At 40.1% G+C, this 72,089-nt stretch overlaps 3 protein-coding genes and 1 long non-coding RNA gene across 9 annotated transcripts in view; all 4 read right to left on the reverse strand.

Annotated features, from left to right (window-relative positions):
• Positions 1-11,228: 11,228 nt before the first annotated feature.
• LOC135749852 (Schwann cell myelin protein-like) lies at positions 11,229-13,610 on the reverse strand. 2 transcript variants are annotated; one of them, XM_073816009.1, is made up of 5 exons: positions 13,475-13,610; positions 13,183-13,254; positions 12,364-12,723; positions 11,829-12,167; positions 11,229-11,748 (listed from the first exon to the last, which is right to left on the reverse strand). In XM_073816009.1, the coding sequence occupies exons 2-5, from the start codon at positions 13,226-13,228 to the stop codon at positions 11,471-11,473; spliced, it is 1,023 nt and encodes a 340-aa protein (XP_073672110.1). In that variant the 5' UTR covers positions 13,229-13,254; positions 13,475-13,610; the 3' UTR covers positions 11,229-11,470. The 2 variants fall into 2 exon arrangements, with proteins under 2 accessions (XP_073672110.1, XP_065124603.1); XM_065268531.2 differs by having other exon boundaries at positions 13,183-13,270.
• Positions 13,611-18,539: 4,929 nt separating this feature from the next.
• Positions 18,540-45,695, reverse strand: LOC135750498 (Schwann cell myelin protein-like). 5 transcript variants are annotated; one of them, XM_073814029.1, is made up of 12 exons: positions 45,488-45,695; positions 43,347-43,460; positions 42,637-42,705; positions 41,923-42,276; positions 32,590-32,928; positions 30,748-31,014; positions 23,150-23,413; positions 22,640-22,897; positions 22,216-22,506; positions 21,854-21,944; positions 20,590-20,641; positions 18,540-20,475 (listed from the first exon to the last, which is right to left on the reverse strand). In XM_073814029.1, the coding sequence occupies exons 3-12, from the start codon at positions 42,680-42,682 to the stop codon at positions 20,098-20,100; spliced, it is 2,340 nt and encodes a 779-aa protein (XP_073670130.1). In that variant the 5' UTR covers positions 42,683-42,705; positions 43,347-43,460; positions 45,488-45,695; the 3' UTR covers positions 18,540-20,097. The 5 variants fall into 5 exon arrangements, with proteins under 5 accessions (XP_073670130.1, XP_073670131.1, XP_073670128.1 ...); XM_073814030.1 differs by having other exon boundaries at positions 21,854-21,941; positions 42,637-42,721; XM_073814027.1 differs by having other exon boundaries at positions 42,637-42,721.
• Positions 40,302-41,753, reverse strand: LOC135749939 (uncharacterized). Its single transcript, XR_010532521.2, has 2 exons — positions 41,488-41,753; positions 40,302-41,024 (listed from the first exon to the last, which is right to left on the reverse strand). It is a non-coding gene; the product is annotated as an uncharacterized lncRNA (long non-coding RNA).
• Positions 45,696-66,595: 20,900 nt separating the features above from the next.
• Positions 66,596-72,089, reverse strand: part of LOC135749849 (uncharacterized) — a 6,453-nt gene continuing 959 nt past the window's right edge. The window contains exons 2-7 of the mRNA XM_065268527.1: positions 72,072-72,089; positions 71,570-71,908; positions 71,157-71,453; positions 70,932-71,019; positions 67,324-67,375; positions 66,596-67,181 (exon numbers count right to left, since the gene is read on the reverse strand). The exon at positions 72,072-72,089 is cut by the window's right edge and continues 330 nt beyond it. Coding sequence (XP_065124599.1) covers positions 66,852-67,181; positions 67,324-67,375; positions 70,932-71,019; positions 71,157-71,453; positions 71,570-71,908; positions 72,072-72,089 — 1,124 coding nt within the window. The 3' untranslated portion in view covers positions 66,596-66,851. The remainder of the gene's footprint in view (positions 67,182-67,323; positions 67,376-70,931; positions 71,020-71,156; positions 71,454-71,569; positions 71,909-72,071) is intronic.

A 72,089-nucleotide genomic window follows, 5' to 3' on the forward strand; every position in this document is an offset into this window, starting at 1 on the left:
TAGATGGAAACACAGACACTGATGTGTTTTTAGGAGCATCTGAGGGAAAAAAAAAACATCAGGGCATCACTATGTACAGTAATCTACAAGTTCAAAGTGATGTACTCACTAAACACATATTGTGTTTTTGCTTGTGCTGTTGTGTACTTATGCTCTAGCTGGTAAAACACAAGTAAAATAGACAATTAATACTCACACTGAATGTCCAGCAACACTGATGTGTTTTGGGTACCATGTTGGTTTCTGGCTTGACAGTAGTAGCGCCCTGTGTGTGTACGATCAGTCACATTGAAGGTGAGATTATATCCAGTCTGCAGCTTCTCCAGCTGTCCTCCATTCTCTCTGTACCAGGTGTAGTTGAACACTGCTGGATTTCCATCACTGCTGCAGATCAAAGTCACTGAACTGCCCTCCAGTACAGAGTTAGATGGAAACACAGACACTGATGTGTTTTTAGGAGCATCTGAGGGAAAAAAAAAACATCAGGGCATCACTATGTACAGTAATCTACAAGTTCAAAGTGATGTACTCACTAAACACATATTGTGTTTTTGCTTGTGCTGTTGTGTACTTATGCTCTAGCTGGTAAAACACAAGTGAAATAGACAATTAATACTCACACTGAATGTCCAGCAACACTGATGTGTTTTGGGTACCATGTTGGTTTCTGGCTTGACAGTAGTAGCGCCCTGTGTGTGTACGATCAGTCACATTGAAGGTGAGATTATATCCAGTCTGCAGCTTCTCCAGCTGTCCTCCATTCTCTCTGTACCAGGTGTAGTTGAACACTGCTGGATTTCCATCACTGCTACAGATCAAAGTCACTGAACTGCCCTCCAGTACAGAGTTAGATGGAAACACAGACACTGATGTGTTTTCAGGAGCATCTGAGGGAAAAACAAATAGAGAAAATGTATTTAAAATGTATCTTATTCTAAAAAAGTTGAAATTGTAAAAAAAACGGACAGTTTAAAACAGCATAATTCAGTCAAATAAATGATATTTTGGCCTAATGTTACATTTGGTTGGTTATTCCTGATTAAATCCAAGCCTGTGTAATAGTCTTATAAGTTTACCTGAATAACTTAAAGATGGGGCAGACTGGGAGCCATGACCGCAAAAGTGGCAGGACTTTGAGTGCTCCCACATTGCTTATGGACCGCCTTCACTTTACCGAAATTTGCGTTTTGCTGCTTTCTGCATGTCTTCTACTGAAAATAAACTAGGCACTCGTGACTACTAGGTACCGTGTAAAAAAAACCATTATGCGATTTTATGCTAAGCTTGCAGGCTTCCATAAAAGGGCTTTGGTGCAAGTCAATGTCAAAATGTTAACCAATCAAATGGCAGCGGGAGTTTCTGTTCACCAAAGCCAAGAACGAATGTCAACCAATCAAATTAAAGAAGGCGGGAGTTTCAAGTGTATCTTCTCAAATTGCTTTCACGTTACTTCATACTGTCATCCACCTGTCGGTTCTTCTGTTGCTGCATAAATGTGAATAAGCTGTCTGTTAACAGAAGCTGTTTTATAATAAACAGTTGAATGATAAAATCCAGGTATGCAACTGCTTATCTTTGGGCGAATTTTGCTGTTTTAGATAAAAAATGTAATTTACATAATTTGCCCTGTAATGCTCTTGCTTGAGTAACTGTCAGTCAAGCAGTGTCGAAGCAACATCCACAAGTTTCCGGGGGGCGTTACTGTAAAAAAGAAAGTGGGTAAAACTTCCGGTGAGGTGGTGGAAGTAGTATATCAATGGTATTTTGTGTGGTATAATTTTTTTTTACTATTTAAAGTAGCAAACCTTGATGAGAGATGTCGTTATGTAGCTCAGGGACAAAATGTGCTAGTGTAGCGCAATAAATGTGTTCAGTATTTGCACTACATACATTGGTAATTAATAGAAGAATAAAAGTGTTTGATATAGCATATTAGAGCATAATGTTGAAGGGCTGCAGTTTGAAGTGTTTGCCAGTAGATGGCAGCAGCGCTGTGTCTGTCGTGAAACCGCACTCTCGCGAGGTCTCACGTGATTTGTGAAATGAGACCTTCTGTGAGTGATTTTCACGATCACATGTGCGACTGCCATTGATGGTTGTGTTTATCTGTGTTACAGGTAAGCTGATGGAAGTTTATTCTAATGTTTTAATCGTTCTGTTGATTATATTGTGTCATATTAAAGTAACTTTGAGAGAGATAAATGAAATGCACATAGTTGAACAATGGTGTTGCAATCCAAAGTTGGATGAGTTTAATGGGAGTTCATGTGAAAGTTAAACTATCCTATCATATTGCTATGCAGCAAGTAAATAGTATCTTGTCTGATTTTGATGTGTTTGAATATTTGATCAAATAGATTGGGTGACTTAGTTGTATGCATAAATGTATTTCATATAACGTGATTTGTGAAATGAGACCTTCTGTGAGTGATTTTCACGATCACATGTGCGACTGCCATTGATGGTTGTGTTTATCTGTGTTACAGATTTAAAAGAAAATACAATAAATATGCAACCCCCACTGTGAATTATCATTTATACATTGGAAAGTGTTACATATTTTGGCGAGCCAGCCTCCTAAAAGCGATTGTGAGTGAGCTTCAGAGACGAATTTAGTGGATAAAGCAGTGAAAATATCAAGCATGGAAGAACTACGCAATAAAGTTAGCCAAGCACTTCTGATGCTGCACACCTCAGACCTCATTCATGTTTGTAAACACCTGAAATGTGAGGAGCCAGAGGGCGGCTATGCCAGCAAAACCAAACGAGCCCTTATCAGGGTGGTGGAGGGGTCATTGGATGACACTGAAGAAACAGAGGAGAGTGAGGTATTTCTACAGTGTCTTGAGGATATGTTGTCCGTAATAGATACTCTGAAACAGCCTACAGACACAGAATCAGAAACCATACCAAATGAGACTGATGATTTAGATATTCTGAAAAAGAAATACTCCATATTACAGCTAGAACAAGCTCAAGCACGACAGTCACTCGAGGGAGAGATCGCTGCAATAGAACAAAGGCTAAAAACCAGAGTTACAGTGGAGGAGACAAGAGCTACTGCAGTGTCACAACCGGTGCTATCTGAAGTGACCCTCAGAAGGGAGTTTCGAATCTCTGGGCAAATTGGCGAAGCAGGACAGAGAGAGAAACTGTCGTACACCAGCCTTATAAACCAGATTGAGTCGGGACTGAGAAAAGGTCATTCAGAGACAGAAATCATTGAAGCTGTGACTCGGGCAGTGAGCCCAGGCCTTCACTTGAGGGACATGCTTGAAATAAAACGTGACCTCACTCTCCCTACCCTGAAGACAATTCTAAGGGGCCATTTCAAAGTTGATCCTCCCTCCGACCTGTTACAAAAGTTAATGAACATCTCACAAGACCCGAAAGAGTCAGCACAAAATTTTCTATTCAGAGGAATCGAGTTCAGAGAGAAATTACTGTGGAAACTAAGTGAAGAGGATGAGGACGAGAAGTTCAGCCCAGAATTAATTCAAAGGAAATTCCTTCGCTCCATAGAAACTGGATTGTTAAATGATGCTGTGAAGTTGCAACTGAAGCCTTACCTGAGCAACCCTAAAGTCTCGGACGTGGAGCTGATTGAGCGAGTAAATGAAGCTGCAAACTTAGAACAGGAGCGCCAGCAAAAGTTGAAAAAGACTGCACTGACAAAACCCACTAGACTCCAGGAAATACAAACTAACATATGCCCATTGGAGCCTCAGGTACATCCACACAATTCCACAGAGCCAAAAAGAGATGTTAGATCGTCTGCAGGTAAAGTTGACTCTGCCACTACCAGCAAAAAGAGCCAGGAGAGGCATGAAGGGACAGACTCAAGCACCAGGCAGCTGATTGAGCAGCTCAGAGCAGAGGTCCTAGAAATGAAAAAGATGGTAAATGAGACGATGGAAACAGCTAAACTGCGAAGCAGATCTGAACGGGCAACTCTCACGACCATGAACAGACCACGTGGATGCAGAGCATGTCAGGAAGCCCAAGTTGGTGAGCAGTGCAGACATTGTTTTCGTTGTGGACAAGAGGGACATCTCTCTAGAGGCTGCCGGCGACCCAGAGAACAGCAGGGAAATGGAAGAGGGCTGCTGTGATGGGACCCTCAGTAGCCCATGAGTTGGAGTCCCCTCTAAAACACTCGGTACAGACTGTAAAACCAGAGGACCCGGAAAAGATTTTTAAAACCATGTCTCCCTGTAAAAATGCAAAACTTTTAAACCTCATCGGCAGAAAATGTCTTGTTCAGTGTTTACTAGAAGGAGTTCCTGTGGAAGTGCTGTGGGACACCGGTGCACAGGCAAGTGTAATCAATGAAGAATGGAGAAAAGCAAACATACCCCACCGGGCCGTAAGACCTCTCCATGAACTCTTGGATTCCTGCACACTGGTCGGACTGGCTGTAAATCAAACCGAAATACCATTCTCAGGCTGGATTGAAGCTGAATTTAATTTAAGCCAAGACTCAAGCACTACACCATCACTTCTGGTACCCATCTTAGTATCGACTGACCCACAGGTGGCAGAACAGCCTATCATTGGGTTCAATGTAATTGAAGCGGTTCTCAGCCAAAACAGGGACCATCAGACAGAAAAAGACATTATCTACAAAGTGAGTAGAGCTTTCTCTGTGACATTTAAGACTGCAAAGTTGGTACTGAAGTTAATCCAGTCTCCAAATTTTAGTGTTGATGCAGGTATTGTACAGACAGGGAAAAGACAAATCCATTTGGCAGCCAAACAAGTCACTACTGTTTCAGTCAAAGTCAATGCAGGGTCTCAGTACAAGGGTCACAGCTTACTCTTAGTTCCTAATGAAGAGCCTTCACTGCCAGAAGGAGTTGTCATTGAAGAGGGATTAGTTACTGTCCCTGTTGACAGACCCTCAGTCCTGCCAGTGCCCATAGCAAATACCAATAACTATGCTGTTACTCTAGGTCGTCGAGCAGTCATAGGTCATCTCCAAACCATAAAATGTAAACTTCCTGTGAACCCAGAACAGGCAAATGAAGTTAATGATAGTGACAAACCAAAAGTAAAGGCTAAAGTGAGCAGTGATTATTCAAAGGCACAAAAGCCTAGCCTATGGGACCCCCCAGTTCCCTTGGACCATTTAAGTGAAGCACAGCAAGAAACGGTGAGACGGATGTTGAGAGAGGAGTGTCATGCCTTTGCATACAATGAAGATGATATTGGCTGTATTCCTTCCCTGAACCTGCATATCACACTTAAAGACACCACACCTGTAAACAAAACATACATGTCAGTCCCAAAACCATTACATCAAGAAGTAAAAGAGTACTTACAAGATCTGTTGAATCGTGGGTGGATCACCAAATCTCGTTCACCTTATGCATCACCTGTTGTTTGTGTGAGAAAAAGAGATGGGACATTAAGATTGTGTTGTGATTACAGAGAGCTGAACAGAAAATCAGTACCGGACCGACATCCAATTCCAAGAATTCAAGATATGCTGGACTCCCTGATAGGCAGTTCCTGGTTTTCGGTGCTGGACCAGGGTAAAGCATACCACCAGGGGTTTTTGGACGAGGAAAGCAGGCCCCTGACTGCCTTCATAACCCCTTGGGGATTATATCAGTGGGTAAGGATCCCGTTTGGCCTTAGTTCGGCACCTGCTGAGTTTCAGCGAAGTATGGAGGAGTGTCTCGTAGGCCTTCGGGATGTGATATGTCAGCCCTACCTTGATGATAATCTCGTACACAGCCCTAGTTTTGAAGACCATGTTGACCACCTCAGGACCGTTCTACAGAGATATCAGCAGCACGGTGTGAAGCTCAGTCCACGTAAATGTGAGGTCTTCAAAAGAAAAGTACGATTCCTGGGACGCCTGGTGTCAGGCGATGGATACAGTATGGATCCGGCTGAAGTGGCTTCTGTACAAGCTTTAAAAGAAAGAGTTCCCACAACTGTAGGTGATTTGAGAAAACTGCTTGGATTTCTCTCATACTACCGTGCATATATACCTGACTTTTCCAAACTGGCAAACCCCTTATACCAGCTGTTATCTGCACCACTGGCATCACCTGTGAAAAATAGAGTAACAGGAAAATTTATCAACAACAAACGCAAAGGTGGTCTTTCATCAAACATGCCGATACAGTGGACCCAAAGCCACCAAGAGATACTGAACTTTCTTGTTAATAAACTGACGACCCCACCAATCTTGGGTTATCCAGATCTGACCCAACCGTTTATCTTACATTGTGATGCATCACAAGAGGGACTAGGTGCCGTGTTATATCAACGGCAACGCAGTCAGTTGGTGGTGATTGGCTATGCTTCCAGAACCCTAACCCCACCTGAGAAGAATTATCACCTCCACTCAGGGAAGTTAGAGTTCTTAGCATTAAAATGGGCAATATGTGAACGTTTTCGTGATTATCTATATCACGCCCCCCATTTTACTGTTTATACTGATAACAACCCTTTGACTTATGTTCTCTCAACAGCTAAGCTGAACTCTACAGGTCATCGGTGGGTTGCAGAGCTGGCAGATTTCAACTTCTCCATCAAATATCGTCCTGGGAAAAGCAATGATTATGCAGACGGTCTTTCTCGAATGCCAGTCGATATCAGTCAGTTGATGGAGGAGTGCACGCGCAGTGTGAGTCAAGAGGTCATTGGTGCATCTATCCAAGGAGTGCTGGTAGGAAAAGACACACCATTCGCCTGGGTCACTGCAATGCAAATGCAAGATATACAGATTAGCGATGCTATGGTGTCCTCTTTAGGCAAACCTCTCACACTGGAACAGATTCTAGAAAGCCAAAGAAAAGATCCTGTCATAGGTCGAGTTCTGCAATACATAGTGAAGAATCAGAAGCCATCCAAACAGACATTTAAAACAGAACCTCCAGATGTAAGTATTCTGTTGAGACAATGGCCAAAATTATACATGAATGACCATGGCATACTTTACCGAAAAACAGGTGAAAGAGATCAGCTGGTGTTGCCAAAAGAGTATCGCCAAACAGTGTTCAAAGAACTGCATAAAGAGATGGGACACCTAGGGGTAGAAAGGACAGTAAACTTGATTCGTGACCGGTTCTATTGGGCTCATATGCAGAGGGACACAGAACAGTTCATTGCTAATGAATGTGAGTGCTTAATGCGTAAGAAACCACATAAGCCAACCAGAGCCCCTCTCGTTCCCATTGTAACCAATCGCCCATTTGAGCTGATATCTATAGACTTTTTACACCTTGAGACTTGCAAACAAGGGTATGAGTACATTCTGGTCATCATTGATCACTATACTCGTTTTGCACAAGCGTATGCCACTAAAAACAAGTCAGCAAAGACAGTGGTGGAAAAAATCTTTAATGATTTTGCTCTACGCTTTGGATTCCCAGAAAAGATACACCAAGACATGGGTCGAGAGTTCGAGAATCAGTTGATGTACCAGTTGCAAAAGTGCTGTCATGTTCAAGCATCTCATACTACTTGCTACCATCCACAGGGAAATGGACAGGTCGAACGCTTCAACAGAACTCTACTGTCAATGTTGCGTTCACTCACTGACACAGAAAAGATGGACTGGAAAAGGTCATTGGAGAAGATGGTTCACGCCTACAACTGTACCCGTAGCGAGGCCACAGGCTTGTCTCCCTTTTACCTGCTTTATGGTCGTTCTCCTCGCCTGCCAGTTGATCTGCTTTTTAACCTGCAACCAACAGAAGGAAATGAGAGTCATGCAGAGTATGTGGAGAAGTGGCAAGGTCGAATGCGTCAGGCCTATGAAATTGCCTCTAGAACAGCTGGCAAAGAATCCTCTAGAAGTAAGCAGGGGTATGACAGGAAAATCCATGGAGTAGGTCTTCAACCTGGTGGAAGGGTTCTCGTTCGCAATCTGTCACAAAGAGGGGGACCCGGAAAACTCAGATCCTATTGGGAAAACAGAGTTTATGTCATTGTCAAAAGGAGGAGTAATGATAGCCCTGTGTATGAGGTGATACCAGAAAAAGGGGGTAAGATGAGGGTGCTCCATCGAAATCTCCTTCTCCCTTGTGATAGCTTGCCACTGGAGAGCTCGGAAGCAAACCTGAAACAAAAGGCAGTTAAAGAAAGGACACCAAGAAAAAAATAGACAAAATACAAAGGAGGTACAAGATGACATGGCAGAGGGTGAGGACTTCCGAGATGTTGATCTGGTGTAACAGTTTCCTTCTTACCTTGATCAGTGCAAAACTCCTAGTGGTCTAAACCCTGAAGCAGATCCATTTACACCAGCAATGGAACAACAGTCGGAAAGACTTCAGCAAGGAATTGCAGATGAGACAGGGGAGGACTTACCAGAGGAACAAACTGAGGAGACAGAGGAGGACTTACCTGAGGAACAAATTGAGGAGGATATCGAAACATCTGAGGAACAGTCCGAATTTTCAGAAGGACAAGCATTAGAGGATAATGGGCTTGACCTCCCCTCCTTCAATATGCACCCAAAGAGAGAAAGGCGCCGTCCAAAAATTCTAACTTATGAATCGCTGGGTCAGCCGTCTGTAGTGGAAATTGATGTGGATAGACTGGACATGGGTAATGCTCCAATAGCACAGGGACTATGGGGACCATGGGCAATGTTAGAGGCAATCCGTTGAAATGACCCTTCATAAAAACACTGGACAAATCGTGAGTGAAAGTTCATGTTTCAATAAGATTTGTTTCTTTGGTTGAAAAAGGAAAAAAACTAAACATCATTGATTAACTCTGTAAGTTAAACAACAAAGATTGGTAATGGACTAAAGAATTGTCTGGCCGGGAATTGCGAGTCTATTACAATGGAGTATTAGTTAGATAACTGTTTACTGTTGTTGAAAGTATCTACGTGACAATATATAATAGAAGTAATGGTTATTTTGACCTTATGTAGAGGGTGAATTTTAATCACTTTGAAATTTAAGTCACTAATAACTTTTAAAAGGTCAGAGTTGTTCAGGATGAAACAATGTTTGAATCCAAAATGTGGTATACATTTGAAATTAGTAGGGGAGAGTGTAGCGCAATAAATGTGTTCAGTATTTGCACTACATACATTGGTAATTAATAGAAGAATAAAAGTGTTTGATATAGCATATTAGAGCATAATGTTGAAGGGCTGCAGTTTGAAGTGTTTGCCAGTAGATGGCAGCAGCGCTGTGTCTGTCGTGAAACCGCACTCTCGCGAGGTCTCACGTGATTTGTGAAATGAGACCTTCTGTGAGTGATTTTCACGATCACATGTGCGACTGCCATTGATGGTTGTGTTTATCTGTGTTACAGGTAAGCTGATGGAAGTTTATTCTAATGTTTTAATCGTTCTGTTGATTATATTGTGTCATATTAAAGTAACTTTGAGAGAGATAAATGAAATGCACATAGTTGAACAATGGTGTTGCAATCCAAAGTTGGATGAGTTTAATGGGAGTTCATGTGAAAGTTAAACTATCCTATCATATTGCTATGCAGCAAGTAAATAGTATCTTGTCTGATTTTGATGTGTTTGAATATTTGATCAAATAGATTGGGTGACTTAGTTGTATGCATAAATGTATTTCATATAACGTGATTTGTGAAATGAGACCTTCTGTGAGTGATTTTCACGATCACATGTGCGACTGCCATTGATGGTTGTGTTTATCTGTGTTACAGATTTAAAAGAAAATACAATAAATATGCAACCCCCACTGTGAATTATCATTTATACATTGGAAAGTGTTACACTATTCATGGTTGTACATATAACCAGAATAAACTAAGTCAGGGGCTTAAATGTGAGTGTTTTGAACATAAGTCTAAAACTAAAGTTTTAGAGTGTTCCTGCCAATGACTGTACAGTTTCCATCACCTCCCAAAAGACGACGAATCAAAAAGAACATGGCTGAAGAACTTAAACTTAAAAACACCCCCAAAACACTTCTTTGTGTGCTCGTTTCACTTTGTGGATAAGAAGACAACACAGGATAACCCGTACCCAACCATCTACTGCGAAGGGTACTGTTATTTCATCCTTTTTTATTTCTTAGACGTTGACAAGTTTGGACTCTATATCTTTAAAACTTAGTTGCTGGGTTGTGGTTGTTCTTTTTCACATTTTCTAGGTTGATAGAAGCACTAGAGATCCAGTTATAGCTCTTAAACATGGAAAAATAAAGTTTTCATGATATGACCCCTTTATAAATGTGTTTATTTTTTACACTTTTTTGTGCTAAGCTATTTAACACATTATGTGTTTTTCCATTAATAACACTAATTGTGTTGTTTTTTAACACATTCGTTTTTAGAGTGTACTTAAACACATTTTTTTAGAGTGTAGCATTTGTGTTTCTGAATTGTATAGTGTTAAAATAGTCTATGCATCATGAGCCAGTATGCTATGTTGTGAGCAGGGTGTGGTGGGCCACTCTGGGTGAGAAAGTCCAGGGCCACTTTTTAGTCCCAGTCCACCTCTGACTTAAAGTTTAAATTCCCATCTATTCTATACACAAAATGAATTAAAAATGAAAGTTTGAAAACACTGTGGTTTTTTAATCTGACCAATCACAACATTTGCATGTATAACTTACAGTTCAAACAACCCTAGTGAGTCAATTCTGTTTACATTTTCTTCTGTTCAAGGTTTACTCAAGAACTCAAGAATGACTGATGCTCAATTATAAATCAGGTTATCAATACTAAAGTGACTCAATTCACCAAGAGCACCACCATCATGCCATAATATAGGAACTATAAGTAAAATAAACAATGAATTCTCACACTGCATGTTTAGCAACACTGATGTGTTTTGGGTATCATGTTTGTTGTGTTGGTTGCTATATTAACAGTGACAGAGTCCTGTGCTCCAGCTGTCCTCCATTCTCTCTGATTCAATCTTTCACATGCAGGGCATCACTGTACAGTATTTTATAATCACATGGACAGCACTTTCAAAATAATTTGTAGAGAAATACATAATACTATTTGAAAATAATGCTCACAGCGGATGTCCAGCGTTGCGCCGTATTACCACCTGGGTGTGCATTGTTTTTGAATAATTCAATTACTGCTTACATTATTGATGTTAGATGTGTGAATATTGTAAAACATTTAAATAAACACAAGGCTCAAAACTGCAGCCATTCTGGTCACACATGCTATTGGAATTTAGTCTGTGTGCACAAAATGTAAAGATTTGGTAAAACAAATCACAAATAATGTGACTCTTGGAGTTGGATTTGGTGCTCATAGTGAATGTGTATTCGCCAACGGGAAAAAAAGGCTTATAGTTTTGACAGAAACTTGAGTGGGTCTGTTATAAAAATGTCTCAATGCACTACATTCACTGGGACAGACGTTGAAGTTAACACACTGTTTGCCACTGAATCAGGTACAGTTGACGTCACTCAACAGAGTCATGTCTCCTTAACCTGAAATATAAGCTGCTGCATAATTTATTCATGCTGGGAAAGAAGTAAAATACATTTTAATACTCACACTGAATGTCCAGCAACACTGATTTGTTTTGGGTACCATGTTGGTTTCTGGCTTGACAGTAGTAGCGTCCTGTGTGTGTACGATCAGTCACATTGAAGGTGAGATTATATCCAGTCTGCAGCTCCTCCAGCTGTCCTTCATTCTCTCTGTACCAGGTGTAGTTGAACACTGCTGGATTTCCATCACTGCTGCAGATCAAAGTCACTGAACTGCCCTCCAGTACAGAGTTAGATGGAAACACAGACACTAATGTGTTTTTAGGAGCATCTGAAGGAAAAACAAATTCAGGGCATCACTATGAAATCTACAATGATATGATCAACAAATTCATACTGTTTTACTCTTACACTGAACACGTAATGTGATGTTGTTCTGTGCTGTTGTGATCCTCTGTTGTATCTGGTAGGTTATAGTGCAGATGAAAGTGACTTCATGTTGAAGGTGAGTAGCAGTGAAGTTCAGATCAGAGATGATCTCAGTTTGTTTCTGTTGATCCAGCTGTCGTCTGCTGCTGTCATTGAGGTGGAGTCTGTCAGTGGAGCTCCATGTGAGAGTTGGTGGAGAAGAGGAGCAGAGAGTCTTAGCAGAGCAGCGCAGACACATAGAGCTCCCCTCTAACACCTCCTCCTGAACCTCAACCTTCATCTGATCCTTAAATATCTGCACTGTGGGTTTGTGGGGAGAGTCTGAAATTCACAAAAAATATATAATTTCGCAGGGTCACCAGAAGGTCACAAAGACACTTTTTTTGTTCTCTTAGATTTTCATTTATTACTCAAGCTCATCATTCTGTATTTATTATTTCACAGTCAAAAACTGATTTTATTGCACTGTACGTGTTTGCAGTTTGTAATGAACAATTACTTTCTTCATGTCACTCACCGATCACAGCTAATTCAACAGACTTTTCTTTATAGATATATTTCAGTCCACCATTGCCCTCAATCCTGAAGTTAAATCTGCCTTTGTCATTTGAAGTAACATTATAAAAGATGGTGGTGCAGTCCTTGTCTTTTAATTTTCCAGTTATTTCCCCTTTAAAAGAGAGTTTGGAGTTGCTGGAGTTAAACACAATGTTGTTGTCTTGAAGCCCCTTTTTATACCACACTCCTCCAGCACTGTCAGTGAGATCTTTGTCATATTTGTTATCAATAGTAAATCTGCAGTTTATGGTCACACAGGATCCACTCAGAGCTTCAATCTTCTCTGGCAGACTGATGGGCCAATCTTCACACCAAACACCTACAAAACAAACATGATGATTAGGTTTAATATCCAGCAGCAACAAAAAAAGTGGATTTTATTTGAACTGTTGTAATAAATGATGTAATATTGTTTATTCTGACTGATATCTCAGTTACAATAAAGTTTAAATCTATTTTTGTGTAAACACCAAACATACATGTAGCACTTTAATTCACACTTTCATTCTTGATACCCACAGATGGCACACAACACTTTACATGTCATACTTTTGTTCACTGTTAAAAAAATGCAGCATGAAGTTAAAACAAAGTTAAGTTTTTACCTGTAAATAGTTGACATGACTTATAAAAACTAGTTAAATGTTGTTAAAATTACATTTTTTTAAAGTTAAAATAACATAAAAATATATGTTTATTTGAAAAAAATGCTGCATTTTTTACAGTGTTGGTAAAACCAAACATATGTTTTGCTAACGGAAAATTAAGAAAAACAAACCTTGTAACAAACAAATGAAAAGAATGATTTGCTTTTCTGTCTTCATCTCTTCATTAAAATAAGATCAGTCCTCTGAGGAAACACACACCTGTATATGCAATAAATGACTAAATAAACTCATGAAATCATATATTCAACCCCGCAATGTAACTCATGTGTACTAATCAAACATACAATACATTTAATTACGACATCATGTAAGCATCAAAGAATGTCAAGAATGTTAAAGATCAACAGCACTTTAAAATTTTCTTCTATTTTAAGAAAAATAAGAGTTTTAAATTTATCTTACCAGAAATGAGAAAATTGTGTAACCAGTGTAAAATCTTAGCTGAAAGCAGATTTGTTAAAATGTCTCATTCATGGATCCTGTGGATTCCGTACTGAAACAACTGCTGATGATTTGAGACTTAAGTGAAACTGTGCTGTATGAAGACAATATACTGACTGATATCAGATGAACTATTCAAGTACTTTCTGTTTCAACACCATCACACATTCTGTTCAAAGGCAAAGCAAAGGTCAGACTGTAAGCAACTGTTTGTGGATGTGTACACCAAAGCGTTTAAACACGTTTGAAAATTGAGACCGGTTTCTTTTTCAAGCTGTCAAGAGCTACTCAACACAATGACCCATACAGGTGCTCGTCGTCAGAAAGTGAAACTTGTATATTATATTCATTCATTACACACAGACTGATATATTTCAAATGTTTCAAAGCAAGAAAGCAAAAGAAGTTCAGCACGGGGTGTGAATTGAGACTGTACTCCAAAAAATAACGACCTTATGATGTAAAGTGACGTATTAAGGCATCAGTGTCCTCTAGCTACAGTAGCTTATGAATACAATCTGTTGTTACGTTTTAAGGTTTTTGCCTTATACATATCAGATTAGACACATTTAATTTCATGAATTTGTAAATGTAGATACGGTTTCATAAATATTTATGGTTTTAAAGATATCTTTGAGCATCTAACCACACCCTCACCCAACCACTTCTCAACCATATAAAACACAACACGCAAGTTAAAGAACAGTCAGGTATTTATTGTATAAAACAGTTTAAAAGTATTACAAACCATTCGCATTGCAAACCTTGCGAACTGAGGCCATACGATTACTCAGTCCCGGCGCCATTGGCGGGCTTTAGGGGGCCGGGCCCGCCCTGTGAGTCACCAGTGCCCGCCCTGGACGAACCTGCGGTCTCCCTTCACCTGTTCACCAGCTCCATGTTTTTATCAATAGGCCACTGTTATTAATTAAAAGTTATTGTTTTGTACATATATAACTCCTGAATAAAAATGTGTTTGGTCTGATTTAAAAAAATATATATTTTAAACATATTTGATTGGTTTGTTAATAGTGAGCGCAGAAATGTTTGGTTGTTTGCTAAGCGCGCCACCGCTTAACGTTAAGACACGATTGAGTGCTGCCTGCAGTGAGACTGACAAGTTATGGTTCTGCTGTTATCTTTCAACTATTTTCGCTGCTGAAACAACAAAAACAGTCAACATTGCGTCTTAAATGTAAGTGGCTTAATATTAATTACTTGTCATGAAATCTGTAAATTTTCAACCGTGATGTGATGCTGCTTAACTGTATCATGTTAGTAAAAACTCCACATTTTACCGCAGTATGTTTAACCTACTTTGTTAACACACTTTGTGTTTGCTGTGCTTATTTGTTTAACTTTGCGTTATTACATTATGCACTTTCGGTCGCCATTGATTAAAGGATGCAGAATCATTATCCTGTTTTCGTGATTGCTATTGGCGTTTTTAATCAGACTAGGCTACTTGTTCGGTCGAGCAAGTAAAATTCTCTTTCACTTGGCCTTTTAAAAAATCCACTTGTCTCTGATATTAAGCGGACAAGTGTTGATGTCGAGCCCTGCGACGTGTTTTATTTGCGTTTAGATTGCTTCAGTAAGCTAGGTCCAATCTTTACGACTCCTCCGTTGTATTGCGTTAATGGAGAGGTATGTTAGTTCTTCCTCGCTTTTTTGTCCATTTAATTCATAATTAAGGATATTATGCATTGCAGTGAGGTTGCTCTCATTTGTGCCCCCCCTGAAAAATGAAATGCCCGTCCGTGAATTTGTGTCTGGCGCCGGGTCTGCGATTACTTTATATGAAGAACGCACAGATCTCACTCAAACATAAACCTGATGTAGTCGGTCACAAGTACCAATAGCGCTTCACATTCTGACAAGATGATGCAATCGGTCACGAGACACACGAAAGCCAATGCCTTTTCACAATCATAGATGACGTATCATCGCGGATCTGATATTTAGAGCGAATTGTCATCACTTTTGCAGCTTTTCTTCAAATAAATCGATCGGTTGACCTTGGTACACTTGGAATATGTTAAGTACATTTTTAAAAAGTTGTGACTGTTTTGTATGCTGTGTTTATAATAAATAAATGGGTACGTCATTTGCCCTAAATGCCTGAATAGTATAATGTGTAATAAAATACAATTAATCCTGCTGGTTTAATTGAAAATCTTATCCCAGTACATGCCATCATAGCAAAATGAAATTTAGTAAATGCATCTACTGGTCGTATTTGGTGAAATGGATAAATGACCAAAGCAATCGTATGGGTTGGAGGATATGTTGTGTGAATTGGTAATCTCTGTGCTCTTTGGATGCAAGGGATAATTCAATTCAATATATAAAGAATCTTCAAGGCACTCGAATGAAATAGAGAACGTTAAAAAGCCTTTATTTCACATGGCTTAATCTTTTTTTAAAACTGTTTTTAAAAGACTGATCCATATGAAATAAAGGCTTTTTGACTTTTTCTATTTCATTCGTGAGATTCTTTCGATATATTTCAAATGTTTATTTCTTTTAATTTTGATAATTATAACTGACAACTAAGGAAAATTCTAAATTCATCTCAGAAAATTTGAACATTACTTAAGACCAATACAAAGAAAGGATTTTTAGGAATCTTGGACAACTGAAAAGTATGAACATGAAAACTATGAGCATGTACAGAACTCAATAGTTAGTTAGGGCTCATTTTGCCTGAATTAATGCAGCAATGCGGCGTGGCATGAAGTCGATCAGTCTGTGGCACTGCTCAGGTGTTATGAGAGCCCAGGTTGCTCTGATAGTGGCCTTCAGCTCTTCTGCATTGTTGGGTCTTGCATATCACATCTTCCTCTTCACAATACCCCATAGAGTTTCTATGGGGTTAAGGTCAGGAGAGTTTGCTGGCCAATTAGAACAGGGATACCATGATCCTTTAACCAGGTACTGGTAGCTTTGGAAATGTGTGCAGGTGCCAAATCCTGTTGGAAAATGAAATCTGCATCTCCATAAAGTTGGTCAGCAGAAGGAACCATGAAGTGCTCTAAAACTTCCTGGCATACGGCTGCGTTGACCTTGGACCTCAGAAAACACAGTGGACCAACACCAGCAGATGACATGGCACCCCAAACCATCACTGACTGTGGAAGCTTTAAGCACCTGGACCTCAAGCAAAGTGGTTTGTGTGCCTCTCCTCTCTTCCTCCAGACAGAAGTAAATACAAATTTATTAGTTCAGAAAGTAATAAAATTGATTGTAAGAACAGGACAGAAGAATGATATGCATTTTATAGACACTATTAAAACACTAAATTTAATTGTAATTCACTTAATTAAGTACATCCTTACATTAACATCAAAGATCAACAGCACTATCATCTCAACTTTCATTGCACATCAGAGAATGCAGGTCATGACTGCAAGTGACGTCACTGACAGGAAGCGTGTGTGTCTGAGAGTGAAAGTCTGACAATGCAAGTGCTGCTGCTACACCCTATAGCCCGAGTACTTTCACATTCACAGGAACCACACTAAAGTTCCATTGCAACTGCTTTACACCACCTCCCTTAGGTAGTCTCATGTTTAGTACCCCAGTGTGCTCCCGGCTCTGAATGACAGCTTTCACATTACAAGATTTTCATGCAAACCGTGCCCAGTTTTGCACAAAATTAGCAGTGTGAAAACGCCCTTAGAGAGGACTTAAGTGTAAAAACATAATTAGAGTCTAAACATAAACTGTGTAATTAAGAATGCTTCAATAGACAATGAAAATACATTTGAAGCAGTTAAAATTACAATTTTAAATTAAGGCTGCAAGCAGCGATGGAAGGGCCCTCGCATGTATTTACTCCGTCACCCGATGGCCTTAGGAAAAACATTGAAAAGTGGGGATCTGAATTAAAGTGTGTAAATAATTTTGGATATTCTAATTAGACTGACCAAATATGATGTCGATATTGTTAAATCTCTTATAGCAGTGTTTCCTGCTGCCTCTAGGTTGCGCTATGACTGTATCTGTATTTTGCTATGTAGATGTTTTCAGGCCGGGACCCTTATTAGTATGTGGCAGGTTGGACATTGTATGCCTGAATTACAACAACTTTCCAGGTTCATGGTGAAACATCAAACTTTGCCAGGACGCCACAGACACACCCTTCAATAAAAAGTCAAGATCTTTGCAATTTATCATCGCAAAGTTCTTAAGATCTGTCTGACCAAATAAGATGATGATCTAATTAAATTTCTATGAGCAGTAAATCACAGTGTAAAACCTGACATTTCCTGCTGCCAGCAGGTGGCGCTATGACTGTCTCTGAATATTGCCATGTTGATGTGTTCAGGCCAGGGCACTTATCAAATATGTAAAGCGTGGGTCAGGTTAGACATTGTAAGCCTGAGTTAGAACAACTTCCTGTTTTATGGCGAAAAGAAGAAATTTGGCAGGCCGCCACGGACACATGCTCCAACGAAAAGTCAAGATCTTCGCAATTTAGCATCGCAAAGGCCTTTAGATGACACAGACCAAATATGGTTTTAATCTAATGAAATCTGTAGGAGGAGTTTGTTAAAGTACGAAGCCCAGAAATGGCATAATTTGCACTCAAGCTACAGAGAAAATTCTAAATGTCCAACTTCCTGTAGGGTTTAGAGCTTGGCTCCAAGAGACTTTTTTGTAGGTCTTAGGGTGATTCATGATCCTAACGCATTTCGTATTTGTACGTTTACCGTAGCGGGGGGCTGTTCTCTTAAGTTTTTGTAGGTGGCGCCAGAATTATATTTTTTTGCTCATAAAAATCGTCAGCTTCCTCTGGTATATGTGCATAAAATAAACTGAATAATAGTACAATAATAAAATACAAAACTAACAGTTTTACATTACATGGATGTTAGTTATGCACATTCCAAACTACATGTATTAACATTAACATGATAGTTAATCTTATGAGCCTAGTTGTAATGTTAATTTTGAAAACATTTATTATACTGTAGTATAATAAAATATGATTATATAAAGTAGGCCTACTTTTTTCCTCTGACGTTGGTGACATCAAGGAAGCAAACAACTTACTGAATGCATAAAGCTGCCCTCTACTGGTCCCAGTACAGTTATTAAAGTTAAAATAATGAGGAAATAAACTTGTTAATTTCAATTTTATATTCATGTTTATATTCAACACACACAATCATAGAGCACACAAAACAACAATTAAAAAATAATAAAATAACTCAAAATAATCAAGGTTAACAATGAATAAACATTGCAAAGTTTTCATTGAATATTGCTATTGTTGTTTTATCCAAGGGTGTTTTTAATCTATTAATATTCACATCAGCATATTCCTGTAGATATATTTTCAAACCTAACAAAAGTTTATGATTTTAATTTTAATATGCTTGAGGATCCCTACAATCATAGATTAAAGAAAATAATTAAATTCAACTACGAAAAATATTATACACACACAATAATACATGTAAAGGAAAAACAAAAAATCATGTTAATTGCACAATAATCACAATTAGTCTCTGTAGAAATATTTTTTTAAATCTTTGGAATGACTGTTTAAAATTTAAAATGTTATGATGTTTTATTAACAAGGTTCGGGAGGAGCACGATCAGATAATTAACTAATCAAGCACAGGTGCATCTAATTTGGTAATCAGCCAAACACTACAGCTGTGTCCCAATTCAGGGGCTGCGACCTTCTAAGGACGTATTTTAAGACCGATTGCGTCACAGCAGCGCGACTTCAGGCTGGTAAGGCCGTCCCAATTCGAAGGATGCTTAGAATGAAGCCTCAAAATGCGTCCTCATTTCTCCGCGCTGTTAAGGATAGAACGAATGGATCCTTAACAGCCGAGGATATCCCAAGATTCATTGCGCGCCTGCAACGGCAGCTGGATATTCTAAAATAAACAATTAAAACCTTCATTAAATAAAAGTGTGTATTTATCAAAAAAAGTTTGTCACTGTTTTAGTATTATAAGTTATGTTTTGTGTTAATATTATTATTATTTTTATGATGCATATATTTCTAAGTTTGATTAATTTAATTGAATATACTGTTAAATAGTTTAATCTACATCAACGTGTCATATTTTCTAAACTAAATTAATATTTTTCTGATTTCATATTTATTTTAATAAGTCAGAAACGTTTCCGCTATGTCCTGCTGACAGGCGCAGGTGACGCCAATTATGGGTCGTCCGAAGGTTAGACCGTCTCATTTCAGTTCTCTTCGCGGATTTCTGAGGCTGCCACCTTGAAAGACCGAGTGCTCATATTTAAGGTCGCATGCTTAGAAGGTCGCAGCCTACATATACAGACATCCTACCTACCTCAGTCTATCGTGATTGTTTTCGGATATCCCTCCACCACCCCAACTCGCCACTCTAATCTGTTCTATCCCAGTTTGGGATGGGGGAGTTCTCCGGGTTCGGGCCATACCCTGGATTCGGAGTTCGAGCTTCACTCCGGATCCTGAGCCCTCCCCCAGGACAGCACGCCAAAATATGCTTACTTTCGCAATCAGATTAGATGTAAGGGCGAACTCGTGAAATGGCACAAAATTCCAAATTTTAGAAAGTGACCGTTTAGTTCTTTAGGTGGCAGCGTTTTACTTCAGCATAAATATCTTCATCTGACTGCAAATCAGTTTTCTTTGACTGATCTTGCTCAGTGTCTGTACTGATGTTAAATTGTAGATCTCTTGCTTTACTGTATGTTATCTTAACTGTTGATATGTTGCTGTTGTCCAGAGGTTTAACGCTTCCCACAGAGCTCTTTGCTTCCTCTTGTCCTGAATAATGTCGGAGAACAGCATAATCAGCAGTAAGTGAGGAGACGCCTCTGATCTCTTCTGACTCTATTTGGGTGTTTGTGAAGTCAATGGAGGAATAATGAAGGGATTCTTGGCAATTCATTGAGGTTTCTTCGTCAGTTTTATTGCCATAAACAGGTTCTTCGTTCTCCTTAGAAACAACATAATGGATCAGTGAAGAATCAATGATATATAACAGAGACAGACACTATTCTGTTTTCCAAAACAGGTGTTTTTAAGGAAAAATAGTTTTTGTTAAACTCACCCTGTCAGTCAGAACAAGTCCAGTGGTATCTTCTCGTCTTGACTTTAAGGATCTGTTGTTTTTAATAGAAGAATATTTTACTATTAACTTTAACAAATAATAATATATTTTGTACTTCCTCATCATTACATCACAATAAGTGGATAAGCAAAGTTACTGAACAATGAACAAGAAATAATATGCAATATTTTTGTCAGTTTTTAGAACAAACTATTTTTGAAACTTCGCTTCAATAAAAGGTCTGTTTATGAATGTGTAGAAATTACATTTTTAAATAGACGCTATGTTAACTAACCAACCACAGTTTTTAAAGTTTATAAATCTGTATTCTCGTCCTAAACAACTCTTAAAACTATTTTAGGACAGAAACATTTTGAATGTTTATACAAATATTTTGAATTCTTTAAAATAGATTATGCAGGTTTTCTGTTCCATTACTGTTGACAAAACCATGCAGGATCGTAATAGTTTGTATGGGAAAGGGAATTTGGAGCTACATTTTCATAGCAAAAAAACATTGTTTTTAAAGTGATGAGACCCATGTTATGTATAGTTGTTTATTTATATTTGTTATATTTGTTTCTAGGTGGCGTTGTGGCAGTTGAAGCAGTAAATTCATCTGGGATTTCAGATAAAAAGCATTGACGGTGACAGGTGCTCTATCTTTGTTTCCCTTTGTTTTCACACCCACCACTCTCACTCTTGTCTGGAGCGATTAAGCTTTTATTTAATTATAGTTTACTTTGTATGTGCTTTTGTTGCTCTTTTTTAAATGTGATTTTCTGTGTGGATTTTTATCTTATTTCATTTAATAAAACATGTAGTGTATTAAATTATTTGTTCACTGTTTGTTTAGTTAGTAAGTATAGCGAAGGACATAGAGGACCAGAAAACTCATCTGTTGCATTTTGTTGGGAGTCAGGTAGGAACTGTTGGTGAGAGCAGCTGTAGACAGGTGTTCTTTTTTATCTGGCCCTACCTGTTTACTGATATTTCTTTTTTATTATTTTTTGTTAGATTGTATTTGTAAATATTATTTGTGAATTATTAACTACAAAGTGCAACAAGTGTCTGTGACTCTCATGTGTTCGGTCCATGCCCATCATTTGATTTATTTAATTTAACAAGCTGTTATTTTTGGGTGTGGTTCGTAACAACCCATTAAACTTTAAAAAAATTAAATCAGGCCTCTGGTCGTGTCCTCTTAACTTGTGATGTTCTATAAAGTGTCTGTGTTGTTATACCCCGTGTGTCATGTGCTCACCGATTACAGAGATGTTGAATGACCCACAAGATCATCATTACTGAAGCTCCAATAGCAGCTCCAATCAGCACAGAGAAAAGACTGAAACCTGCTGAGAAAGATATTAAAATAAAAATAGTTATTTTAAACTGAAGCCATTTCATTTAGCAAAGCTAGTTACACTTCTTCCACAATCTTAATAAAAGAGTTTAGCAGATGCATGTTTTCCCAGGGTTACAGGAGTAATATCACAACAAAGTGTGTGAAGTGAGGAACAAGAAAACGTTTCACTCTCTAGAAAAAATAGATAGACAACATTACAAAAGTATTAAAAATAAATCAAAGACGTTTAATTCAGGTAGAGGTTGAAACAGAGAACTTACTTGTCTCATGAGAACAGTGAAGCAGTTGAATCTGATGACTGGCGATGCTGTGAGTGTTTATGATGACACACTGCAGAGTGTCTGTGTGTGTAAGTGACTGATGGAGAGAAATGAAGCTCCTCAAGTCTGTGCTGCTCAATCGCTCCTCACTGATGAATGTGTTTGTAGAGTTACTGACAGGACGTCCAGATAGAAACCAGTCCACTTTAGGAGAGGGATTCCCATGAGCCTCACACAAACACACAGTTACATCAGTTCTGTTACAGATGAAGAGAGAGATTTTGGCTGCATCTGAGAGAAACAATAATAAATACATTCAGTACATGTTTCTACATAAACACATCATGTGATGTTGTTTTGTGCTGTTGTGTTTTAGTGCTCTAGTTGGTAAAACAAAAAAGTAAAATAGACAGTTAATACTCACACTGAATGTCCAGCAACACTGATGTGTTTTGGGTACCATGCTGGTTTCTGGTTTGACAGTAGTAGCGTCCTGTGTGTGTACGATCAGTCACATTGAAGGTGAGATTATATCCAGTCTGCAGCTGTTCTCCATTTTCTCTGTACCAGGTGAAGTTGAGCACTGCTGGATTTCCATCACTGCTGCAGATCAAAGTCACTGAACTGCCCTCCAGTACAGGATTAGATGGAAACACAGACACTGATGTGTTTTCAGGAGCATCTGAGGGAGAAACAAATTAAGTAAATATATTTAAAATGTATCCAATCCTAAAAAGTAAACATTTTTAAAAAATGACAAGGAGCATCTAAGGAAAAAAATAGGACATCACTACAGTATGTGCTGTAATTTACAATAATATGATCAACAAGTTTAAAGTGATATACTCATACACTATTGTGATATTGCGTTGTGCTGTTTGGTTCTTCTGCTTTCGCTGTTGAAACACAAGTAAAATATACAGTTAATACTCACACTGAATGTCCAGCAACACTGATGTGTTTTGGGTGCCATGTTGGTTTTTGGTTTGACAGTAGTAGAGTCCTGTGTGTGTACGATGAGTAACATTGAAGGTGAGATTATATCCAGTCTGATCCTCCAGCTGTCCTCCATTCTCTCTGTACCAGGTGTAGTTGAACACTGCTGGATTTCCATCACTGCTGCAGATCAAAGTTACTGAACTGCCCTCCAGTACAGAGTTAGATGGAAACACAGACACGGATGTGTTTTCAGGAGCATCTGAGGGAAAAACAAATTGAGAAAATGTATTTAAAATGTATCTAATTCTAGGAAGTTGAAATTGTAAAAAAACTGGGACAAAATAATACAGTCAGGTAATAAATAATTAAGTGACACTATCTTTAACAATTAACAATAAATTTGTAATCAGGTTAAAGAAAAAAACGGTGATGAACGAGAACGAGAGCAAGTGTCTGGACAAACAGGCAAGTGGTGGAGAAGACGTAACCTTCGAAAGAGGAAGGAGATTTATACACCGAACACGGAGGAGATAGTGCCAAGCCATTTGTTTATGTTGTGCTTTCATGACTGCATGGTGTGTTTAGAAGGAATACTGGATGTTTGGAGGACACAAAGAACTGAGCTAATCGGATATGCATTAGAAGAGGAAGAGCGAAGCGAATCTGGTGGGTGAAGGCTTTTGAACATTTGTCATGTGTTATGAGAAGCGGATTATGGATGTTTAAAGGGACAGTCCGACGCTTCGGGGAATTTCCCGTTCGTATGCTACCACTAGGATTAGCGCTGTCTTCTTGCTAAAAGCCCATATCCTCATAAGCAACGAAGGTAATGCCCTGTGTCATTGTGAGCTGAGGCGGAGGCGACTGCTGTTTGGTGGGTTGATGCCTTTGATGCCAATCTAACTAACAGTGTTTGTTCATCACCCAGACTGTTTGTATCCGTGTTTCCTTGTTGGAGGTAGCAAAGGAGGAGGAAGGAGTCCCCGGTTCGTGACCTCAATACCTCCTGTGTCTATCCCACGCCTATACCTGCACTATTAGCCAGGACTCTGAGCCTGGGCTGGATACGTACCACTGGCCTTATTACCGTGAGTGTGTGGAGTGTGGTGGGTGATTTCTTTGGAGTGTATACAAGGAAAATTGCAGTGCTTTTGCCAGTATTTGTTAGTGATCATGTTCTAGGCCGAGGGAAGAGCTCGGCATGAGAAGAGCAGAGTGCTGGTGTGTGACAGTACTTCAACACATGTTCTTGACTGGTCGACCTTCTTCATCGCCTGGTGGTGGTGCTGTGGCCGTGGAATGTGTCCAGATGTCAGTTCATGCTATGTTGCCACACTCAGCTGTTAGAGAAAAGGAGATTGGATGTTCTCGCCTCCCTCCACCAGTAAGCCGTAAAGATAAAGCCTCCACCCTGATCTGCATATCGCCGTGTCTCCTCCCGTTGCTACCAGTCACTGGTCTGTATGTTTGCTTGTATTCTGAAGAGCAGCTCTGTGTTCTTACTTGCCTCCTTGCCTGTATGTGAGGAGTTAAAGTGCTGAATCTTCCCTTGTTTGTCCATCCGAGTTAATACTAGTGCACTCACGTGTGTCCTCTGCTACCAGCCTGTATACTAAAGGGCTAAAGCCCTGCACCGTTACCTGACTGCTCTCTGGAACTTCGAAGGGCTAAAGCCCTGAATGCCTGCTTGTGCGCCCACCTGTGAGTCGAAGAGACCAAGTCCCGAGCACTGCCTGTACGCCTACCTGTGAGCCAAGGAGTTAAGAGTCTCATGTACTTACCTATACCTCCCACCCACACGTTAAGGAAGTGACGCCGGTGTCCCGAGCTGCACGCTGTACCCTCCAGCCACAAAAGCCTTTTAATTATTTATATCCCCCCTCCCTTTTCCCTTTTTAATGAAATAAAGCTTTGTTATAATTTTTAACCTTTCTTGTCCGTCTGTTCGTTGGGGTGTTTCGGGAACTCCTCATGGTGGAAATAGATGGAGGAGCGAGACTCACAGTATTGGTGGTCTGCTCCGACCTGTGACAGATATTTTAAACAAGAATACAAATCTAAAAATAAAAGTAATACATCAGTCATACAGTGCCACTGTGAAGTGTTGTGACAAGCTTGATGATGAGTTATAAAATAATAGTTGCAATAACAAACTCATAAAAGGGAGCATTTTTAAATATTACTAAGTTGTTTAAATAATTCCTTTTTAATTCCATATACAGTTAAATTCTAACCAGTTTGAAGTGGAACTCCCCTCAAAATTCAGTCCTCGGACTCCATCCCTCTAAGTCCCCCCTTCCATTTTCAGCACTGTTTTTATGTTAATGTACACAAATTGAGTTATAATTTAAGGTTTGAAAGCAATGTGTTTCTTTAGGACGGAAATTATTATACACCTCCTCCACCACTGTTATCGTTCATACCTGGCTACCTGCGCCGCTGGCCTTGCTCTCTACCAACCTGGAGACGGAGACGACGCCGGGGAAGACAGGCTGGCATCGCGGTTAAGCTGAGGCTGGGGTTGCTGAGGCGTGGAGAGTTTCCTCTCACTTCGTGTCGAGCTTTTCGGAGACGCTTTTTTGATCTGATTCGACAATGGAATATCCCTTTGGTTCAGACTGTACTGGCTCCGGTGTCATATGCTCACACTCCACTCCTATCTCCTCGTTTCCATCGTAGAGGAGTATGTTTGAAACATCTTCGCTCGCTACCTCGTGAAATGGAGAACGTGAAATCTACGAGTCCCCTGAAGATGAGGATGGCCTTAATAAATTCCAGATCGGTCACAAACAAAACTTTTATTCTAAACGATCTGTTCTCTGCACAATCGTTGGATTTTTTATTTCTCACTGAGACCTGGCTCTGTCCTGGAGATTTGAGCCCTTTTTCCAAACTTTTGCTGACTAAATGCCGGTATTTTAACTCCCCACGGATGATCGGTCGGGGCAGTGGGCTTGCTTCTATCTACAAAGAGCACTTCACCTGCACGGTAGTAAGTAACAGCTACAGCAGCTTTGAACTTCAGGTGTTCTGCCCAGAACTAAGCGACCCACTACTGATTGCTGTTATCTACCGACCACCGAAATATAACACCAACTTTTTAACAGACTTTGCAGAGTTTCTTGGTGATGTGACTCCAAAATACGACCGGCTTCTCATCCTGGGTGATTCTAATGTGCATTTATGCTGCATGAATGATCATCTTTCCTATCGACTTTTCACAAAGATATGCTATCTCCTGCTAATATCACTTGTGACATTAGCGCTGAAGAGCTTCTCTCCAGGCTTAACTCCACCTGTACTGATGTGTAAAACATGGTGGCCCCCTTAAGGATTGCTCGACCTAAATCGCATCTTGAACCCTGGATTGATGACTCTATTCGTTGTCTTAGACGATGTTGCAGAAGAGCGGAACGAAAGTGGAAAAAGGACAGGCTTCAGGTTTCTTATGAAATTTTAAATCATTCTCTTCATAAATATCAGAGGTAAGTAAAAAAGCCAAATGTCGATACCTCTCTCATATTATAAACAAGAACTACTCTAGACCTAAGACCCTTTTTAATATCATTAACGCCACAATCCATCAGTCGGTCTCTCTCCTGGGGTCGCGTCCCCATCATGTGATGAGTTTTTATTATTTTTTGAAGACAAGATAAGGACTCTCAGGCAGGGTATAATTCCCTTGTCTAATACTACTACTACTACTTTTAACCATATTTTAAATGTCACTGCCTTACTAAGTGAGTTTAACTCCATTACTGAGTTAGATTTGCTAGAAATAGCTAAACAGCTAAAGCCCTCTGGATCACCTTTGGACATTCTTCCCGCTTCTCTATTTAAACAAATCTTCACGGATATAGCTCCATATCTGCTGATCATAATTAATCGTAGTCTAGAATCAGGGATTATGCCTGACTGTCTAAAGCATGCAGTGGTTTATCTACTGCTTAAAAAATTGAACATGGACTCATCTGCTTTGATAAACTTTAGACCTATCTCAAACTTGCCATTCATCTCCAAATTTTTTGAAAAAATGTGTTTTCACAGCTACAGAGTTTTTTAGTTGAGAACTCATTGCTTGAAACATTTCAATCTGGCTTTCGAAAATGTCACTCCATAGAGACTGTATTAATTAAGGTTTTAAATGATATTTTGATTTTATGTGACTCTCTTGATTATGCAGTATTTGTGCTTCTTGATCTAACAGCTGCTTTTGACACAATTGATCACACTATTTTAATTGATCGTCTTGAAAACTATGTCGGTGTAAGAGGTACAGCCTTTAAATGGTTAATATCATATCTAACAAACAGGAGTTTCTCAGTTAAGATGGGCGAACATTATTCTAGTTAGGCCAATCTGTTTTGTGGTGTTCCTCAGGGCTCAATTTTGGCTCCACTACTTTTTTCTCTGTATATGCTTCCCCTAGGGTCCATCTTTAAGAAACATTGCATATCATTTCACTGCTATGCTGACGATAAGCAGGTTTATTTGCCTGTCAAACAAAATTCTGCAGGATTAGGGTCTTTGATAGCTTGTCTAGAGGAGGTTAAGGCATGGCTTTCTTTGAATTTTTTTATTTTTAATGAAACAAAAACTGAAATCATTGTGTTTAGTCCATCCGAGTCATCAAAATCTAAAAACTTGGATTTAGGAGAGTTAACCTCTTACCTGAGACCCTGGGTAAAAAATTTGGTTTTTATTCTAGATGATAATCTAAAGTTTGATCGCCAAATAAATTATGTTGTTAAAACCTGCTTTTACCAGCTGCGTCTGCTTGGAAAAGCAAAGCCGTTTCAACCTATAAGGATCTTGAGAAATTAATTCATACTTTCATTTCATCTAGGCTTGACTATTGCAATTCACTATACTTGGGGATTAGTCAGCAAACACTGTCCCGCCTGCAAATTGTCCAAAATGCAACAGCAAGATTTTTGTATGGTGTAAAAAAGAGGGAGCGTATTACTCCTATTTTACGCTCACTACATTGGCTTCCCGTGCTTTTCAGAGTTGAATTTAAAGTACTATAAATCCATAAATGGCTTAGCACCAACCTATCTGTCTGATCTTTTGACCGAATATAACCCTCCAAGATCTCTTTGATCGTCTACTCAGGCTCTATTACATACTCCAAAATCAAGTCCAAAGTGTAGGGGAGATCGAGCTTTTTACAGTGCGGCTCCAAGGCTTTGGAACAGATTACCTGTTAGCTTAAGACAGGCTCCATCTCTCCTTACTTTTAAATCCAGACTCAAAACTTTTTTATTCTCAAAAGCCTTTGAAGTAAATTTAAATTAATGTGATTTTATTTTATTTTTCCTGTGTCTTTTATCTATTGATGTGATTTTATCTATTTGGAAAGCACATTGGTCAACAGCTGTTGTTTTACATTGTGCTATATAAATAAATTGTCATTGTCATTTAATCTGTACAATCATGTACTGCACATTTTTTTCTATCATGTTTCCTTAACTTCAGTGAGCCAAATCTGTTTACTTTTATTTTTTATGTTTTAGATCAGTGTTTCCCAATCCTTGTCCTCGATGCCCCCCTCCCAGAAAGTTTTAGATGTCTCCTTATTTAACTCCTCAGCTTGTAAGGGAGACATGTTTACCATTTTGGAAGGAGGCTGATAAGTTGAATCAGGTGTTTTAAATAGGAGACATCTAAAACTTTCTGGGAGGGGGGCCTCGAGGACCAGGATTGGGAAACACTGTTTTAGATGAACTCAAGAATGACAGGTTTTTCATAAACAATTTCATAGGTCTGATGCTTAATTATAAGTGAGGTTAGCAATACAACAGTAACTGAATTCACCAAGAGCACCATCAAAAAAAAAAAAAAAAAAAAATCCCAATGCATGCTGGGAACTACAAGTAAAATAAACTGTAAATTCTCACACTGATTGTATAGCAAAACTGATGTGTTTTGGGTATCATGTTGGTTGTGTTGGTTGCTGACAGTGACAGACTCATGTGCAGCTGTCCTCAATTCTCTCTGATTCATTCTATTAAATTCAGTGCATATGTACAGTATTTTATAATCACGTGATCATTGATCAGGAAAGGAAAATGGGAATAATTAGAGACCAGTCAAGATATGATTTAAACACACACATCAAATAATAATTTCATTAATGTGAATTATGAGACATGCTAATATAAACAAAGCATACCTATAGTGTTACAAGAGAGTGGTACATTACAGATATACAAACAATATTATGCGAGGATATAATATATACAATTTAAACCGCTTATTGTGGTCTTTAGCTGTGATCTTAGACACAGACACATTTCTGTGTCAGCCTGCTTTATATAAAAAAATACAGACAGTTAGCAAATCCAGAGATTCCCTTTTGTTTAGACAAAATTAGCTTTGATTTTGGACAGTGTATCCAAAAACAGTGTATCCATAAATAGACCTGCACTTCCTTCTCATGTTTACCAAGTCGTCCACACCTTTAGTTACACTTTTTGGCTGTTCTGGTAGCTTTCAATAAATACATTTGTTCTCAAGATTTATGAAATTTAGTGAGAGATCTTCAACCTCAGGTCTGACAAACAGAACAGAGAGTCAAAGCCTTTGTTTTATGTCATGGTTGGTATACACATTCAAGAGACCAAAAATGTGTGCGTTATTGAATGAGGGGACGGTATGGTCCAAAATGCCAGGGCCGATTTTTTGTCCCAGTCTGCCCATGCAGCTATGACACGCAGCTTCAGGAAATGGCTTAAAGATATATTTATTTTGCTGTTCTTCAAACCTTTTCAGGTATTTTCATGAATATGTATAATGATTATGTTTGACGAGTTTTGCTTTTTTTAAATGCATATTATAAACGACTCAAACTAACAGTGATTTCAGATCGATAAGGACTTACTGATAAAAAGCTGTAGTACATGAAATAGCTGTGAATAATATCGGCTGCGCAATTCAGAATAGTTATCGTCCACGTATTATTGGTGTATATCGGCATTTATTGGTGCACCCATACCCAAAACACACCCATTACTCATTATGGGAATAGGAACAACGCTTTTAGACCGTGCGCTTGGCACACAAATCATTTTCCAGTAATTAAATTAACAAAAGTGGAATTAGACACACCTGTTTAGACCATGCGCTTTAGACCAAAACTTTTTTTATTTTAAAGTTATGTTCTGCAGTGCTTGTAGTCTTTTGTAGTTCTGTTTCTTATTGGTTCTTGTTCTTGATTGTTTCCTAGGTGTGTCTTGTTATCTTGTTTACTCACATGTATATCTTTCCCTTCAATTGTATCAAATGTCCCTTGTCGAGTATTGTTTGCTGCCATGTGTTTTTTTTGTGTCCTGTGTTCCGGTCTTTGTTACTGTTATGCTTTGTACACCTTTTGGGTTTTATTAATAATGATCATAATTGAATAATGATTAATGACCCCCTGCCTTATCTTGTCTGCTTCACCTTACAATTATCATATACAACATACAGTTTACTTCGCTCCTGCAATAACCCTTCTGTCATGTCACCCAAACCCCAAATGCAAACCAGCAAGAAATGTAGCTGCATAATTTATTCATGCTGGGAAAAAGAAAATAGACAGCTAATACTTACACTGAATGTCCAGCAACACTGATGTGTTTTGGGTGCCATGTTGGTTTCTGGCTTGACAGTAGTAGAGTCCTGTGTGTGTACGATCAGTCACATTGAAGGTGAGATTATATCCAGTCTGCAGCTCCTCCAGCTGTCCTCCATTCTCTCTGTACCAGGTGTAGTTGAACACTGCTGGATTTCCATCACTGCTGCAGATCAAAGTCACTGAACTGCCCTCCAGTACAGAGTTAGATGGAAAAACAGACACTGATGTGTTTTCAGGAGCATCTGAAAGGAAAACAAATTCAGGAAATCACTATGTAATTGAGGTAACGCTTTAGATTACAGCCCGGAAAGTACTACGTAAGTACAGCGAATTTACAGCGCATGTTTCTGTAAATATAGTTTACTTATGAAGTACGTACGTGTAATTATAAGGGAACAATTTCTAATATTTGGGGAATAAAGGGGTAACAACCAGGAAAAATACAAATAATATATGCAGTAAAGTACTGCGTAAGTACAGCGAATTTACAGCGTATGTTTCTGTAATTATAGTATACTTATGAAGTACGTACGTGTAATTATAAGGGAACAATTTATAATATTTGGGGAACAAAGGGGTAACAACCAGGAAAAATACAAATAATATATGCAGTAAGTATTTTAGATTACTAAACAACAAAACTTGAAATTCAGTTAATGTGTTTATGCTATTCATTAGTACGATACAATTTATTTAGGATTTTCAATAAAGGTTACTTACCTTAAGAAAGAAAAAGAGTACAGGAATTTGTTGGGTCATCAAGCAAAATTAAAAATAGGCAAGGCAACTATGGTGAAAACAAAGTAAGCAAAACTAGAACCACACTCTTAGAACGAATGTGTTAAAAACAACACATTAGTGTTGATTCTGGGACGACACACTAAATGCGTTGTCCCAAAATCCACCCATCTCTGTGTTATTATGGAAACAAAACATTTTGTGTTACTTTTAACACAACTTGTGTTATACTTTAACACAAAATGATACATAATGTGTTAAAATTACACATAATGTGTTAAAAACTTAACACACAAAGATGTGTAAAAAATTAACACATCCTTTCTAAGAGTGTATTTTCTGTAGTTACTGTTTTGTGTTGTTACAGTCTAAGTCAAAAAATGTTACCCCCTTGTTTCACGTAGTTACAAAGTAAGTACAGAATCTGCGGGCTATAAATTAAAGGGGCACTTGTTACCCCCTTGTTTCACGTAGTTACAGAGTAAGTACAGAATATGCGGGCTGTAAATTAAAGTGGCACTTGTTACCCCATTGTTTCACGTAGTTACAGAGTTAGTACAGAATCTGCGGGCTGTAAATTAAAGTGGCACTTGTTACCCCCTTGTTTCACGTAGTTACAGAGTAAGTACAGAATCTGCGGGCTGTAAATTAAAGTGGCACTTGTACCCCCTTGTTTCACTTAGTTAAAGAGTAAATACAACATCTGCGGGCTGTAAATTAAAGTGGCACTTGTTACCCCTTTGTTCCGAAAATATTATAAATTGTTCCCTTAAAATTACATGTATGTACTTTATAAGTACACTATAATTACAGAAATGTATGCTGTAAATTCGCTGTACTTACGCAGTACTTTACTGCATATATTATTTGTATTTTTCCTGGTTGTTACCCCTTTATTCCCCAAATATTATAAATTGTTCCCTTATAATTACACGTACGTACTTCATAAGTAAACTATAATTACAGAAACATACGCTGTAAATTCGCTGCACTTACCCAGTACTTTCCGGGCTGTAATCTAAAGCGTTACCGTAATTGACAATAATATCATCAACAATTTCAAAGTGTTTTATTCTTACACTGAACACGTAATGTGATGTTTCTCTGTGCTGTTGTGATCCTCTGCTGTAGCTGGTAGGTTATAGTGCAGATGAAAGTGACTCCATGTTGAAGGTGAGTAGCAGTGAAGTTCAGATCAGAGATGATCTCAGTTTGTTTCTTCTTATCCAGCTGTAGTCTGCTGCTCTCATTGAGGTGGAGTCTGTCAGTGGAGCTCCATGTGAGAGTTGGTGGAGAAGAGGAGCAGAGAGTCTTAGCAGAGCAGCGCAGACACATAGAGCTCCCCTCTAACACCTCCTCCTGAACCTTAACCTCCATCTGATCCTTAAACATCTTCACTTTGGGTTTGCGGGGAGAGGCTAAAATGCACACAAATAAATTTGCAATGTGTCACCAAAAGGTCAAAAAGAAACCATTTTGTTCTGTTCATAGATTTTCATTTATTACTGAAGCTAATCATTCTGTATTTTTATTTCAAAAACTTCTCAATTACGACTGTATCCTCGGTTCCATGAGATAGGGAACACGATGCTGCATCATGAAATGACACTTTGGGAGAAGAACGCCACAGCGTCCGCTCATCTGAATAATCTGTAAAACTAACCTGTTTTATAGGTGGCAAGTGATGAAGTCACGACTGCTACAGAACCGGAAGGTATAAAATGGAGGCGCCATCAGTGCATTACAGCTTCTGGGAAATGAAGCGAGTGCTACAGGCACAAGGAGTTATGGCAATGAGACTCTCAGAGATAACCGATACGTTTCTTTTCGAGACAACTCGACGCTGCGAGTTAAGCCTATGAACTTGGGTGGATGAACAGAAAACTGCATCCTGTACTCTTTCTCTATAGTGAAAAGAAGTATTTATGTATTTATTATTTATTATTTCTACTAGTGAAGAAAATGTGATAAAGAAAAATATGAGTTTGTTTCCCTGAAGCGACTGATCGGCAGGGCAAAAACAATTCGTTTCTATTACAGTATTTTTGGTTGATTTATCAGCTCTAAAGCCTTTATGAGTAGAGACTGATTAACCTGTGATTCGGAAATTACGGTCAAGATCTGAGATTTTGACTTACAATTTGCGATAATAACTGACCTAAGATCAGCTTATCCTTACATTTATTTTGCCACTTCTGTTTCGGCCCCCAAGCTCTGTGAATGGGGGCAGTTATTGTTGTTGTCGGCATGAGGAATGTTACTGGGGCTGAACTTAATCCAAAGGGAATACATTTTTTAAACAGTGTCACCTGTTTAATTCTTGGAATTTATCCATGACAGAGCAGACAGTGTTGCCAAATAAACCGTTGAATGATAAAGGTACATCGAGAAGTAAGTGTTTATCTTCTCTATAATGCCTGATGTCTCTGTGGCTATGATAGCAGACATAGAATGCCAAATGCTTTTGTTGTAGCACGGAGAAGATGCCGCCTGTCTGATCTTGTTTAATAAATCTGTCAACCAGCTCTCCCTTATTTATTTCCCCCAGTAAGACAGCCTGGTATGGCTGAAAAATACTATAGTATCCAGGCACGCACCAACCCGACCTGCCACCTTGCTCTAAACTAGATGTAACGCAACATGATTTATAGGTTAATATATGTTGTGCTTATGCAAACACGGGCAAAAAGTAGTCTTTTCTATGATTAAAACACTTCGTTTAATTCCTCGGAGATAGAACATTGCATTGAGCTCCTGGTCTGATGGAATCGCAGTGCAGGCTTCCTGATCCCGGGGCTGAGACACCTCAGCTAGATCTATTGCGGGTGATTCTCACGAAAACTTGGTTGTAAAAATGTCAAGCATGAAAATGTAAAAATTGCTTAAATTTACTTTTTTTCCCACCAGACATTAGAAACAAAGTCTGAAGTATATGGGAACATTAATTTAAAAACTTTTACTTATCATTTAACACTTTTTGTAACATAATTTCAAAAATAAGTCCTAAAAAATCTCATTACCGCAACAGTCAGAAAACATCAACACTGTTAGAAAAGCTAATATATTTTCACATTTTTAAAAATTGATTATTAATAGTCATGCACAGTAAATTGAAATTTTGAAATAATATTTATTTTAAATTTAACGGTTTTTTTATTTTGTTTTATTTAGCTCATATACCACAACACCTTCCACAATTTACAACTATTTTTTTTATATATTTCGAAGAAACCTGACACATTTTCAAAATGACATGACAAACCTGAAAGAACATAATTTGGAGATTCTGCACATGCATTTAAAATCAAAGTATTATGCTTCTATTAATGAAATTAACATTTAAAAAGCATCTGTTGCGGTAATGATACATAGGTTTCGGAAATGAGGTTAATTATTTCGGTAATGAGAATACGTATACTAGCCTGAGATTGTGTTAAAAACAAATTTTAAAGTAGAAAGTCTGATAATATTTACAGCATCATGTGTTCAAGTTCAAAACTGTTTTATTGTGTAGTCTTTGAAAAAAATATTAAAGAAAAAACATGAGAACAGGAAGGCTTATATTAATATTCCTTTGTGTCATATTTAAGTCCCCATTTATGCATTTAACATACTGAAATAAGATGGTCTTGATGACATATTCTGCCTACAAATGCGAGCTCTGAAGGCTGCAGCCATTGGATTGAGAAATGGCCAGCTAATGTCAGCTAGATATCACAAAACATTTGTGTAAATAAGATGAAAAATATTTCCTTGCTGGATATGATTTGGTCTTCTGACCTTTTACCATTCTGTATCTGTTTCGATGAGAGAGAGAGAGAGAGAGAGAGAGAGAGAGAGAGAGAGAGAGAGAGAGAGAGAGAGAGAGAGAGAGAGAGAGAGAGAGAGAGAGGCTGTATCCGAAAGTTTAGACAGCTGACTTGTTCCCTCGCTGCCTTATGAGACAATGACTTTGGCTGCATAATGGCAGCTCCGAGAAATGCTTTAGGACAGACTTCATAGGCAGCAAAATTGAATTCAGGTTGAAATGTAAGCAGCCCTCTCTGTGTTCCGGGATGTCGCAAATCTGCTTGTGGTGCGGAGGTCTGATCGACCCACCCAATTCACACGAGCTCTGTGTGCTCCACCCAAAGGCGGCAATTGTTGGCTCAGGGTGTCCCTTATTGTGAGGATCTCCCGATGAAGGTGCTCAGGACCCGGCTCAACATCGCCCTTGGAGGTTTCTTACTGCAGTGTCCCACTGCCGGCAAAGAGCCGCTGGTGGTCGTCCTCCCCTCGCTCAACCGGTTCAGTTTGTCGCCGAGAGCCTGTGTCCTGAACCGGGAGCCGCCAGGTCTGTTTCCTTTGGGTTTCCGGCGGAGGAAGATGAGATGTCTCTGACAGCGTTGGATGGAGACTGGGACCAGGCTCCACGTGGTACATCAGACACACAGCCATCCTTCTAAAAGGAACTGGTGCGCATTCTCTTTAAAGCCATGCAGGACTTGGAGATTGAGTGGAGCACCCCACAAGAACCCCAGAGAAGCAAGCTTGACTTTTGTTTTCTTCACTCAGGCCGCCCCGCTGATGCTCGGAGGAAAGTCACCAAAGTGTGGGCTACCCCTCCCCCCATTTTTTTTCTTAGTTAGGCTACCTGTGTATTTCCCCCATCAAGGACGCTGTGGCTGCTCACCTCTGCCCCTTGTCCACTTCCTTGGATGGTGTGGCGCAGCTTTGAGGGTAGTGAAGCCTCATGACAGCACACCTGTCCGAAAAAGCATACCCGCGCCGAGAGAGGCTCTGTCTGCATTGCACACTATGGCGGTCCTACAGATCTTTTAGGCGCAGGTGTTTAAGGCTCTGGATGAGGGCAGCACGGATCTAAATACCTTCAGGGATCTGAGAATGGTTACGGATTTCACGCTAAGGGCCACGAAGACCACTCATGGTGGCCATGCACAGTCACGCCTGTTTCTCCATCCGGCCTGTTTGGTGACACGGTGGGCACAATCACGGAGCATTTCTCGGAAGCGGTGAAGAGCTCTAAGGCTATGAGGCACTTCATACCTCACCACCCTGTGTCTCATGGACCAGAACCGGTGGTGCATCACAAGAGTCCCTGGCACAAATCCTCCAGTATATGATGCAAGAAACTGGGTCCTGGGGGACTGCCGTCCGGAACGAAGCCGCTCAAAAACAGAGCATTTTTCTCCTCAGTTGGTTTTGTGTTGCTCGCCCCAGGGCCCTTCCTCACATAAGCGTCTACAACACGCCCCCCCCCACTCTCGAACACGACCCACATGTTGCGAAGACAGCAGAGGCGGAAAGGGTTAACGCACAGTCCTAATGAATTGCGCAGCAACCCGCTTTCTGTCACAGCGCCGGGCGCTTTTTGGCCATCCTCTCTGGTGTCTGTGACTCACGCACTGCGCAGAAAGGAGGTAGTCTCCCTTTGTCCCTTGCCCCCAGGCAGCAATCTGACGCTGCAGACAGTGCGCGTTGTGCGGTCGCAGGTAGCTGAGATGCTGGCACGCATGGGATCCAACTTTATGGATCTTGTTATCCAACTGATGTTGCAGCGCCTAGATGCGTGGCGTGCCATCGCTAGGTTGTTTTTGATACCTGAAAGTGGAAAGAAAGCATAACATTAAATTAGCATGTCTCACAACATGGGAGAAAAAAATTAATGTACACATCATCATATAGTATAGACTTGTTGCGTTGTGTTGTTTTTTGTCATGTACATTTCCTAACACTGTAGTGTGTTTTTTGCTAATTACACCTGCTAGTAACATCTCCAAACCTAACCTCTCTCTCTCCTTCCTTCTGTACTCCTCTAGCCATTCTGGGTTGCTGTTAAGTTTCTCCCTGAACTTTGTCAACATGGCCTTTGCTAAAGCTTTTTTCTCACTTGCTGACTGTCTACAATGAAGCATCATAAAGCAAACTATCAACAGTTATTACATTTTAAATTTATATTAAATTCATAAGAGATATTTAAATGTAATAAACAATATGCTTAAATTCTCATTTCCGAAACAGAAGTTCTCTTTACCGCAACTGCTATTAAATGGTTGCGGTATATGAGAATGGTGTTGCGGAGGATGAGGTACCCCAGTATGTTTTGCTAAAAATAGAGAAGCCACGTAGGCTTTGCTCATTTTTTATTCAGTGCATATAATTAGACTTTAATAAAGAACATTTTCATAAAAAATTGTAAATCAAACAATTTTCGAAATGTAGAAAACTACCTGTTTCGGTAATGATAATCAAAATGTTGTGTAAGCATTCTGACAAGAGAATATTTCAAATTTAACTGGAAAGATATAAAGAGATGATCTTACCTGGTAGCCATCTTGAAGTAACTGGTCCATGTGCTTGGTCACTCAAAATCAAACTTTATTAAAATTCTGTATGTGTGCTTAAACTGTTCTCAAAAAGTGTTGCGGAGGATGAGAACATCAGGCATGGACACATCAATTTCCAAATTTTTCTTCATTATTATTATACATGAATATTCAGTAAATTATTTTTCTGTCATCTAAAGTAGTCTAGCAAAACATCCATTTATTTTTTTTCTAAATATTTTTGTTTTAATATGTTTAAATTACAACATAACGCATGTTCAAACACAGCCGGACGCATTGCAGTAATGAGAATTTCAGCAGAAAATGAGATAAAATTGACAAATTATAAATTCTTATGTTGAAATCACACATTGTGCAAGGTAGAACACAGTATTGTGTTAATTTTGAGGCTTTTTAATATTACTATAGAGACAGAGCGCCGCGCGTCATAACCTGAAAACCACGCCCACCGGGGGGGAAAACAATCCAACTGTCTCCATTGACTTTGTATTGCGAGAGGCTGCCTCCTTGTCATTTCTGTCTTATAACAAAAAAACAGAATAATGCCTAAAAACTTCTGTGTGACAATATGTACAGCTAACAAGCCAAAGAACCCAGAAATAAGTTTTTATAAGCTGTCGAGCCGTAAAACCCTGTCTTTAAGGAGAATAAAGTGGATCGCCGACTACGTTTCCCCCTATTGGACGCAGTTCTACTAATAGTATTACTATGAAAAGTTGCCTGTTTCCATTTTTGTGTCTTTAAACGCTCGTTTTTGGGGTCGACAGCTTATAAAAACTTATTTACAGATTAAAATTAAAAACAGAATAATACATAAAAGCTGCTGTGTGATAAGGTGTACAGCTAAAAAGCCAAAAAACCCAGAAATAAGTTTTTTTTAAGATGTCGACCTCATAAAACGAGCGTTTAAAGAAACAAAAGTGGAAACAGGCAACTTTTCATAGTACTTCTATTAGTAGAACTGCGTCCACTAGGGGGAAACGTAGTCGGCGATCCACTTTATTCTCCTTAAAAGCTGGGTTTTACGGCTCGACAGCTTATAAAAACTTATTTCTGGGTTCTTTGGCTTGTTAGCTGTACATATTGTCACACAGCAGCTTTTAGGCATTATTCTGTTTTTTGTTATAAGCCAGAAATGACAAGGAGGCAGCCTCTCGCAATACAAAGTCAATGGAGACGGTTGGATTGTTTTCCCCCCCGGTGGGCGTGGTTTTCAAATTTGCATATCGGCGCTCTGTCTCTATATTACACATTTTATATCTAAAATCATTAGTGCCGTGGTGTTTCAATGTTTTCGTGAGAATCACCCTTGCGTTCCCGACAATGCATGGCATCCCACTGCCTCAACATACGCCACGAGGAATGTAAATATTGCCCTCCATCATAAAAAGGGCGGCTCGGGAACGGAGCGACTTTAGCGAGAGGCTCTTGCAATGGCTACAGGCCTCTCTCTCAAAAGCTGCCTGAGCGTGATCCGCCCCCAAACACTGCCCATATAACTCATGGGTGTCCCCGCCTGTTATAAAACAAGGACCGGGGAAAACACACTTCCTAAACTGCTCACTAGCCATTTAAACTATTTGTTAAATTAGAGTAAAACAGTTTTGACACACAAATTTACATAGAGCACTCACTGAATGACAGAAAGCTGTAATGCGCTGTTTGTGCCTCTGTCGCACTCATGACGTCATCACTTGCCGCCTATTCACCTTATTCCGCCACGCCCCTTTTTAATTCTTCGCTCTTCCGCATTTTGTCAACCGACTTCCGCTGCTAATATGGCACAGTGCATTCGGTGGTTAGTTTGGTGGTTAGAAGATTGTTTGTAGTTCACTACAACTTTAGTGAAATGACAAATATCGCTACTGCTATAAATGTTTTAAATTAAGAGCACGGTTAAAACTTCATACGACGATTGGATAGTCTTATATTGTCCCATCAATCGTCTCGTGGTTAGACGATGTGAAGCAGCCGCGGCAAGTAACCTATTGGACATATTTTATTAACTGTTACCTCGTCCTGTCAGGAGTTGATGGAGCAGCATTGAAAATTATTAAAAGTATGTCTACCAATATTTACACAGTGATTTCGTCTTTTTTATAGCAAATGTGCACCTTAGCCAGTCCAATAACCCTTTCGTTTTTATGTGGTACCATGATAGAATTCATTTGCAAACTTGCCAACACTTATTCCTTCAAATCATGAGACTTAAATCCTTTTAAGTGGAATCTACAAAGCTCACATATGGTTTAAGAAATTCCTTACAGATAATAACTGATCACACTGTAAAGGTTTATATAACTGCATGGCAGGTTACATCTGATCACATAGTAAATGTTTAATATAACTGCATGACAGGTAACAGCTGATCACATTGTAAAGATTTAATATAAATGCACAACATCTGATCACATTGTAAAGGTTTAATATAAATGCACAACATCTGATCACATTGTAAAGGTTTAATATAAATGCACAACATCTGATCACACTGTAAATGTTTAATATCACTGCATGACATCTGATCACATATGAAGGTTTAATGTAACTTTACAACAGGTAAAGCAAGACCACCCTGCAATAAATTAAGACACAGCTTTATCGGATTCATCAGGAGCTGATCCCAAGCGTATATCTGGAAGCTGTTGGTGTATGTACTGGTAAAGTGCTTGGCGACTGTGTAATGGATGCAATATCAACCCTGTGTAAAGCTGAACCAAAGATGGTTGTTTCTCAGTAGAGTTATGTACATTTGTGCCAGCTCAACACATTGAAGCGGTTTCTCGGACAGGGTTTACAGGACTAGGCCTTAATTATATTAGGACATTTTAGTTTTTACAAACAAATCCTACAAAAAAACAAGACTGGTGCGCATCTTGTGACAAAACAATGGCACTCATATATGTTGAGGTATGTCAGTAAAAGGTGTTTTTAAATTATTGTAGCTCAAATATGCATTTTAGCCTGGGACCAGGATAAGCCCTGTCCGGGAAACCGCACCATTGTTTTCCCATATCAGATGTATGTTGCTTCAGGTTGAGTTGTGATTTTGTAGTTGTGGTCAGAGACGGATAGATGCTCCCATTGTGTTTCTGCATCACAGTTTAGGAACATGTTGATTGTATCATCCTCACAGTTGTCCACTGCATCACTACACATCAATGCATCTGTGAAAATAATATAACCATAAACAGTTTTATGTTAGTATTTAAAATAAACTTGCATCATGAGAATTAATATATAAATGGCACCCATACTTAAACAGAACAGTGTGTAAGAGAGAGATGCATTAAAAAGAGACAGAAACATTATACACACAACCTTTAACTTCAGTGTTAAATAATACGTTGTTTAAAAGGTCATTATCAATATCTGAATGAGAAATGAACTGACATTCTAGCATCTGAAATCTCAGTAACTTGTAGGAATCACATGGGCTACTGTAAGAATGCAATGTACTATAATATACTGTTGTACTATCGTAAATATAAAAATATAGGTGGACAATTAAAACCATTCAAATAGTTGCATTTTATAAACTAACGTTACTGATCTTAAGTGTATTTGTAGAACGGACATCACAAATCTAATTTTAGGCGAACGAGCACAAAGTTAGCTAAGATAGCTTACCTGAAACTGGCCACCTTTCCAACACCAGGCGTGGTTTAAAGTTACCGGAACATCGTAGTCGAACCATTACTTGGGATAAGGGTGTTCCTCAGTTGGCTTAAAATTGGTAAGAAAGAAACATAAAGGCGCTCGAGTGAGCTTTTTAAGCTTAACACGTCGCCTTCAGTCACTGCCTCAGCTGCTCATCGTCTATGCGGCCGGAAGAACGTTGACAAAATGAGCGCAATGGCGCCGCCCTTGTTGTCGTGAAAAATAAGGTGAATAAGACAGGCTAGTTTTACAAATTATTCAGATGTCTGAACGCTGTGGCGTTCTTCCCCCGAAGTATCATTTCATGACGCAGCGTTGAATTAACTCAAAAGGGAACAGTTTTTTTATTGCACTGTATGTGTTTGCAGTTTGTAATTAACAATAATTTTCAGCCATGTCACTTACCAGTCACATTTATTGAAACAGATTGTTTATAGGTATATTTCAGTTTACCATTGCCCTCAATCCTGAACTTATATCTGCCTTTGTCTTTTGAAGTAACGTTATAAAAAATGGTAGTACAGTCCTTGTCTTTTAATTTTCCAGTTATTTTCTCTTTAAATAAGAATTTAGGCTTGTTGGAGTCAAATACTTTCTTTGTATCAGTCCCATCTTTATACCACACTCCTACAGCACTGTCAGTGAGATCTTTGTCATATATTTTATCAATATCAAATCTGCAGTTTATGGTCACGCAGGATCCTCTCAGAGCTTCAATCTTCTCTGGCAGACTGATGTTCAAATCTCCACACCAAACACCTACAGTACAAACATGATGATTATGTTTATTATTCGGGATTTCTTTATAAACACACTTACATTTTTTTAAGATTAAACACAGCAGCAACAGTTCAGTCTAAATAAAATAGGCAAGTGCATTTTTATTTAAACTGTTGTAATAAATATTGTTGTAATATTGTTTATTCTGGCTGATGGCACAGTTCCAATAAAGTTTCAATACAGATTTGTGTAAACACCAAACATACATTTAGCGCTTGAATTAATGCTTTCAATCTTGACACACCCATGTTTTCACAGTTGGCACACAACACTTAACTTTCATACTTTGTTGGTAAAACCAAAAATTTTTTTGCTAAAAGAAAATTAAGAAAATCAAACCTTTTAACAAACAAATGAAAATAATGATTTGCTGTTCCATCTTCATTTCATTAAAGTAAGATCAGTCATCTTTGGAAACACACATCTGTAAATATGTAATAAATGACTAAATCAATGTCATAAAATCATATATCATACTTTTCTAAAGTAACGAGTAAAGTAACACATTACTTTATAAATGCACACATTAATATTTGAGTAACTTTTTTTAAAAAACGTAAAGCGAGTTACTTTTCAGTTTAATTATAAATTATAAACAAAAAAGAATGTACTGAATTAAACTGAAAGTAGTCATGTTGCATTATGCACTCTATGTGTGCAGCCTGAGCGGGAACAATTTGATTCAGAAACAGAGATAGCAGGCCAGAGCATGACATTTTTTTTAGATAAAAATAAGCAAATTATGAATGCAAAATTTCTCAGTTATAAAAAACACCTGCATGGCCAAAAAGGAGATCAAGCCTCAGCAAAGGAAGAAAAAATAACGCAAAAGTGACTTTAAAGTAACGTAAGTATTACTTTGCATGAAAAGTAACTAAGGAACGCAATTAGTTAACTTTTTGGGGAGTAGCTTAATATTTTAATGCATTACTTTTAAAAGTAACTTTCCCCAACACTGATTGTAACATCATGCAAGCATCAAAAAGATCAAGTTAAATATCAACAGCACTTTTAAATTTTTTACTAAGAAAAATAATGGATTGTCTTACCAGAAATGAGGTAATGGTGTAACCAGTGTAAAATCTTTGCTGAAAACAGATTTGTTCAAATATCTCATGGATGTGGATTCTGTACTGAAGCAACTGCTGATGATTTGAGACTTGCTGTATGAAGACAATATACTGACTGATTTCAGATGGACTATTAAAGTACTTCCTGTATTAACATCACACATTCTGTTCAAAGAGCAAAGTTTTGTCTGTAAGCAACTGTTTAAGAATAAACTTTGTCATTAAAAAAATCACTTCAATGGACAATGAAATTACATCTAAAACAGTTAAAAATTACAATTTCAAAACAAAAATGTAAACTATCTGTAGTTTTTACGATAAAAACTGGCAGCTGTGGTTGCCAGAAAATACAGGAAACATGTTAACAAATTTTGCAGTTTAAAAATGTAAAAAAAATATGGTGGCAAAGTTTTGTATATTTCAGAATTCTTCACTGTATTTTTCATGAGAAAGTTTTGAAAACTTCACAATTCTTAACCGTGTATTTAATTAAAATGTCTGTTATATAAATCTGCTTTGTACTGTGACACTGCCACACAAGACTCATGTTTTAACAGCTCAATATATATATTTTGTACTTTTATGTAAATTTGAATTTTAAAAGGTTTTACATGTAGTCCCATGTCCCAATCCTGGTCCCCCTCCCAGAAAGTTTTAGATGTCTCCTTATTAAACACACCTGATTTAACTCTTCAGCTTGGGACACATGTTGACCATTTTGGAAGGAGGATGATAAGTTGAATCAGGTGTTTTAACTAAGGAGAGATCTAAAACTTTCAGGCAGGGGGGCCTCGATCACCAGGATTGGGAAACACTGGTCTACAGGAAACAGGAAGTGACATATAGAGGGTATGCACGTGAAGTCACCTTCAGCGAAAGTGACTGCAGTTACGCCCACTGAGGTGGCAAAGAGTCTGAGTGACAGCATTAGCATAGCATTAAAAACGCTTCTAAAATATAAGAAAAGTAGTTGTGTGATCGACTGTGCTAACAGATTCAACAAACATGCTGTCTTTTTCCAGACTGCAAAAAACACTCAAAGGAGAAGTAAATCAGTAGCCATATGTCAATTATGTACAATTTTGGGATAAAAAAACCCTATAGAAATACACCAATGAATATTTTTATTTTATGTAATTGCAAAGTTTTGTCTGGGAGCCTTCATTAAAAAACATCCATTATTATGAGCCTTTTGTTCTACAAAGGTGAGATAGTGTTAGGCAAGTGTTAGGCAAGTGTTGCTTGTTATTGGTGACAAAATCATAAGTTTTTTTTTTATGGTCTCAACACAAAGTCTAATCACTGAATGTAAGTGTATAATTTATGTTTTACCAACTGTGGGTTTACATCACACTTTTTAACTCACCACCACCATTCTCGTCAATGTATTTTTGTTTGCTACTTGTTACATGCACGCACGTCTCTTTGAGGTTTAAAAGAGTGAAAGGGGAACAGTGAATGCAGAACTGTCACTTGTCCGGTCACTGCTGCACCATCAAAAACAACTATTTCACATGCTTTTAGGCATTGCCAATTTAAACATTAAAGCATAAAAAGAAGAAACAGTTTCACTCACATGCTGTTTGAAAATGTTGCGCCAAGCACGAGCATCAAAACATCTTAAATGCTTCAGACAGTGTGCAAATGCTAAGTTCATGTTATCTTGTGCTTAAACACATTTATGCAAAACGTTCTCTAATAATTATCATCATAAACACATTTAAACTATACGGACCATTTATATACACAATCAAACCAAAATGTATTGACACCTTCAAAATTTCACACATTTTCACAGTTTATTTGCTGAACAAATTCATCTTGAATTAAAGAAAAAAACATCAGAAGTGTCTAAATAACTTTTGTTAATTCATTTTAATAAATTTTACTGGTAAACCACTTTATGTAGAATTTAATGTGTTTAATATGTCTCAGTTTACTTTACTTTGCTTTACTATATATGTCATTGTCCCCCTAACTTCTGAGATGCCGGCTACACCCCTGTGTGTGATGCTCCAGTGAGATTGAACAATATTGTTAAAAATCCAAACAGACATAAAGGGATAATTGAGCCCCTCCTCCAAAAAAAAAAAAAAAAAAAATGCTGTTCATTTACTCACCCTCAGGCCTTGCAATATATGTTGGTAGTTTTTCAGTAGAACAATAAAGAAGATATTTTGCAAAACCAGAGTCCACTGTTATTCACATAATCCAAGTCAATGGTTTCCTTCACTTTGAAATGTATAAAGCAGATATATCCAATACAAAAGTAATCCCCACATTTTATAAACAGACAACCTCAGCTAATCTGCTTCCCTATCCCTCTACTTCAAGCAATGAACAAACTTGAAGAAATGAAACAGGAAATTAAACTGTTTAACCCTGTAAGACCAAAATATAGAAAAAAAACAACAACAAAAAATGTTTCACCTATTATATGTTGTTGTAGGACTCCTCTAATAAAAAAAAAAAATGTTTTTTTACATTTTAGTAAGTTTTTATGGAAATGTTGTAATATTACAGCATTGGGCCTTTGGGGTAGCAGAACTGCTGTGATTTCACTCAATGTCTAAATAAATGTTAATAACATCCAAGAGTTCATCTGCAGGGTGTACTGCCCAATAACACTAGCCTATAATCATTTATATAATCATTTATTAAAAAATATGCTCAGTTTGTACAAAACCATATACATTGAAAGTAAACTTGTATTTACTGTGTGTTTACAGACATGTTCAATGATAGTAGTTCCATTTTGTTGTTTATGAAAACTCCTTTTTTTGGGAACTGTACTTATTGGTGTTATCTGTCAGAGCCACGGTCATGTCTTCTGATGCAAACCTTCTGAGGTACTCCAGTGGTATATGGAAGGAGAGATGGCATCATTAGTGATGCCAATAACAGAAATATCAGTATTGAGACAGTAATACTTGTCATGGGGCAAGGTCTGTGTTCTTGAATGGCTTGCTTTTGATGACGTGATGTCCATATAATCATCACATGGGCAGACAATGTTTTTAATTTCTCTTTTATAGTTCAAAGGCATCACCACATACCTCCTCATCAGTTATATCAGAGTCCCATCCCAAAGTCACTTTTTCCAAATTTGGGTAATAAACATGACATCTTGCATTGTAGATAAGGCAGTCATGTCTGGAAGAACTCTGAAATAAATAAAAAAACCCTCCGCGAAGCGGTCTTGTATCACACTGAAGGGGCTTATTTTCCGATAACTACCGGCTGCCTCTACATTATCCCGCTTATTACACGGCTACTTGTCACATAAGAAAAAAACCGTACATGAATATGAATTTGAAACATTTTATTGGCATATTTGTTTTAAATGAACATTTTATCCTTCCGCGAAACTTTGCACAGATGCATAAAATGATCGTAATACCTTATTAAGATCCTCTGCTTCATACTTGTCTGTCTCCATTTTTTCTCTTTTAGCCAGTCTTTGAGAAGTTTTAATGCCCATTCTGTATTTTTTTGTGTGTTGGCTTCATAGCTGTCATGCTCTATTTTGTCAAGTTCAGTCTCAGTAAGCTGTCTGTGTCTTGTCGTGGTTGTCCAGTGTTTGTCACAAGATGGCGCCAAACAATAATCTTTATTGATCTTTATTGATCTTTATTGGCGCGGGGCGATTTTACTTGTACAAGTAGTACCGGCTATGGGTTATTACTTTGGAGCGGTTATTATTTGAAAAGAACGAACCTGCAAATGTCTCAACTGACCAATCAGAATCAAGCATTCCAGAGAGCCGTGTAATAAAAGGGAATAATGATGCGTGATGCATCAGTGAATAAGACTAAGTATGTTACTTGGATGTCTTGCCCATTAAAAGAAAGTGTCCTGATGTAGTTTGGTGAGGCTTCAGTTGGCTTCAAGCCTGGTTTGTTTGACTAGTGTGATCACTCTGTTCCGTGCGGGCGCAGATTGGTTAATCGCGCTGCGGCCAGGTTGCAGAGGTGGGCCGGAGCGCGGTTCACTTGGGCTCAGGCGCAGAAGGCTGTGGTGTGAGCGTAATCGCGCCTGAGCGCGATTCAAAAGGTGAAGACGTTAGTTGCGCGACCACTCACCTTCATCTGCCTCTGTAAAAACCTTTTGATGCGCGCAGCGGGGATACGTGAATGTCCGAGCTGCACACGTGACAGATCAACTAAGCAATATGATGACATGTGAGAGGGCTGTCTGTAATCGCGCACCAATAAAAAACACAGACTTATCATTACGGTGGGTTCCAGTGTAAAGACAGCGTTTTACTTCCTGCTTTTTTCAAAACAAACATCTTAATGACGAAAGCGCGCCCGGACTCGGATCGATAAGAAGTACAGTGTGAGTGCGTGCACCTGGGGGAGTAAGGAGGGGTGACAATCACGCTGGGGCATGGTTTGGTTTGGTTTGGATAATGTGAGTGCACCCTTAGAGGGAAAGTTAACTGTCTTTGTCTTCCAACATGCTTTTTTGCCTATGGAATTTAATTGGATATTGAGGTGGAAATATTAAAGAGTTTCATTAAATTATTATGAAGAAGAGTTTCCTAAACATAATGCATATTATCACTCAGGAAATCAAAAATGGAACACATAGATACCAAACAAGGTCTAGATATGATTTGGATTGAGTAAGTAATACTAAACATTCATTTAAAGCAACACTATGAAGTTTCCATGTAAAATTGACTTACGGCTCCCCCATGTGGTTGAAAAGTGCAACAGTGCCTGGTATCAGACACTCTTTTGCAGGCAGAGGCCTCCACCTCGAATTTCAGAGTGTGCTTGTAGCAGCTAGGAGGCTGCTCAGGTTGCAGCATCAGTGGAATTTGTCCAGGTAAGAGTTGTTCTATCACTGAAATAATTTTAGAGACATTATTTAAAAGTTGAAAAACTACATGTTTATTTTAACTAGTTTGGGTTAATATATTGATATAACATAAACAAGAACATAATCCATGATGAGATTAGAAATACTTGATTAATACATCTGCGTTATACATTTATAAGTGAATACGTGCATGACTAAATAGGAAGTTTCTTTGTCTATCTCAAAATCTCCCACATTCTTTTGTGGTCATAAAACTCTAATCTTGATCTGTTGCCATAGTCACAAGAGATCTGTTCTTCTCTGGGGTGTTGGGCATATCAGCCTTTTCTAATGCATTTAAATTTGTGTTAATGAGCCGCAGGTGGCAAGGAAAGCGCGGTCAAGCAAACTTGACTGTGCTAATCAGTTGTGCTGATATTAATAAATGTTTTGAGTATCATTTTTTTTTTACAAAAGGTTGGAGGTTTGTAGTGTTTTATTTGCCTTTATTTAAGTTTATATGCCATGTAAATGGATAAAGATATGAACAAATTATGTTTGTTTATAGCAAGCAAATGCACCCGTCAATCAGGACTTCTAACTCCTTCCCCATGCCTACATGTTTAGTCAAAAAGTTTGACCAAAGGAGCCTGAATATCCGTATTGACCATATCAACGTTTGAAACAGATCATTTGGGATACTACAGGAGAGGTCAGCTGATCTGGGGTCGGATATAATGACGATATAAACGGATACAACGCACATGAATGCTCAAGTCTTCAGCCTGGTACTAAAGTATGTAACGTTAAGCGCTTTCACTTGGCCATAAACTATGGAAGGTTATTTCAGACAATTTTACATTAAAGGCTCTCTAAGCGAATCTGCGAGACGTTAGTTATTGTTGACGTTTGAAACTGTTTTCAAACAGACGGAGCGTAGCTAACTCCTTCCCCTCCCCCTCCCTTCCGTGCTTTCATGAACGCGCCCAACCCCACCCCCAAATAATTTTTGTCGTTTATTGGCTGGAATACTTTGTTTTGTTTTGTGATGCTAGGTTTGGCCATTTGTTGATATTGCCGTTTGTGAAGCCTGGGCTGTCTACAGAGATCACGTTTTTTTTTACAGTTTGATCAGCGGACAGGCAGCAAGCAGATAGTGAGGAGATGTTTCCGGTATGTAACAAAAAATGTTTTATGGTCTAAAACGATTCAATTCGCTTAGAGCACCTTTAATTAATTAAATACTAAAATAAAAATGAAAAATATGTCCCAAATTTGAAACTTAAATGCTATAATAAAAATTAAAACATTAAGTTATTTCACTTTCAAGGTGATGACCCTACTGAAAAATCCAGCAAAGACCAGCATAAGCTGGTGGACCAGCTTAAAAAGTGACCAAAACACATGTAGACCAGCTTGCTACACCAGAGGGTTGTTCCATAAAACTCGCTTGGAAAATCGAGGATTACAATTAAAGACCTGACTTGAATTAACCAAATGTATCAGTCCCGCCTAAATCAGTTCCATAACGGTTAGTTGAGGTTGATGCAGTCCTACTAATTTGAGGCTATGTCCACATGAAGCGATATCCGATTCCCTATCCGATTCCCTATCCGATATTTTTTTTTCCTTGCTCTAAAAAAATAATCCGTACATACGAAACCACTGAAACCGACTGAAAGCGGTGTAGTATATATGTCGGACCAGTATGGTGCGCTGTAATTCTGCCACAGATAAACACTATACACGGAGAAGAAGACTTTGAGCATGCGCATAACCAACGTATGGTGTTGTCCATTATCGCTTGTTGGTCACCACAATTGCATAGAAGCAATAGATTTTGCTGTAATAAAGCTAGTAGGCTTTAGTAGCTTCTGTAGCACGTAGTCCGCCGTTATTGTTGTTGCTGTTACGTGTGACGCTTCCGACACGTGATGTGATGACGTTTTCGCTTCACAAAATATACGGATTGCCTGTACAGACGAAACCGCAAGGGTGTCGGTTTCAGATTTATCCACTTTAGGACCCGGTTTCAAAAAATAGCGGATTCATTCTCCCAAAACGCCGGATCCGTGTGGATGAAACGCCAATACGTTAACAAATTTATACGTATACAGTGATACGCGTCTCCGTGTGGACAGCCCCTGAATAAGGCTCAAGAAGTCAAGCTAATAGCGCGTGCACGCTATTCTTGAGCAGCCCTAGAGGTCGAGCATGGATCAAATTGATCCAAGTTAAAGAGAGAGCTGTGATTTGTAATAGAAATGTATGAAGAATTTACTACTGACTAAAAATGATAAAACTGCTGCAATAAACAAAACCATATAAAAGGCTGAGAAGCCATTACGAACTAAATACTTTCATGCAGTAACTAAATCAAATTCTATGATTAGTGATCAAATCACAGCTTGAAACAACTTTAGGCTGCATCGGAAATGATAGCCTATTGGTCAGTGCTAGTAAAGAGTTCCACAGCGCAGGGACCCGAGTTCGATCCCTGTGTAGTGATGTTTTCGTTGCTCTTTTTTGCTACTTTCCTGTATTCTCCATATACTGTATTTAAACATAACACAAATTTAAAAAAGACAATCTTTAAATTATTAGAATACCATTTATACATTGTAAACCTATACAAGGCATACCACCATTTAGTTGTTTTTATTATTTATAATAAGCTGTGTAACCTACAAGCATATAATACATATTGAGAAATGATTTTTAAAAAGTACTTTAAAGTTTTTTTTTATCTGGGGGCACATTAAAAAAGCAGCAACTTGAGTGGACAAATAAGTAATAGGTTTGAAAAAACATAAATATAAAGATATTGTTCATAATGGTAAGTAATCTAATAAGCATTTTGTTATGACACACGAGAGGAAACAAATGCGAGTTAAGAGGTTTATTAAATAGGTTTAGTAAATAGGTGGATGCAAACAGCAGAGCGGGTGACACAGGCAGTTGAGGTGGCCAGCGTGGAAACAGGAAACTCCGGTCTGTGGAAATCCAAATCCAAATATCCAAAAACACGACACGAACACGAACAAGAGAGCTGGAACAACGGAACACACAGCACGAGACCTCACTGACATCCACAACGATCTGACAAAGAACATGAGAACTGAGTGAGTATATATGGGTGAGATAATGAGCTGCAGCTGGAGCGAGTTGATGGCAATCAGGTGCGCTGGAGGTAAGTGCCACACACACCCACACCCGCACACACAAACACAACACAGCCATGTGAATCAGGAAGGAAACAATGCATTCATAAACCGTGACAGTACCCCTCCCTCTAGGAACGCCGCCTGGCGTCCAGAATGCGATTTACCGAATAAGTGGTCACCCCATCTACGAGACGAGGCGGGGGGGGAACCGGGGCAGGCGGATTAAGGCGTGAAAAAAACACAGGTTTAATTTTGGAAATATGAAAGGCGGGATGTACTCTCCTGTACGCAGGAGGAAGACTAAGGCGGACAGTCACTGGATTAATGATTTTAGTGACCTTGAACGGGCCAATACATTTGGGAGCTAACTTATTAGATACGGATCGGAGAGGAATATTCTTGGTAGAAAGCCACACTCTTTGACCAACGACGTACCTCGGAGGCCTAGACCGGTGGCGATCGGCTTTGGCCTTGGTGCGCTCCCGCACCTGGAGTAAAACCTCACGGGTTCTAGTCCAGGTGCGACGACACCTCTGAACAAATGCGTGAGCAGAGGGGACCGTGACTTCGGATTCCAGACTGGGAAAAACAGGTGGTTGGTAACCTACACTACACTGAAACGGCGACAGGCCCGTAGCTGATACCGGTAAAGAATTGTGGGCGTACTCCACCATAGAGAGCTGTTGACTCCAGGATGAAGGATTCTTGGAAACCAGACATCGCAACACTCTCTCCAGATCTTGGTTGGCTCTTTCGGTTTGACCATTGGTCTGGGGATGAAACCCGGAGGAAAGACTAACAGTCGCCCCTAGCAACTTGCAAAACTCACGCCAAAATTTGGACACGAACTGGGGACCCCTGTCGGAAACCACGTCTGACGGGAGGCCATGTAAGCGAAAGACGTGGTTTACGACAATCAACGCTGTCTCCTTGGCTGACGGTAATTTGGGCAAGGGAATAAAATGAGTCGCCTTCGAGAATCGGTCCACCACGGTCAAAACAACCGTGTTGCCCTGGGAGGGCGGGAGGGCGGTAACAAAATCTAGAGCGATGTGGGACCAGGGTCTCGAAGGGACGGGCAGCGGTTGAAGTAACCCATCAGGAGGACGATTGGAAGTCTTACCACTGGCGCAAACCGAACAAGCCAAAACAAAACTGTGAATGTCTCGAGCCATACGTGGCCACCAGAATCGTTGCTTGACCAAATATCTGGTTCGACTAACTCCGGGATGACAAGCAAATTGGAACAATGACCCCACTGAATGACATTGTACCTTAACCTCTCCGGCACAAATAAGCGATTCGGTGGACACCCGACCGGAGGCGTTACCCCTTCTAGAGCCGCTTTGACTCTCGATTCGACCTCCCATACGAGTGCGGAGATAACTATCCTCTCCGGTAAAATACACTCGGGAGTAGACAGGCGTTCGGAACGATCAAAAATGCGTGACAAAGAATCGGGTTTGATGTTTTTAGAACCCGGACGATACGAGAGAGAAAAATCAAAACGACCGAAAAAAAGTGCCCACCGAGCCTGCCTGGAGTTCAGTCTTTTAGCCGTTCTAATATATTCCAAGTTCTTATGATCGGTCCAAACGATAAAAGGTACCCCGGAACCCTCTAACCAGTGGCGCCATTCTTCCAATGCTAACTTGACGGCCAGCAACTCTCTATTACCAATATCGTAATTACGTTCCGCGGGGGACAATCGATGTGAAAAAAACGCGCAAGGGTGCATCTTGTCATCTGAGGAGGTGCGTTGTGATAACACTGCTCCTACCCCCACCTCTGACGCATCGACCTCGACCACGAACTGACGTGAAGGATCAGGGGCAATGAGAATAGGGGCTGAAACAAAGCAACCTTTCAGTTTGGCAAACGCAGCCTCAGCTGCGTCTGACCACCTGAACGTAGTTCGTGGAGAGGTCAAGGCGGTCAGAGGTGCGGCTAGCTGGCTGAAATTGCGAATAAAACGTCGGTAAAAATTGGCGAACCCCAGAAACCTCTGCAGGGCCTTACGGGAATCTGGGCTTGGCCAATCTACCACAGCCTTAACCCTTTCAGGATCCATACGCACTCCCTCAGTAGAGATGATGTACCCCAGAAATGGTACCGACTGTGCGTGAAACTCGCATTTCTCCGCCTTGACAAAAAGCCCATTCTCTAGCAACCTCTGAAGCACTCGTCTGACGTGTTGCACATGTTCCTGGAGAGATGAAGAAAAAATCAATATGTCATCCAGGTAGACATATATGAACTGGTCAACCATATCTCGCAACACATCATTGACGAGTGCCTGGAAAACTGCTGGCGAATTTGATAATCCGAAAGGCATCACCAAATATTCAAAATGGCCGCGAGGGGTGTTAAAAGCAGTTTTCCATTCATCCCCCTCCCTTATGCGGACCAAATGATAAGCATTACGTAAGTCCAATTTTGTAAAGACGGATGCTCCCTGCAACCTCTCGAAGGCTGAAGACATCAACGGCAAAGGATAAGTATTCTTAACCGTGATGTTGTTCAACCTTCGGTAGTCAATACAAGGTCGCAGAGTACCATCCTTCTTCCCCACAAAAAAGAACCCCGCCCCCGCCGGAGAAGAGGAAGGGCGGATGAACCCATTTGCTAGAGAATCAGAAATGTATTTCTCCATAGCCTCCCTTTCGGGAATCGAAAGCGAATATAACTTGCCTTTAGGCGGAGACTTACCTGACATTAACTCAATAGCACAGTCATAGGGACGATGCGGAGGGAGAGAAGCAGCACGAGACTTACTGAACACTTCCTTCAGGTCGTGGTACTCCGCGGGCACGTTAGATAAATCCACTGCCTCCTCCTGAAACACAGACAAAGGCACAGACGAACAGGCAGAAACAAGACAAGACTCATGACACTTAACACTCCAAGCACACACTGAGTTGCTCTGCCAGTCCACTTTGGGGTTATGAAGCCTTAACCAGGGGTGTCCAAGTACAACGGGTGCCAGTGGTGAGTCCAGAATGTAAAAAGAAATTATCTCGGTGTGATTGCCAGACGTGATGAGTGTGATGTTCTCGGTGGAAAAAACTATGGTGGGAAGATCCTGTCCGTTGAGTGCATGAACTGAAATCTGTTGTAAAAGGGGTCTGAGTGGTATGTTGTGTCTGATGGCGAATGAATGGTCCATAAAATTACCTTCTGCACCCGAATCCACCAACGCCTGGCAATCGTGATGATGTGCTGGCCACCTCAGTCTCACCGGGAGGAGCGTAGATGTAGATGAGGACTTCTCGGCTGAGACCCCGCCCGATAGTAGCCTCAAACTTACTACCGGGCTGGGCCTTTTACTGGACAGTTGTAAGCAAAGTGACCAGTCCCGCCGCAATATAAACAAAGGCCCTGGGATCTCCGCCGCTCCTTTTCCTCCCGGGAGAGTCAGGCTCGACCCACCTGCATGGGCTCGGGATCGTTGGCATGGCCGACCGCGTCTCCACCAGTGACTCTAAGCCCCTCCGTTCTGCTGACGCCGGAGCTGGGTGTGACTCTGCGATTCATCCGAGACAGACGGGAATCGACTCTCAAGGCCAGTTCAATGAGTCCATTGAGTGTAGTGGGTAACTCCGTGGTGTAGATCTCCCTATGGACGCGGTCAGCCAGCCCATGCAGGAACATATCCCACTGCGCCTCCTCATTCCATTGACACTCGGCAGCAAGCGTTCTGAACTCAATCGAATAATCCGAAACGGACCTCTCCCCTTGCTTCAACTCCGCCAGCAGACGAGCCGCTTCCCTACCGGCGAGAGCCCGATCGAAGACTCGCTTCATCTCCGCTGAAAGTGTCTGGAATGAGGCGCAGCATGGATCTTGATTCTCCCACACCGCCGTTCCCCAGAGCGCCGCCCTACCCGTCAAAAGGGTTAACACAAACGCCACCTTGGTACGTTCGTTGTTGAAGGTTCTAGGTTGCAAAGAGAAATGCATAGAGCAACGTGTTAGAAACGCTCTACAAAAATTCGGCTCACCAGCATATGATTCAGGCACAGGTAGGCGGGGCTCCGAGGACGTGTTGCTTTCCGGTGGTATGGGCTGGACGGGCGGTGTGGGCGGCGCAGTGGGCATCTGTAGTTGTTGAAATTGTTGGGTGAGCTCCGATACCTGTGCCACCAACGCTTGGACAGCGCGACCCGTCTCACAGAGATTGCGTTCTTGGGACTCCATACGTCGGTTGCTGCGATCAAAGAATTCCTCCATGGATGTAATATTGGAACTCGCTGCTTCCATCAGTTGGTCAGATCGTTCTGTTATGACACACGAGAGGAAACAAATGCGAGTTAAGAGGTTTATTAAACACAGAGTAAATAGGTGGATGCAAACAGCAGAGCGGGTGACACAGGCAGTTGAGGTGGCCAGCGTGGAAACAGGAAACTCCGGTCTGTGGAAATCCAAATCCAAATATCCAAAAACACGACACGAACACGAACACGAACAAGAGAGCTGGAACACCGGAACACACAGCACGAGACCTCACTGACATCCACAACGATCTGACAAAGAACATGAGAACTGAGTGAGTATATATGGGTGAGATAATGAGCTGCAGCTGGAGCGAGTTGATGGCAATCAGGTGCGCTGGAGGTAAGTGCCACCCACACCCGCACACACAAACACAACACAGCCATGTGAATCAGGAAGGAAACAATGCATTCATAAACCGTGACACATTTAAGCATAATCAACTGTTAGAACTGTCATATTTTATGATGCTAGTTACCAAAGAAGACTGAAGTTGAGAAAAAAACAACTGTTTGCCTTATAAAAAAAATTGCGATTGGTCACCGATTGTGGGTGGACAGCATCTGAATTCATGTCATCTTTAGTACAAGGAATGACTGTGTAAAAGGTTGATATGTTAAACAAATTCTTGACCAATAACTACTACATGACATGTTATACTAAACATTTCTATTTTATAGTGATGGCAAATTATGTGTGCGTTATAGATTCACAATTCAACATGTTAAACCCTGGGAGTATGAGAGATTTTAAACCACTGGTTTATTCTCTGTGTTAAAGTGTTGATAGATATAGTTTAATTAATGGTTTTAGGGTAAGGACCATTTGAAGAGAGGCCTGAGGTATAAGCACTGATTATAAGTCTGAAGCCCTACTTGTGTGGTAAGGGTTTTCATCTATGATTTTCCCAATAATTATTGTTTGCAAAACACTGATACTTAAAACAAAATGCCAAGAGCATACAGCACCATCAAATAATTACACTTTCTGTTCCTATAATGCAGACAACATAAAGATGTTGAACAAGTGCTGCCTTTTACATATGAAAAAGTTGGAACTGAAAATTTAACAATTGGAGAAAGATACAATAGGCTACTGTAGATCTTTAAAATAATTTGCCTTGACTGAAGGGACAACACTCAATTGCACAACAAGCATAAAAAATAAAACAATTTAATGACCGTACTGGACTTGTGTATGTTGTATATTTAAATTAAACGACAAGACAATCAGAATTTCTTTTTAATTGTAAGTCAATAAACTGCAATTATGGATTTAGATTCAAAATTTTTGTCACTTCTTTAACAATCAAATTGTAGTACTGTGGCTATCATGGTAGTTAAGATTGTAATAAAAAATTTTAGCATAAGTCTAAACATTTGAGAGGCCTACCATATAATTAAACACATGTCTATATTGTATTAATTATTATGGTTTATAAAGTCAAATAACATGTCAGAGATTCAGCGGTAATATCATGGCATTTACAGTTCAGTGTTAGTGAAAGTCTAGTTAAGCATCAACTGAGGCTTATCCTGGCAGTTAGCCTGCCCCGGATCAGGCTAGTTTCCAAGTATAAGTTGCCATAGTACCTGAGTTCCAACTTTTTCAAGTTTGCTTAATGGAACCGAATCGACTGACAATAAGTCTGACTTCACGTAATCTAGTTTTATGGAACAGCCCTCAGCAATACCAGCTAATACCAAGCTGGGAGACCAACTAAAACCAGCTTGAATACTTTTTTAAAGATTTTTATTCATGCCCAAGCAATAATAGTGACAAAGGGGTTAATGGTGAAACTTGATCCTTTCAGAAAGTAAGAAAATCAAAGTTTAACAAAGCCTTTCAGATTAAAGGGTCAATTCAAGAGTGTCTTGGAAATGAGGTCAAGAGTATGTTTAAAAAGTTTACATTACAAACTGAAAAGCACATGAGCCTTTAATTGCTTTATTGCCTGATGATGAGAAGGATAAGCATGAAACAACAAATGTAATTATTTTGATCAAATTAAAACATTGAACATCTTACTGAAAGACATAGATAGATAGCCATTCAGCAATATACAGTACAACACTAAAAAAACATAAAAACAAGTAATTATTATTGTGGCAGATTAGTTAGATCCTCCCTGTAGTGACGTCATGTTATTGGTAGCCTATCGTCCCGCAGGGAGGTGTGTATAAATGGCTGTTTGATGCGGGCCGGATGTGCGTCATCTGTTCTGTGCCTGCGCTCTTCCTGTTTACCGCCATTCAACAGAGGTCTGTGGTTAAAACACAGCCGTGTGGACATTCTAACACTGCTTGTGTCATTTTGTGGGGCTTTGTGTACACTGAAGAGGTAAGCATCTTTAGCGTTCGGCTTTGTCTGATACCGGATTATGGTATAGTAACACTAGTGCTTTGTGTCATTTGTAGTCTATTGTAAACAACCGTTATGTGCGGTCTGGCTCGTTACACTGCCTAGTCCCAGGTACGTAAGATTTAATATATTGCCAGAGGTTTTAGGTGATGTGGTGTGGGGGTCAGCTATGTTTATCTTTACTGCAGTATTCCCGTGTGTTTACCGTTTTAGTTGGGACATCCAATATATGCTGTTTGGCATCTACTTCATTTCTATCCCGTGGATACTACGTCAGCTCTGCTTTTTGGTGTGGCAAGCGGCTGCGTTATTTGGTATGTGCGTTTATATTTCCGATTGCTGTTTATAAACCATAACTAGTTTACTAATCATCTTATTATCTGTTAGGGCTAAGACTGTGCGTGCTGCATTCCCCTACTACATATAGAAGCACGCTGCTGTTTTGTTCCTGCTGGATTTGCTTTCGTTTCTTTTTCTTTATATTTTTGCTGTGTGTTTTCATCATTTTTGTCCTGGGTGATTTAGCGCGGCCCGATTTTGGAGTTGTTGGTTAAAACCTGCTCCTACTGGGACTGTATTTAAAGATATTTTCCTCGTACGTTGGGAAATAACGAGTTCGAGGGCCGCGCTCATTCAGATTATTCATTTCTTCATTTTCCTTTTGTGGTGTTTCTCATTTTGGACTGATTCAGAAAGCTGAGATTTTCTCTTGGACATTGTTGTCTTTAAATTTCTTTTCCTTTTTCTTTTGTGTTATTATCTAGCTGTTTAAGCTAGAATGTATTTCTTTTTCTTTATGTTGGAAGGGCTTCTTTTGCTCCCCTGCATTTAATAACTTTTCATTGATTATTTTCTATTTATTTGATTTATTTTGTTTATCACAATTACAGGAGCTGTGTGTCCGACGGCAGTGAGGCTTTCCTTCACCGTGTGCTGTGTTATGCTGTGTGAGCACCACTGATAAAATCACGGGTATTGGAGTGAGTGTGTGTGTGCGTGTGTGCACTTAGTGTGATTCTCCTCTTTTGCTCCCTCTCTTAGTCCATCTGATGCCAATAGGCTACAGCTCTGAAATATATGTGAATCCTTATTGTGGATTGTGATTTCCAGCTTTAGTAATTGGCTGGGTGATTATTATTACTGCATTTTAAACTTTTGTACAAATAAACAAACTCTATTTTGCTACCCACGTCTCTTGCTCATTTTATTCAGTGGAATGAACCTGGGTTCCTTATAACATTTTAAGTGAACTGTGATTCCCTGGTATAGTCCCAGGGTGGCGTAGTCTATTTTATATCTTGAGTGTTGAATATTACTGCAAAAAGACCACTTTGCCACATTTTGGCGTAGTCGGCAGGGCCCACTAAATTGAACAGAGACGTGGGTGAATATTACTTTACCAGCTGGTATTGCCATTACTTGTTTTCTTATCATTTCACAGGAACAAGACAGCAGCGTAGACTCTTTTTGGAGGGTCTCTTTGGCCATCTCTCCTGATTGTGTTTCAGGTCCAAATTTACTTCCTGCCCCGCCTTGCCTGGTGGTAAGTGTTTTACTAAAATTTAGCTATGGCAGAAGAATTACAAGAACTTCGGGATCTTGTGGCCCAATTAAGAGCTGATAATGAGAGACTTAGACAAGAACAGACCCAGATTGTTATTCCAGGTCCCAGTACAGCTCCTATTTCTACCACCTTACCCTCTGGTGCACAGCAATCTGCTGGTGCAAGTGCCCCATCTACTGAGAGATTTGTGTTTGTACCCCGAGATAGGAAGTGTCCAAAATTTAGCGGTAGACCCGGTATTACCATTAATGAATGGGTAGAGGAGGCCCAGGCCTGTATGCGGGTTCGCCATTTGTCCAGAGCTGATCAAGCATTCTTTCTTTTTGATAATCTAGAGGGAGAAGCGCGGGATGAGATCAGGTATCGGTCTGAGGCAGAGAGGGGGGATCCAGATAAGATAATTCAGGCCTTAAAAGAATTGTACGGGTGTTCTTTATCATATGTAGCATTGCAACAGGCCTTTTTCTCCAGGAGGCAGCAGGAAGGAGAAACACTTTTAGAGTTCTCTATTGCATTGATGGGCCTCTTGGAGGGGGTAAAACAGCAGTCGCCACATGCCATACCAAATGCAGAAGCTCTATTGCGTGACCAGTTTGTCGAGCATGTGCTCGATATTGGTCTTCGTCGGGAACTTAAACAGTTAGTCCGCCGTGACCCTACCTCTTCCCTCTTAGATGTTCGTAGCGAGGCAATGCGCTGGGAGCGGGAGGGAATGCCTGGGGGTGCGAGAGGGCGAAGTCAGTCCGTACCAGTGGCCTATGGGGTCCAGTATGCCATACAGGGCGAGTCGCAGGCAGTTCATTTGAGCTCCCCTCCCAAATCGGAGCTAGCAGAGTTACGGGAAATGTTGAAGGCACAACAAGAACAGTTAAACCAACTTACCCAAGGTTTTGCTCGCTTGCAGGTCCCTAATTCATATAGCCGGTCCCCACGTTACAGTAATATAGTATGTCGGAGGTGCCAACGTTCTGGCCATTTTGCCCGGGAGTGTGATGGAGAACGTGTTCTCCCTCGCTCTCCAGCAGTAGGTACATCTTCGACTGGGGCTAGGCAAGTTCGATCTTCACAGCCGTCGGAAAACTAATCCCCACCGGGCTGCGGAGTCACAGCGCGGATGGGGAGTCGATTGGCTCAAATGTCGTAAACCGTCTAAATTCTGTCTCTCGTTTGGTGTCCTCCTGCCCTCATCTTAACGTGCTCATCGGTGGTGTTCAAGTGCCATGTTTAGTGGATACCGGTTCTATGGTGTCCACAATCACCGAGAGTTGCTTTCATCAGCATTTTGAACCATGGGGGCAGGAGCGTCTTAGGTCTTGTCAATGGTTGCAACTTACCGCGGCGAATGGTCTTGCGATTCCTTATATCGGGTATATGGAGCTCGATGTCGAACTTTGTGGTAAGGTAGTACCGGAGTGTGGAGTGCTGGTTGTCCGAGATCCTCCTGGTGGCGCCGGTGGGCATGTCCCGGGTGTTTTGGGGATGAATGTCCTTGGCCGGTGCTACCAGGAACTCTTTGGGCAACACGGTACATCCCTTTTTGATTTACCGGCAGTGTCACAGGCCCCTAGTCCCGTCACAAGGGCATTACAACATTGTAGTAAGGTTAGTGTCCAGACCTCTGTTGATCGTGTTGGTGGGGTTAGGGTGCGGGGGCAGGGGGTGTGTCACATTCCAGGTGGTACGATGAAGTTGGTAGCGGCAACCTGCTCAGAACATTATGCTACTGGTACCGTGCTGTTCGAGCCTCCAGATGCAGGCTTACCTGCTGGTTTGTTGGCCTCCCCCGCACTGGTTCAAGTGACCCGGGGCACAGTGTATATCCCGGTGGTGAACGTGGGTACCACTGAAATAATTCTTTACCCCAGGACGTCTTTAGGCACATTGAGTGGTGTCTTTGTCATTAGTTTGCCAGAAGGTATTACTGAAGTACGATCCTTAACTGCTACTGTAGGCTCCCATAGTTCCTTGGTCCCCTCTATTGTGGAGGACCAGATTGATGCCATAGATTTGTCAGTTTTGGCAGGGGAAGAGCAAAGCCGGGTCCGGGCCTTGCTTCACAAATACAAATTTGTGTTTTCAGCCCATGAGGGTGATCTGGGGTGCACTAACCTCTTGTCCCATGACATTCCGCTTCTGGACGATACCCCTGTCAGGCAACGGTACAGGCGTATACCACCTTCGGAATATGAGGTAGTAAAGTCCCACATTAATCAACTTCTTGAGGCACAGGTTATCAGAGAAAGCTGCAGCCCCTATGCATCGCCCATTGTTTTAGTTAAGAAAAAGGACGGTAGTCTACGAATGTGCGTAGACTATCGTCAACTTAATTCTAAAACTAGGAAGGATGCCTTCCCTTTGCCTCGTATTGAGGAGTCCCTTGATGCCCTGACCGGTGCCCGCTGGTTCTCCACTATGGATTTAGCCAGCGGGTACAATCAGGTGCCTGTTACTGAAGCTGACCGGCCTAAGACTGCTTTCTGTACCCCATTTGGCCTATTCGAGTGGAATAGGATGCCATTTGGTCTTTGTAACGCTCCCAGCACCTTCCAACGTCTGATGGAGAGGTTGTTTGGTGACCAACAATGCCAATCGTTGCTTTTGTACCTAGATGACATCGTGGTGTTCTCTTCCTCTGTGGCTCAACATCTGGAGCGTCTGGAAGTGGTCTTGGGTCGGTTAGGGGCTGAAGGACTAAAAGCCAAGTTAGGGAAGTGTGCATTCTTTCAACGTGAGGTAAAGTATTTAGGGCATGTGGTGTCGTCCCAAGGTGTGTCCACAGACCCAAGTAAAATCGAGGTGGTATCTCAGTGGCGCACTCCTACAAGTCTGTCCGAGTTGCGTTCGTTCCTGGGTTTTGCCAGTTATTACCGCCGTTTTGTCGAGGGGTTTGCCAAGTTGGCGGCCCCTCTGCATAAATTGGTGGCCGACTTGGCAGGTGGTAAGACAAAGAAACGTAGAGAGGTGAGTTTTAATGGTGCCTGGGATGAGATTTGTCAGGATAGTTTTGAAGCTCTAAAGAGGAAACTCACCTCTGCCCCTGTGCTTGCCTACGCAGATTTTACTTTACCATTTATTCTGGAGGTTGACGCAAGTTTTAGTGGTCTGGGGGCCGTTCTTTCCCAAGAGCAGGGTGGAACCGTGCGGCCAATTGCGTATGCCAGCCGCAGTCTTAGGCCCACTGAGCGCAATATGAACAACTATAGCTCTATGAAATTAGAGTTTTTGGCGCTCAAGTGGGCCATGGCTGAAAAGTTCCGGGAATATTTGTTGGGGCACAAATGTGTTGTCTTCACCGACAACAATCCCCTTAGCCATCTATCATCGGCAAAGCTTGGGGCGACTGAACAGCGTTGGGCAGCACAACTTGCAGCTTTTGATTTTGAGGTGAGGTATCGATCAGGCAGATGTAATAGAAACGCAGATGCTCTGTCGAGGCAGCACCCACTCGACTCTAGCATGTTAGGGGACTTGCTTCCAGGCACTGCAGTTCCTCATGCTGTACAGCAGGGGGCTGGTACGCAGGTAGCTGTTCAAGCCACTCAAGCGGTGATCACAGCCCTGCCCAGTTATACCACTGCAGAATTGAGCTCTTTGCAACAGGCAGACCCCGTGATTAATGAAATTTTGCCCTTTTGGAAACGAAAGGTGTTCCCTAGAGCGGAAGAACGCAAACGGTTGTCTAGGCTGGGATTGATCCTGCTTCGTCAGTGGGATCGGTTCGTTGAGCAAGAGGGTGTATTGTATCGACGAGTGTTCCGCTCTGATGGGGGTGAGGAGCGTTTTCAATTGATTTTACCCACTACCTTAAAATCTGAGGTTTTGAGGCAGCTTCATCAGGAGCATGGGCACCAGGGGAATGAGCGTACCACTGAGTTGGTACAGCAGCGGTGCTATTGGCCTGGAATGTCCTCAGAAGTGGCACGATGGTGCCAGGAGTGTGAAAGGTGCCAAGTCGCTAAGCATGGGGGTCCCACTGCCCGTAGTTTTATGGGCCATTTGTTGGCGTCAAGACCTAACGAGATCGTAGCCATTGACTTCACTGTGCTTGAACCCTCTCGTTCAGGAGTTGAAAATGTCATCGTGATGACTGATGTCTTCACAAAGTACACCATGGCTGTCCCCACACGGGACCAACGGGCGGAGACTGTGGCCCAGGTTCTTGTGGCCGAGTGGTTTTACAAGTTTGGGGTCCCTGGTCGGATTCATTCCGATCAGGGCCGAAACTTTGAATCCTCTCTCATCCAGCAGCTCTGTCAGTTGTACAAGGTCGAGAAGTCTCGCACTACTCCTTACCATCCGGCTGGTAATGGCCAATGCGAGCGCTTCAATAGGACGTTGCATAATCTCCTCCGCACATTGCCTGTTTCTCGGAAGAGGGACTGGGTGTCTTGCCTCCCACAAGTACTTTTCTGTTATAACACCACCCCGCATCAGACCACTGGTGAGTCCCCATATTTTCTAATGTTTGGGCAAGAACCACGGCTCCCAGTTGACTTTTTGTTGGGCAGAGTCCAGGAGGTGGGGGTAGGTAGTGTTCATGAGTGGGTTGTGGAACATCAAACTAGGCTCCGTGTGGCCTTTGAAGGGGCACGTGATCGGCTAAGGGTGGCAGCGGAGAGACGTAAAACACATCATGATCGGAATGTGCGGTGTGTGTCACTTGAGGAGGGCCAGTTGGTTTACCTCCGTGAGTGTGGCATGAGAGGTCGCCATAAGATCCAAGACTTGTGGAGCCCAGTTGTGTATAAAGTAGTGAAGGCACCTGTTGAAGGGGGTTCAGTATATACAATTGCACCGGTTGATGAGTTGGGTAAGGTAAGGCATGTTCATCGCTCTTTGTTGAAGGCCAAGATTTTAGGGGACCGTCCAGTTTCGAGCCCTCAGGATAGGCCTTTGGCGGAGGGGGCGCTGCCTTTAGAGGATGAGCCAGACGAGGGCGATTTGCTACTGTATGTCCCTGAAACCCCCCAGGCTCAGAGTCCGGCTGTTAGTGATTTAGTTCCTGCAGCTGTTCAAGCTCCCTTGGATATCTTGGACCCTTGCCCCCAAGTGACGGTACCTGGGATACCAGTAGCCCAAGGACAGCATCGTTCTGGAGAGATGGGTCTCGCTCCGGGATCTGTTGCTGTGTCTGTAGGCCCACCAGGCACTGAGGTAATGGCTTTGCGGAGATCAACGAGACCCAGAGCAGGCCAGCACTCCAATGTCCATCACCTGCCAAGGTCAGTGGAGGTGCCTGGTGAGGATGTGCCCCTAGGTGGGTCTGTCTCTAGTGGGATCTCTGTCATTTTCAGGCCTTGGAATTGATAAGTGGAATTGTGGGGTTGCCGTATTCTATCGTCGGGGCGACGATACAAAAAGTAGGGGTAGATTGTGGCAGATTAGTTAGATCCTCCCTGTAGTGACGTCATGTTATTGGTAGCCTATCGTCCCGCAGGGAGGTGTGTATAAATGGCTGTTTGATGCGGGCCGGATGTGCGTCATCTGTTCTGTGCCTGCGCTCTTCCTGTTTACCGCCATTCAACAGAGGTCTGTGGTTAAAACACAGCCGTGTGGACATTCTAACACTGCTTGTGTCATTTTGTGGGGCTTTGTGTACACTGAAGAGGTAAGCATCTTTAGCGTTCGGCTTTGTCTGATACCGGATTATGGTATAGTAACACTAGTGCTTTGTGTCATTTGTAGTCTATTGTAAACAACCGTTATGTGCGGTCTGGCTCGTTACACTGCCTAGTCCCAGGTACGTAAGATTTAATATATTGCCAGAGGTTTTAGGTGATGTGGTGTGGGGGTCAGCTATGTTTATCTTTACTGCAGTATTCCCGTGTGTTTACCGTTTTAGTTGGGACATCCAATATATGCTGTTTGGCATCTACTTCATTTCTATCCCGTGGATACTACGTCAGCTCTGCTTTTTGGTGTGGCAAGCGGCTGCGTTATTTGGTATGTGCGTTTATATTTCCGATTGCTGTTTATAAACCATAACTAGTTTACTAATCATCTTATTATCTGTTAGGGCTAAGACTGTGCGTGCTGCATTCCCCTACTACATATAGAAGCACGCTGCTGTTTTGTTCCTGCTGGATTTGCTTTCGTTTCTTTTTCTTTATATTTTTGCTGTGTGTTTTCATCATTTTTGTCCTGGGTGATTTAGCGCGGCCCGATTTTGGAGTTGTTGGTTAAAACCTGCTCCTACTGGGACTGTATTTAAAGATATTTTCCTCGTACGTTGGGAAATAACGAGTTCGAGGGCCGCGCTCATTCAGATTATTCATTTCTTCATTTTCCTTTTGTGGTGTTTCTCATTTTGGACTGATTCAGATAGCTGAGATTTTCTCTTGGACATTGTTGTCTTTAAATTTCTTTTCCTTTTTCTTTTGTGTTATTATCTAGCTGTTTAAGCTAGAATGTATTTCTTTTTCTTTATGTTGGAAGGGCTTCTTTTGCTCCCCTGCATTTAATAACTTTTCATTGATTATTTTCTATTTATTTGATTTATTTTGTTTATCACAATTACAGGAGCTGTGTGTCCGACGGCAGTGAGGCTTTCCTTCACCGTGTGCTGTGTTATGCTGTGTGAGCACCACTGATAAAATCACGGGTATTGGAGTGAGTGTGTGTGTGCGTGTGTGCACTTAGTGTGATTCTCCTCTTTTGCTCCCTCTCTTAGTCCATCTGATGCCAATAGGCTACAGCTCTGAAATATATGTGAATCCTTATTGTGGATTGTGATTTCCAGCTTTAGTAATTGGCTGGGTGATTATTATTACTGCATTTTAAACTTTTGTACAAATAAACAAACTCTATTTTGCTACCCACGTCTCTTGCTCATTTTATTCAGTGGAATGAACCTGGGTTCCTTATAACATTTTAAGTGAACTGTGATTCCCTGGTATAGTCCCAGGGTGGCGTAGTCTATTTTATATCTTGAGTGTTGAATATTACTGCAAAAAGACCACTTTGCCACATTATGTTTTATAAAACTGAAGTATATGATGTATAGAGCATGTGTGGGTTTTGCCAACTTTATTAAGTGCATTTTAAATTCTAGTAAAAAGGAAGTGTGATTATTTTCAAAGCAGTTAATAAGCTTTACTGACAGCAATTAAAAGACATCAGAGAAGAACTTTCTCCCCAAACACAATCAGTATTATTTATATGTGTGTTTTTAACTATAACAGTCAAAATGCTGCTCACACATAAACTTCTGCTGCCGCGTGAAATGCATGAACTCTTAATATGACCGCCAAAACATACATGGCCTGCTTAAGCGTAGCTTTTATGGGTGATGTGAAACAAGCATTAGTCTCAAGTCCTTTATGGGTTTCGACGTTTAACTTGTGCATATAATTGAGAATCTGAGTCTGCTGGCATCTCTTGATCAGATTTCTTAGGCTTTACTTCTTCTTTATGCTCTTCTGCATTAACAATCACCTGTGCATCTGTAGAGCTCTCTGACGCTCCTGTAGGATAGTGATGGATGGAAGCATATTCAGCAGTAAGTGAGGAAGCATCCATGATCTCTTCTGACTCTGTGTGGGTGTTTGTGAAGTGAATGGAGGAATAATGAAGGGATTCTGGGTCTTTAGCAACTTCAGCAAGTGACAGCATGGCTCTATTGGCATAAACAGATTCTCCCTCATGCTCCTGTCAAACATTGATTGGTAGAGTTAGATTAATAGTGGGAAGCTCTAATGTATCTGTACATATGTTATTGTTTTAGTTGATTAAACTAAAGTTGTTTTTGGTGCCTGTATGTTGTAACTCATTTCATTTGTCAAAATGCTACCTGTAAGTTATGGGCTTCTCGTCTCTTCTGGTAAGGTTTTCTTTTCCGTCTTCTGAAAAAAATTGTTTTTGTTAAAAATAATTAAGTTACATACTAACTTTAGACAATACTAACAATTAGGCATCAAATATATCCTGCATTTATAAAATAATTATATTTAATTTATAAAATATTGGTCTCAGTGAGGTATTTGGGCACTTGATTAGACCCACTGATGGACGTGCAGATCAATATTGTATCTGTCGTTCTAAGACCAATTCTGGACATCTACACAACGTGCAAACTAGGTCCACTATTTGGACACCTACCCATGATCCCACTTGGATGTCAATATGCAGTTCAACATTTGAATAGGTAACTTTTTTGACAGCTAAGATCCTGGAAGTTTGAGCGGGAGGGGGAGTTCTCAGGAGTGATGATGTTACTGCGCCCAAGGTCAAAGTGCTACCTGTACAAACTTAGTGCTCTTCCGCCATTCAATATAGTTATAATTTTTGATCCGCTTAAAAAATCAGTGGCTTCTAAATTCATCCCTGTTTGAATGCCTAATGAATGAATGGGGCTAGGCTAAATGGACGCGCTGCACAACGATTAAGTGCACGCATTGAGAAAAGAGAGGTATGAATTAATGTGTGTAGGTTGAGGGAAGAACATAGTAAAATATAAAAAATATTGTGTTTTCCATTAATAAAGGGAAATTATACAACAATCTTTATTGTATAAAAGATTGGTAAATGTTTTACGCTTTAGCTGTATAAACAAAATAATGCTACTATAAAATGTTGTAAATACATCTACAATGTATGCTTTACCATCTATTTAAACATGCAAAAATAGGTTTTGTGTTTTTGAATGTTATGTTTTAATACTATGTATTAACAGTGAGACCAGGGTGGATAGCGATACAGTCTGGTGCCCTCTACAATTTAATGCTCAGCTCGAATATAAATGCTGCCTCTCAAAGCATTCAGTATATGTGACCTATAGGGTTGCCAACTTTTCTCACAAATGGCCAGTGTCTAATATGGTTAGGTGACCTTGGGTCAGTTTTATTATGCAAGTTCATAAAACATTCATCCTTCAGACCGATAACGCTACTATTTTGCCTACTTTTTGTTTATAGACAGATTTAAAGGGGACATATTATGAAAATCTGACTTTTTCCATGTTTAACTGCTATAATTGTGTCCCCAGTGCTTCTATCAACCTAGAAAATGTAAAAAAAGATCAACCCAGTAACTTAGTTTTGGTAAACCGTTCTCTGCAAGCATGTGAAAAAATAGGTCATTGTAATTTGGCTCCTATTGTGATGTCAGAATAAGGTAATACCGCCCCCTTTGTCTGCAATATCCAACCACAGCACTGCCATTTAGTTCAGAGAGAAAGAGAGAGAAAAGAAGGACTTGACAGCACAATTGAGCTTCAATTGCAACAAACCACCATCATTGTGATCAGTGTTTGCACTTCAGCCGCTCATTTGCATTTTAAATGACACACCCAAAACGGCACACTTTTGCTCAGACCTAGATTAAGACTAAGTTTACATCTTAAAAAAAATCTCATAATATGTCCCCTTTAATGTAAAACATGTTAGTTAAAAGGGGTATGGGTAAATGATTACTTTGCCCTAAATAAAACTAAAAATACACAATACACATTTACTTAATGGCTTAATTAAGTTAAATATTTTTTAAACATGTTTTTAGAAAAAACTTTTCAGCTATTTTGCAAAACGTATTAAATGTTTGGACTGAAATCTTGTTGCTTTTACAATGTTTTCCCCAACAGTTGGCACCATATTTAGGCATTTTAATCACTTTGAAACAGTGAATCATTTGTCGCAATTGGTTCAGTTGATTCGAAGCTTCAAGAAGTTTTTTTCTCCCATCAATAGTGTATACAGTGTATTTAAGCCATTTGTCAAAATGATAGCTAAAATATACATTTATAACTTATGCATCGGCAACATACGGTAGGTTTATTAATGGTTTAATTTAACGTTACAGCACATACTTTTAACACAGTCCTGTTATTTAAACCATTACCTTTAATATTTATCTAAAACCTGAACCATTACATTTAATAACTGTCTTAAACAAAACGTGCGCCTCCCGGGGTAAGGGTATAAAATGTTTTTCCCTTCATGTTAATCTTAAGTGTGACAAACTAAAACTAACATAAATTCTGTAGCTGTAGTTTTGCAGACTCAACATCAAATACTTTAATTAAAACACAGTCTGTGAATCAAAAGCACAAGAATTTCCTAGCAAAGTTGAAAATGGCTAACGTTAGGGACATTTCAGATTGAGGCGTTTTAGGTATGTCTGAATCAGTGATCTCTTCAGAATTGAGACAGAACTTTGTAACTTTGCAGATCTTATACATGCACAAACAGCTAACCCACTATAAAAAAACATGAAATTGTTTTATTTGACCGCTTCAAACTTATACCGTATTAGACTGTATATCAGTCACTGGTTAGATCAGCGTTGCAACCAAAAATGGAATGCACGAAGTCTTATACTGGAAAATAAATTAGGCTTAAAATATGGGACGTCCTGGCTAATACGGGACAGTTGGCAACCCCAGTGACCTTGTCTGTGAAATCCAGACTAAACTCCTATTCTTTTTGAGATTAGGCGCATTGATTTCACACAGATTTCAATCTGTTACATGTAGGCCTAAGAACATGTAGGCCTAAAATCATGTTCTCTTCACTTGTAATGTTTTTTTTAAAGGGTACATTTCACAATACTTTTTTTAAGATGTAAAAAAATGTTTTGTGTCCACAGAGTACGTATGTGAAATTCTAGCTCAACATACCATTTAGATAATTTATTGTAGCATGTTAAAATTGCCACTTTGTAGGTGTGAGGTGTATTCTTTTAAATGTGAATGAGCTTATCTCTGCACTAAATTGCGGTGACATGGTTGGATAGTGCAGAGTAAGGGGCAGTATTGTTATAATAAGATCCCCTTCTGACATCACAAGAGAGCTAAATTTCAATTACCTATTTTTTCCACATACTTGCGGAGAATGGTTCACCCAAACTAAGTTACTGGGCTGTTCTTTTTCAGATTTTCTAGGTTGATAGAAGCACTGGAGACTAGGGCTGTGACGATTAATCGTGCAAATGCTCATTTTTGTAGTTTTCACTCGAACTACAGGACCGCGACCCGATGGTTCGAAACTTCTTTAGTGCGGTTTTGGACGATAGAGGGCTGCAAAGCGAATGTAAAAGTGCTGTTCACCCTGTTTAAAGTGGATGAACGACTGAAACTTTTTTGGAAACGTTATTTTAAGGTAAAAAAACCTCTTTGGTGTTGCTTTAAATACACGTTATAAATGACTCCAATGATTTTAGGTTGATAAGGAATTCCTACTGACCAAAACGCTATAGTACACGCACAAGATGTGCATGAAACACAGAATCGCAGCCTTGTGATTCAGAATTGATTTCAGACACACATTTTAATGGGAAACGCGATTAAGTGTCACAGCCCTACTGGGGACCCAATTATAGCATTTAAACATGGAAAAGTCTGATTTTCATGATATGTCCCCTTTAAGTCTCTGCATTGTTATGTCATATGGATCACGTGCTCACCGTTTACAGAGATGTTTAATGACACACAAGATCATCATTACTGAAGCTCCAATAACAGCTCCGGTCAGCACAGAGAAAAGACTGAAACCTAGTGAAAAATATATTAAAATAAAAATAGTTATTTTAAACTGAAGGTATTTCATTTAGCAAAGCTAGAGATTTTCCACAATCTGTGTAAAATATATAGTTTTTGAGATGATTTTTCAGGATTCCTGGAGATATTACCACAGCTTGTCTCATGAGAACAGTGAAGCCGTTGAATCTGTTGACTGGCATTGCCGTGAGTATTGTTGGTGACACACTGCAGAGTGTCTGTGTGTGTGAGTGACTGATGGAGAGAAATGAAGCTCCTCAAGTCTGTGCTGCTCAATCGCTCCTCACTGATGGATGTGTTTGTAGAGTTACTGACAGGACGTCCAGATAGATGCCACTCCACTTTAGGAGAGGGATTCCCATGAGCCTCACACAAATACACAGTTACATCAGTTCTGTTACAGCTGAAGAGAGAGATTTTGGGTGCATCTGAAAGTAAAAATAGAAGCTTGTGTGTCTAGCAGCAAAACCAATTAATTGCACTAAAAAATAAAGAATATAAAAGTCCATAAGATCAACGAAACATGACAAAATGATGCTCTTACACTGAACACTTAATGTGATATAGTTCTTTGCTGTTGTGTTCCTCTGCTGTAGCTGGTAGGTTATAGTGCAGATGAAAGTGACTCCATGTTGAAGGTGAGTAGCAGTGAAGTTCAGATCAGAGATGATCTCAGTTTGATTCTGTTGATCCAGCTGTAGTCTGCTGCTCTCATTGAGGTGGAGTCTGTCAGTGGAGCTCCATGTGAGAGTTGGTGGAGAAGAGGAGCAGAGAGTCTTAGCAGAGCAGCGCAGACACATAGAGCTCCCCTCTAACACCTCCTCATGAACCTCAACCTCCATCTGATCCTTTAACATCTGTACTGTTGGTTTGGAGGGAGAGTCTGAAATGTACACATATATATTTGCAGTGTCACTAGAAGGTCAGAAAGAAACTTATTTTCATAGATTTTTGTTTATTACTTGAGATCATTCTGTATTTATCTTTTCATAGGCAAAAACTGTTTTTATTGCACTGTACGTGTTTGCAATCATTAATTCACTCACCAATCACATTTATTGAAA

Source organism: Paramisgurnus dabryanus, chromosome 1 (genome assembly GCF_030506205.2).
Source record: "Paramisgurnus dabryanus chromosome 1, PD_genome_1.1, whole genome shotgun sequence".
NCBI classification, from domain to species: domain Eukaryota; kingdom Metazoa; phylum Chordata; class Actinopteri; order Cypriniformes; family Cobitidae; genus Paramisgurnus; species Paramisgurnus dabryanus.

Coding starts and splice junctions, on each gene's coding strand:
- LOC135749852 (XM_073816009.1), bottom strand. CDS start 13,228: ATGAAGACAGAAAAGCAAATCATTCTTTTCATTTGTTTGTTACAAG. Junction 12,168..12,363: donor TGTTGAATTAGCTGTGATCG/GTGAGTGACATG, acceptor TGTGAATTTCAG/ACTCTCCCCACAAACCCACA. Junction 11,749..11,828: donor CATCACATTACGTGTTCAGT/GTAAGAGTAAAA, acceptor TTTTTCCTTCAG/ATGCTCCTAAAAACACATTA.
- LOC135750498 (XM_073814029.1), bottom strand. CDS start 42,682: ATGAAGATGGAACAGCAAATCATTATTTTCATTTGTTTGTTAAAAG. Junction 23,414..30,747: donor AGTGTTGCTGGACATTCAGT/GTAAGTATTAGC, acceptor TTTTTCCCTCAG/ATGCTCCTGAAAACACATCC. Junction 22,507..22,639: donor AGTGTTGCTGGACATTCAGT/GTGAGTATTAAC, acceptor TGTTTCTCTCAG/ATGCAGCCAAAATCTCTCTC.